The 70,136-nt window shown below is 44.8% G+C and overlaps 3 protein-coding genes across 9 annotated transcripts in view; all 3 read left to right on the top strand.

Annotated features, from left to right (window-relative positions):
- The window catches only part of ZKSCAN5 (zinc finger with KRAB and SCAN domains 5), a 24,232-nt gene extending 14,073 nt beyond the window's left edge, over nucleotides 1–10,159 (top strand). The window contains exons 6-7 of one of the 2 annotated variants that reach the window (XM_080829929.1): nucleotides 5,062–5,670; nucleotides 7,843–10,159. In XM_080829929.1, coding sequence (XP_080686055.1) covers nucleotides 5,062–5,670; nucleotides 7,843–8,960 — 1,727 coding nt within the window. In that variant the 3' untranslated portion in view covers nucleotides 8,961–10,159. The remainder of the gene's footprint in view (nucleotides 1–5,061; nucleotides 5,671–7,842) is intronic. The other variant, XM_080829930.1, reaches the window with a different exon arrangement.
- Nucleotides 10,160–24,296: 14,137 nt separating this feature from the next.
- Nucleotides 24,297–39,581, top strand: ZNF655 (zinc finger protein 655). Of its 4 annotated transcripts, none has more exons than XM_080829938.1 (5): nucleotides 24,297–24,408; nucleotides 25,586–25,728; nucleotides 26,900–26,985; nucleotides 27,385–27,511; nucleotides 28,517–29,344. In XM_080829938.1, exons 2-5 carry the CDS (start codon nucleotides 25,593–25,595, stop codon nucleotides 28,711–28,713), a joined length of 546 nt encoding a protein of 181 aa, XP_080686064.1. In that variant the 5' UTR covers nucleotides 24,297–24,408; nucleotides 25,586–25,592; the 3' UTR covers nucleotides 28,714–29,344. The 4 variants fall into 4 exon arrangements, with proteins under 4 accessions (XP_080686064.1, XP_080686062.1, XP_080686065.1 ...); XM_080829939.1 differs by lacking the exon at nucleotides 24,297–24,408 and adding an exon at nucleotides 24,746–24,892; XM_080829936.1 differs by lacking the exons at nucleotides 26,900–26,985; nucleotides 27,385–27,511; nucleotides 28,517–29,344 and adding exons at nucleotides 35,278–35,382; nucleotides 35,898–39,581.
- A 348-nt stretch (nucleotides 39,582–39,929) lies between these two features.
- Nucleotides 39,930–69,096, top strand: TMEM225B (transmembrane protein 225B). Of its 3 annotated transcripts, XM_080829956.1 has the most exons (9): nucleotides 39,930–43,061; nucleotides 43,311–43,472; nucleotides 58,906–59,080; nucleotides 60,658–60,736; nucleotides 62,013–62,223; nucleotides 63,736–63,882; nucleotides 64,311–64,382; nucleotides 64,708–64,845; nucleotides 68,747–69,096. In XM_080829956.1, exons 4-9 carry the CDS (start codon nucleotides 60,725–60,727, stop codon nucleotides 68,917–68,919), a joined length of 753 nt encoding a protein of 250 aa, XP_080686082.1. In that variant the 5' UTR covers nucleotides 39,930–43,061; nucleotides 43,311–43,472; nucleotides 58,906–59,080; nucleotides 60,658–60,724; the 3' UTR covers nucleotides 68,920–69,096. The 3 variants fall into 3 exon arrangements, with proteins under 3 accessions (XP_080686082.1, XP_080686083.1, XP_080686084.1); XM_080829957.1 differs by lacking the exon at nucleotides 64,311–64,382; XM_080829958.1 differs by lacking the exon at nucleotides 64,311–64,382 and having other exon boundaries at nucleotides 61,959–62,223.
- Nucleotides 69,097–70,136: the final 1,040 nt, after the last annotated feature.

Genomic DNA, 70,136 nt, shown 5'->3' with positions numbered 1-70,136 from the left:
CGTGTCAGTGGACCTGTGCAGTTTAAACTCGTGTTGTTCAAGGGGCGACTGTTTTAATGGAGGATCTCTCCTTTCCCCAGTGCATGGGTGGCTAGTTGTTCATTCCATCACCATTCTCGGATCACAGGTGCCTATTTCATGACATTCGCCTTGCCACCTCCATTTTACACGTCCCCATCCCTTCTTGAATTTTGTGCCCCAAATGAGATTTTGAGCTAGTTTCTAAGATTTTATTTATTTATTTGACAGACAGATCACAAGTAGGCAGAGAGGCAGGCAGAGAGAGAAGGGAGGAAGCAGACTCCCCGCTGAGCAGAGAGCCCCATGCGGGGCTTGATCCCAGGACGCTGGGATCATGACCTGAGCCGAAGGCAGCGGCTTTAACCCACTGAGCCACCCAGGTGCCCCAGATTTTGAGCTAGTTTCTAAATTATGATCCTGCAAACTGTTACTCAGTTATGTGCCTGGAGCATTTATAAAAAATCTCTCACTGTATAAATGCTGATCTCAGCACCAAGATTTTGGAGCTTATAGCTTTTATCTTCTTTTGAATGTATTCTCTTAGAAGAGCCACTACATACTAAGCACTCTGGTAGACTTTGGGTGAAATACACATATAATGTCAAATCTCTGTCTTTTTTAAAAAAGCTTATTTATTTAATTAGTCTCTATACCCAGCGTGGGGCTCCAGCCCACCACTCCAAGATCAAGAGTCTCGTGCTTCTCTGAGCCAGCCAGCCACATATAATGCCAAATTTCTTTTAAGCATTTATACCAGCTTACATTGTTCTAAGAGCTTTAGTTCACTTACAGGCTTTTATTTAAAAAAATAAAATTGAGGGCGCCTGGGTGGCTCAGTGGGTTAAAGCCTCTGCCTTCGGCTCGGGTCATGATCTCAGGGTCCTGGGATCGAGTCCCGCATTGGGCTCTCTGCTTGGCAGGGAGCCTGCTTCCTCCTCTCTCTCTCTCTCTGTCTGCCTCTCTGCCTGCTTGTGGTCTCTCTCTGTCAAATAAATAAATAAAATCTTAAAAAAATAAAATAAAATAAAATAAAATTGACTCCTACTCTCTGAAATTCTCCATTTCTTTTACTACTAGTGATACATATTTGTATTTCCTTTTCTTTGATTTGCTTGTACGTGCCCTCTGCGGCTTTATCTTGTAGGGATTCATCTCAAGGGATTACTTATGCAGCACAAATGTTATATGCAATGCAAATATTTTTTCATTCTCTTTTTATTTTTTATTTTTATTTTTTTAAAAGATTTCATTTATTTATTTGATAGAGAGAGACACAGCAAGAGAGGGAACACAAGCAGGGGGAGTGGGAGAGGGAGAAGCAGGCTTTCTACTGAGCAGTGAGCCTGATGCGAGGCTCGATCCCAAGATCCTGGGATCATGACCTGAGCCGAAGGCAGACGCTTAATGACTGAGCCACCTAGGCGCCCCTTCATTCTCTCTCTCTTTTTTTTTTCCCCCTTCATTCTCTTTTTAAATGAATTTCAAATACCTCAGATTTCACATTTAAGTCTGGTAGTATCGTTTTCTTTTTTTCAGTTACTTTGCAGGCATTTAATGGGTTTCAGGCTTTCAGTATTTGGCACAGTTCTTCTTTACATTGTTTTCCAAGCAGTTTTAACTTTGTCCTTTCTGATTTTTTTTTTTTTAATCCATCGGTTCATTACAAGCTCTTTACAACTCTAGTGTACTCCTACATTAAGAACACATTAGATTATTTCTGCCCCTTATCTTCTCTGGGAAGGCCACATTAGATTATATTCATGCTTGTGTATTCTTAACAGCATTGAGAAGGTCAAGATTTGGGGTGCCTGGGTGGCTCATTTGGTTAAGGGTCTGCCTTTGGCTTAGGTCATGATCCAGAGATCCTGGGATCGAGCCCTGTGTCAGGTTCCCTGCTCAGTGGAGAGCCTGCTTTTTCCTCTCCTTCTGTGCCTCCCCCTGCTCATGCTCTCTCTCTTGCTTCTGTCTTAAATAAATAAAATCTTAAAAAAAAAAAAATCTTAAAAAAAAAAAAAAAAGAGGAGGCCAGGGCTTTAAAAGTATCCGTCAGATTCAGAAAGAGATTTTTAAAAAAATAGATGTATCCTGGAGACAGCCATTTCAGTGGGGTGTCCAGGATGTTGGGGAACAAGAGACAGTTTCTATTAAGATAGCAAAGGAGAGGAATTTGAGAAGGCTATCACACATAAACTTTCGAGACCATTGTGAAGTTAATGAGAAAGAGGGCTTATCACTGTAAGAGTACATGGCTTAGGTGGATAGCTTGGTTTTGTATGTTCTCTTTTTTCTTTCTTTCTTTTTTATTGGGGGGAGGGCAAAGGGAGAAGGGAGAGAGAGTGTCTCCAGCAGACCCCTCACCGAGCCACGGAGCTTGATTTCATGACCCTGAGATCGTGACCTGAGCCAACTTTAAAGAGTCAGCCGGTTAACTGACCAAGCCACCCAGGTGCCTCTGTATGTTCTCTTTTTCAGTGGGAGAGTTCTAAGCAGACTTAAATGCTACTGGAAAAGAACTAGTGAAGAGTGTGTTTGAAATGTTGGGGCAAGGAAGAGGAGATCATTGATGAGGGTGGTCCCTCAAAAACGGCATGGCATTGGGAGGTCCAGGGTCCAGGAGCGAGGCTTGGCCTTTGGCCACAGAGACAGCTCTACCCCCATGAGATGATGGGAGGATGACAGAGGAAGGCTGCCGGCAAGTTTTTGGTTGTGTCTATAGGAGGTTCAAGGAGCTTTGCCTTTCTTTAAAATAGGAGACAGTCACATGTTGAGAACGAGCAGGTGATGAAGTAGGTGGCAGAGTAGAGGTTTGAATACATTGGAGAACTTTGGTTTGAAAAAGGCCATAGGAGCACCTGGGTGGCTCAGTGGGTTAAAGCCTCTGCTTTCGGCTCAGGTCTGGGATCGAGCCCTGCATCGGGCTCTCTGCTCCGCGGGGAGCCTGCTTCTCCCTCTCTCTCTCTCTCTCTGCCTCTCTGCTTACTTGTGATCTCTGTCAAATAAATAAATAAAATCTTAAAAAAAAAAAAGGCCGTACATACACATAGTAAAACATATTCAAATAGTATAAATCGGTCTAAAGTAAAAAACTGAGTCACCGATCCCAGTCCTCAGTGTTCTGTTGACTATTACCAGTTTCTGGATTGTATCTCGGGGCATATTCTGTATACACACGTTTTTGCAAAAATGATAACGTACCATACAGTACTGGAATTTTAAAGTAACAGTGATATATCTTGGAAGCCACGGTGAAGATATTTTGACATCGCTGATGAGAAAAATGAGTGGGGAAGGAGCCAACCGTTGGAACGTAGAATGCCGGACAGGGCAGCAGTGAGGTTGAAGGGCCTGAATATTCAGAGCACCAGGTTTGCCTCATTTGTTTTTATCTCCTCTGCCCCCACCATCGTGTTACTAACTAGCTGGGCAGAGCACTGAGCAAGAAGCGTAGTCCTCTGTCAGATTTACAGATAAACCAAGAACATCAATAGAAAGTTTGTCGTGTACATGGTAAAGAGGTGGGGAAAGAAGAAAAAAGTAAATCTGGACCCATTGGCGTGACAACGTGTATAATCACTTTCTCTGGAAAAGTGCGGTTGTTAATAGAATGAGAGAGGTGCATTGGGCTAATCTGATTTTTTTTTTTTTCTTTGAATTCACCCTTGGAAAAAGAAAACCATGTGCTTTTTTGACTGGTTGAATGGGAGAGAATTCTGGTGAGAATAGAATGTATGGGCATAAGCAGATGTGAATAAAAGAGAAAAAGAAAGTCTGTGATGACAGGGAGATTACCTGCCTACTTAAATGGGGGAGGAAAAAAACCCATTCTTTTTGCTTATATGTTTGTTTCTATTATTAAGATGTCTTTTAGGAAGAGAAGTAAAAAGAGTTTTAAAAAATTAAAATTCAAGTTTTCTTGATGGTGTAAGAATTGCAACTTCTCACTATGGAAAAAAGGTTAGTAATAGTATCTACCTCAAAAGGTCATTGTTAGGATTCAATGCCATAAAATTATAAAATATTTATAGGTCTGGTCCATAGGAGCACTCAGCAAATGGTATCTCTCATTACCATTATTCTGTAATATTTGAAAACAACTTTTCTGTTTACAAAAAGAAAAATCTTATTAGAAAGTTCTCAATAGGCCCTTGTCTCTCTGCCTCTCGCTAGCATATAAAAAATAATAGTCCCTATTTTTTTAAAAGATTTTATTTATTTATTTGACAGATCACAAGTAGGCAGAGAGACAGGCAGAGAGAAAGGAGGAAGCAGGCTCCCTGCTGAGCAAAGAGCCCGATGCGGGGCTCGATCCCAGGACCCTGGGATCGTGACCTAAGCCAAAGACAGAGGCTTAAACCCACTGAGCCACCCAGGTGCCACCAATAGTCCCTATTTTTTAATTACTGAAGATTGATCTCTGCAGAGCATAATAAATGTCCATGCTTCAAGTGAAATGTAGGTTGCCGATCAGGTTGTGTATGGAGATGATTGCCATCTCTCCAGCATCTGTGGTCATCAATGACTATTAGGTGTTAAGCTAGCTCTTAACAGTACCAGATTCTTCTCTGGGTATAGGAAGAATGCCTTTTTTCCTTTAGACTGATTCATACCAAACTGAGATTCTTTGGGGATGAAAAAAGCCGGAAAGATCATCTTTCTTCTCCATGCTGTAAATGAACAGGAAGGAGGAGGTGAAGATTGGGTTAGCTGCACAACCCAATACCACATTTTATGAAGAAGGTTTACTGTTGCACAGGTGGGCACAGATAGGTCCTGTTAAATACGCCACCAGGAGGGCGTCACCTTCATTAAGTAGAAGGACTGCTCTCCCAGTTTCATCCGTTTGATGCATTCTTGCCAGCGCTTCTGTCCCCAGCCTGTTTCCACCAGAGGATTCTTTGTCCCCTCCCTGGAGCATAGAGCCGCCTTCGCCAAGTCCTGTGGTGCTAGCACATGTCAGCTTCATAATTACCCATGTCCTTCACTCATTTTGTTTCTTCCCGTATGGGGAATAGCTAATCCGTTTTCCTTCTGTTACTTCAGATTATGAATCTGGGCATGACAATGTGGAACTCGCCGTCAAGCAGGTTTCTGATGACGCTGAACCCCACTGGATGACATCAGGAAGCCCTGCAAGAAATGTTCCCCAGAGTCAAGGGTTTGGAGAAGTTAGTGACCTTCACAGCATGGTAGAGAGGTGGCAGGTAAACCCCGCAGCAGGGAAATCAAGGCCGAACCCTTCCCAGAAAAAGGATCTCAGTGCCATCTCGGACGTTCACCGCAAGCAAAACCCAAGTGGCGAGAGAGGTCACAAATGTAACGATTGTGGTAAATTTTTCCTTCAAGCCTCAAACTTCATTCAGCATCGGCGAATCCACACTGGAGAAAAACCGTTCAAGTGTAGTGAGTGTGGGAAAAGCTACAATCAGCGAGTGCATCTGACTCAGCACCAGCGAGTCCACACTGGCGAGAAGCCATACAAGTGTCAGGTGTGCGGAAAAGCCTTCCGTGTGAGCTCACACCTCGTCCAGCATCACAGCGTGCACAGCGGAGAGAGACCGTACGGCTGTACCGAGTGCGGGAAAAACTTTGGTCGGCACTCCCATCTGATCGAGCACCTGAAACGCCACTTCAGAGAGAAATCCCAAAGATGTACGTATCGGGGGTTTGTGTTTGGAGGACAGGTGGAGGCGAAAATGGTTTTATGAGCTTAGAGCAACAGGACAGACAGGTTGTGCTACTGGGAGCAGTAGCTAAGGGGCAGAGATCACAGTCTGTTTTACTGTTTGATACTTTAATGAGTCCAGTGAGTGGGCAAAGCTATGCCCTCTGCCCTCCCCAGTTTCCTTCTTCCCAGAGGTACCTGCTTTCAGCTTTCTTTTTTTTTTTTTTTTTTTAAGATTTTATTTATTTATTTGACAGAGAGAGATCACAAGTAGGCAGAGAGGCAGGCAGAGAGAGGGGAAGGGAAGCAGGCTCCCCGCCGAGCAGAGAGCCTGATGTGGGGCTCAATCCCAGGACCCTGGGATCATTACCCAAGCCGAAGGCAGAGGCTTTAACTCACTGAGCCACCCAGGTGCCCCTGCTCTTAGCTTTCTTACCTGTTTCTTCTGGTAATTCCCTATTTTTTTTTTTTAAGATTTTATTTATTTATTTGAGAGGGAGATAGAGCAGGAGTAGGGGTTGGGGAGAGAGAGAGAGGCATGTTCCCCGCCAAGCAGGGAGGGGAGCCCAATGTGGGGCTTGATCCCCAGACCCCAGGATTATGACCTGGGCTGAAGGCAGACGCTTAACTGACTGAGCCACCCAGGCGCCCCTGGTCATTCCTTCTCTGTCAATCATACGGCTATTGCCCGACTTCCCGATTTTAAACATTATCTCTTGCCTTTCTGTTGCAGTAAATGAGGATTTTTGGCTCTCTCATATGCTTCCTTTTCTCTTTCCCCTTTTCTCATTTTGCTAACTCACATTTTATTTTAAAATGATAAAATAATACTAGACCAGGAAGTTGGAGGAAAGAAAGCAGGATCCACAGTCCCACCATCCTGACTAATAGAACTGTTATTATTTAGTGTATTCCTTCTGTCTTTTTTTTCATAAGCTTATTTTTATGTAGGTGTACTCAGAGGGTACAGCTGAGTATTAGACACACTTTGTCCAGTATGGCTCGGCCCTCCTGTTATTTCTGACAACCTGCCATTGTGTGGAGATGCCAACACTTAACTGTTCCTCAGTTGAACTTCGAATTATTTTTTTCTTTTGTCCTGATAACTTTTTTTTTTGTCCTGATAACTTTTAAAAAAATATATTTAGGATTATTTCCTTATAGATGCCCAGAAGGGGATTAGTGAATGAAAGGTCAAAAACATTTTTACGGGTCTTTTTTTTTTTTTTTTTTTAAAGATTTTATTTATTGGGGCACCTGGGTGGCTCAGTGGGTTTTTAAAGCCTCTGCCTTTGGCTCAGGTCATGATCTCAGGGTCCTGGGATCGAGCCCCGGATCGGGCTCTCTGCTTGGCAGGGACCCTGCTTCCTCATCTCTCTCTGCCTGCTTCTCTGCCTACTTGTGATCCCTGTCAAATAAATAAATAAAATCTTTAAAAAAAAAAAGAGAGAGAGCAGAGATTGATTAACACCCCCCCCCCCACCGCCCTCTTAACAGTAGTTTTTACTGGCTCATTTCTCTTTTGTCATGGATCCTGATCAGGTTCCCTTCCAACTCTGTAACTCGGTATCTCCCTGCATAGTCCTTTGCTTCCCATCTTTCCGTTCTTTTCTGCTCTCATCCCATCCAGCTGTGTTTTTGTTCTGTCTCATTCTGTCTGCGCAACTCATGTTTGCATTTCAGAATAGCAGTCTCTCCTTCCTGTATGACAGAAGTGTGCTACTCCTCCTCTTCGGGCACTCTCCCCACCTGACCAGTGAGCCTCTTCATCTCATTCTTTTCACTAGACAAATACCCAAGTTTCTTTTCACTCCTGCTGGCATCAGTTGCGAACAGGCAACCCCTCCCTTGGTTACTGCCATCGCATCATGGTTTCACCTGATTATCCTCTTTCTCCCGACAGTTTATCTTTGTTCGGTAAAAGAACTAGTGACAGGGGAGCCTGGGTGGCTCAGTCAGTTAAGCATCTGCCTTTGGCTCAGGTCATGATCTTAGGGTCCTGGGATTGAGCCCCATGTCGGGCTCTCTGCTCAGCTGAGGGTCTGCTCCTCCCTCTGCCTGACCCTCCCCCTGCTCGTGCTCACTCTCTCTCTCTCTCTCAAATAAAATCTTAAAAAAAAACAACTGGTGACATTTGCATTTCCTCTTTATTCTTTCAGGCAATGACAAAAGAAGTAAAAATATAAAATTGAATGTTAAGAAGAAAATTTCAGAATTTTCAGAAGCAGATGTGGAACTATCAGGAAGAATCCAAAGAAATGTTTCTGAAGGTCAAGATTTTGGAGAAGGCCATGAACACCCAGGCCAGTTGGATAGAAAGCAGGGAATTCCCAGGAAGGAGATACTAGGACAGCCCTCTTCAAAGAGGATAAATTTCAGTGAAGTCACATATGTGCACAAAACATCAGCTGCAGGAGAGAGACCACACAAGTGTAATGAATGCGGAAAAAGCTTTATTCAGAGTGCACATCTGATTCAACATCAACGAATACACACGGGGGAGAAGCCCTTTAGGTGTGATGAATGTGGGAAGTGCTACAATCAGCGTGTGCATCTCACTCAGCATCAGCGAGTCCACACTGGCGAGAAGCCCTACACCTGTCACTTGTGTGGGAAAGCGTTTAGGGTGAGGTCCCATCTCGTTCAGCATCAGAGCGTGCACAGTGGGGAGAGACCCTTTAAGTGTAACGAGTGCGGGAAAGGCTTTGGCAGGCGGTCCCACCTTGCGGGGCATCTGAGACTCCACTCGAGAGAGAAATCCCATCAGTGTCATGAGTGTGGAGAAATCTTTTTTCAGTACGTCAGCCTCATTGAACATCAGGTGCTCCACATGGGTCAGAGAAATGAAAAAAATGGCATTTGTGAGGAAGCATATAGCTGGAACCTGACAGTGATTGAAGATAAGAAGATTGAGTTACAAGAGCAGCCTTATAAGTGTGATATCTGTGGCAAAGCCTTTAGTTATAGTTCAGACCTTATTCAGCATTACAGAACTCACAGTGCAGAGAAGACCCATAAATGTGACATATGTAGAGAAAGCGCTGGCCAGTGTTCCCACGTAAAACAACATCAAAAAACGTACTCCAACATGAAATCCCATCAATGCAATGAGTGTGGCAGAGGCTTCACTCTGAAATCGCATCTTAATCAGCATCAGAGAATCCATACTGGTGAGAAACCCTTTCAGTGTAAAGAATGTGGAATGAGTTTCAGTTGGAGTTGTAGCCTCTTCAAACATCTGAGAAGTCATGAGAGGACAGATCCCGTAAATACTTGAAGTGTATAGATGTTTCCGTTGTAGAACAGCTCTTACTCAATTTTAGAGAAGCCTTCCTAAGAGAAACCCTACTCCTATGATGAATGTAATAACAACTTCCAGCATTCTCTCCAGTGTAACCATCAAACCTGCAGATAGGTTGAAATCCTTCAGCTAGAACTTAGGGACACTGGGGAACCCACAGTGAATAGATACCTGTTTGCTTTCCTCATTGAGAAATGCTTTTATTAGCATCTTCATGCTTAAGAATCTAGACGAGAGAACCCATGGATACAGTGGATGAAGGAGAGCCTTCAGGTGGCACTCATTCATTGGTTGAATCTCAGAAAGCTCACACTGAGAAAAGCCTCATGAATGCAGTAGAAATAAGCTTTATTTTTAGTTTCTGCCTTGTTTGACAACTTATTCAGGGAAGAGCACAGTGGAAGGAAGACAGAGCTCTTCAGCATGATTTCTGTTTTGGTACCTCAGCAATGAACCTTTTCTAGAAACGAGGATCGCAGCCACTAGAATGCTCCAGCTATTGTGCCCATCTTGAGTATTAAAGGCTTTGAAAAGAAATCGACTTAAGGTATTTATATTCTGGCAAAATTGGGGTTCAGAGGCTGGATGGTATGTGTTCCCATTGCATTATTTGGCTCTGACTTCTCCATGAAACATTTCCTACCTTGTTTTTGTTTTGATTCTACTAGCATCAAAGGTAGCTGGTAGCAAGAGGAGTTAAGTGTGTCAATTTAGGAGAGAAACTGTTGGTCAGTCACATCTCAAGGAGAAGAGAGAGGGACCTTGGGAAGAGAGAAAAGGAAATAGGCCAAACTGTGGGCTGGTTTTCAGTCTGTCACCCACAAGATGGAGGGCAGCTGTGTCCATGGAAGGACTTGGACCAATTTAAGAATCTTGGTCCGGGAGGATGTGTCGCAATTCCCAGTTGCTCTGGACATAGACCTCCTCCCTAGGATAATGGTGTGTGGAATAAGTGTCAGTTTGGATTTCAGTTGGATTTGAAAGTAAACCATAATCGGGAGCAGAAAGGTACATGTTCTGGTTAGCCCTGCTTTGTGGGAAGGTGGTGGGGGAAAGATGACATGGAGAAGAGGGTTAATTTGAGCCTCTTTTCTAGAGACAGGGAGAGAGTGCTTCTGGGAACTGCTTCTGCTGACTGCTGGGCTTACAATAAACAATAAATACTTGTTGACTGTATGTTTTGTACACTGGTGCCCTGCCCAGATCCCCGTTACCAAGCTGGCACGCCCATCCCCCGGCCACTGAATTTTGGCTGCTGAGTACTCACAGCTCTCCCCCTTCTCTAGAGACTCTGCAAAGTTGTCCTCAGATGATGGGAGATTCCTCGTGGAGTTAGCTGTTCTCCATACCCGCCAGCCAGTGGCAGATACGGGGGATATGAAAGGCTGATTCACTAGGTCTGTCTCAGTGGGGAACGAGGAGAACTGTGGTGCAGAACCCTCCTTTGTGGATCAGGCCAGACTGTATCTGAGACTGCATCCATGCTTGGTTCTTGCCTCTCTCTATCCTGTTTCATTCCTTCCCATAAAGACTTTTCTGGAAGGGATGCCTGGCTGGCTCAGATAGGGGAGCCTGTGACTCCTGATCTTGGGGTCATGAATTCAAGCCTCACTTTGGGCATAGGGCTTGCTTAAAAAAAATACAAAACTTTTCCTGAAGAGCACTTCCCCAACAAGTCACATGGCTCTGAATCCCTTTCTCAGGCTCTGCTTTAGGGAATCTGATCTAAGACATTTGGTGCCATGAGTGGTCCCAGGAAGCTGACTGTAAGAATGGATTGTGGAGTTGACCACTCAGCCAGGAGGCAGGGAGGACCCCCATCACTGCTGGTGGGTGGAGTACTGGTAGTTTCTGGTGTGAGGTGGCTGTTCAGTTGTGGGACACTCACTGTGGTGAACTGGGATGAGATATAGGTAGAAAGGGATGTGCTGCTGGCTTATGTAGGGTTTGGGTGGAAAACGAAATAATAGAAAGGTTATGGAATTGGGTGGCTCTTGCTGAAAGCCATTAGTTGCTTAAAGAGACAATGACACCCTCGGGACAGGTAACCACCAATTTCATGTAAATTGAGTGTCAGAGGGCCTCACTGGCAGCATTTAAGAAGTCTCCTATAAAGAGAATCACTACTGAAGGTCAGATACAAGACCTAATGGAGAAGGAACACTTCAGTAAATACTGGTATTAATGTTTATTGAGCATTTGCCACGTTCTAAACATTGTGTGCTTTATGTGGATCATCTCTCTTTAAAACTGAAGTTTACAATAGTTAATTTGCGTGCCCAAAGTCACACAGCATGTGGCAGAACTAGTATTTGAACCCAGCCAGACCACGTTCCACTTTGCCTCCAAATCTAAACTCTTAAGCACTAAACTATATTATGTCTTACATTATTTTTTTTTAAGTTTTTTTTTTTTTTCCTTTTAGCGAGAGCTGTGTGTGCGTGGGCACCTGACCCTGGGACAAGGGTGTGAGAAGGGGAGGGAGAGGGAATCCTAAACAGGCTCCACGCCCAGCGTGGAGCCCAACTCAGGGCTCTGCCTCACGACCCTGAGATCATGACCTGAACCGAAATCAAGAGTCAGTCGCTTAACTGACGGAGCCACCCAGGCACACCTGTCTTTTATTATTAAACATCAAACACTACAAAGTGGCAAAACTCTGTTTTTGTCACCTGTGTGAAAAAGAATTCTGATTCAAGATACCATAAAATCATACAGTTACAAAATCTTAAAATTGTCACAGGTCCCATGGGATTATCAACCCCGCCCCCCCCCATGGAAGAATCCCCCGTTTTCAGGCGCATTTATGTAACAAATGCTTAATAAACATGTTGAACTGGAGAAAACATTTTCTGACAGTTGGCTATCCAGTTTCTGATTGCCAGAAACATCCCCCTGAGCTGACAACTATGTTGATCTGTCTTACAGATCAGTCTTACAGCTTTCCTTCATTGCTTCTGGGTACAGGAAGACAAAAAAGAAGACAGTTTTGTGATTTCAATGTTTGAAAAGCTTTTTGGTGTTAGTCCCCGTATCCATCGTACCTTCTCTTCCAAACCTCCAGAAGGAAAGGGAAACAAAACATTAGGGTCATGCGTTTTATTTTGCTCGAGTTTGGGCAAGTTAAAGTAAGATTTGTTGGCTCGAGACACTCCTTTCTTAATCTTTTTAATATTGCAAAATTGGACGCCTCCAAGGCAAAAAAGGGAACAGAACAGTAGAATCTACGTTCCAATCAGTTACATCAGTAAATGGGTGCATGGAGCATGTTTTTAGAAAATGTTTGCTATGGTACTGGGGGCAGAGAGGAAGCCTGTGATTGGTTCTTTAAAAATTTTCTATTGTTTTTCCTAAAGCACTGGAACTACTTGAGCGCAGCTAGGCCCCCAGTCATTAGCTTGAGGTACTTTCCCTACAGAAGGAACTTGTGACCTGCACCCTCCACCTGGAGGCTAGATTCCCCATAGTTCCTTCTTTCTTTCTCACTGGGCAGGAAATGCTTCTAAACTTTGGTGTTTTTCCCAGTCTGAGGAGGCTAAATCCCCCCGTATGTGTAAAGGCTCAGGGAACCACCGAGATGGTGAGACCTCCCGGATTCCTAGAGAATAACATGGAGGGGGGGGGTGGGGAGCTGTGAAGCACTTCTGGTGGGCTTTCTGGGACTTGTATTTGTCCCGAAGGTCTGGTTCTGCTGGTCTTCCTTCTCCTGGGTCGACCCCTCCGGCTCCGAGTTCCGGTGTGCGGGGTGGTGGAGGGGTCACCCCAGCAGGATGTGGAGGGAGGCCCCTCTGCCACGGTGCCCTCGCCCCTGCCCAGCCCAGCTTTGTGCTTTGACTTAAACCTAAATGATGGGCTCCATCAGGAAAGGCGTGGGAGGAAAGATGAGCGCTCCTTCTGCCCTTGTACAGAGTTCTAGAATGACTTCACCAGTAAGTGCAGTTCTGGTGGTTTAGACCTGAGGAGAAAGAAACCTAGAGAAGGTCCAGAAAAAGAAAACTACACAAATCAGGGTGGCCACAGATTTGAACCTGTCAGATCACATGTAGTGGAACTAGAAGACACTATTTGAAATCAGAATGATGCAGGGAGGAAAAGTAAGGGTAGGAAAGTAAGGAAGTACCTACAGAGATACAGAAAATGTAGCAGATAAAAAAAAAAAAATTAGGGATATTCAAGAATGAACACCAAAATGGAGGAACTAGCATGTCTTAGACTTGATGTCAAGGACAATTTTACCTCCTTACATCTGCCTCTTGGTACCTCTGAGCATAATAAAGCATGAGTTTGGTGCAGTATAGCAACTGCTTTATTTTATCCTTGGCCCGAACTATTACAAGTACAGCATACATCTCTGGTTGTGAGTGCGACCAGGAGAAAATAGGACGGGCTGTGTTAGTACAAACGCATCACTCAGTCTAGATAAACAACCTTAAACCATTGGGGTTATCTTGTTTCTATGAGGAAAAAAAGCTTATATTTGTTGTGCATCCAACAACGTGTTTATTTCTGGCGCTGAATACTTTACCTGGTAAGTTAGTATGCTCTGCCCCTAGAACTAAATGCTGCAGAAAGGGTGACTCAAACAACAGAAGCTAATTTTTTTTTACAGTTTTGGAGGCTGGAAGTGAGAGATCCAAGTGACAGCAGAGTTGGTGTCTACTGTGTCCTCTCCTAGGCTTGCTGACAGCGGCTTTCTTGCTGTGTCCTCACATGGCCTTTCTCCTGTGTGCATGCACTCCTGGATGTAAGGACATCAGTCCTATAGATGGGGGCCAACCCTATGACCTCGTTTCACTTTACCCCCTTGTCTCCAAATGCAGTCACATTGGGGGTTAGGACTTCAACGTATGAATTTTGGGAGACACAATTCTGTCCTACTTAGGAGGGTATTTTCAACGTACTGGCTTCCAGTGTATTCCCAATACATGTAGATTTACAATACAATATATTTTTAGTAACTACTTAGTAGTGTGTCCCAATTTTATTGTATTTAAAAAAAAAAGATTTTATGTATTTATTGGACAGAGAAAGACAGCTAGAGAGGGAACACAAGGAGGGGAAGTGGGAGAGGGAGAGAGAAGCAGGCTCCCCCCCAAACAGGGAGCCCAGCACAGGGCTCAATCCCAGATCCTGGGATCATGACTGGAGCCAAAGGCAGATGCTCAACGACTGAGCCACCCAGGCGCCCCAGGTGCATCCCAGTTTTAGCGTTGGTCAATCCGAGCTGCAGAAGGTTACTAAGGTCAGATAGGTAGATGGGTAGAAAGGATCGGAGACAGAATTCACCTGTCCAGTTCTAGATCCTGAATTCCTTCTCAGCAGCATGTGGCGTATCTTTTTCTTTAGTATTCCTTTGAATACACCCTGTTTATATAGTGCTTTAAGTTGTAAGACTGAAGTTTTGAAGACCACAGGAAATAGGAATTTTTCCTCTGGTCTTCAAAAGCTCTGCAGGGAAAGCAAGCAGTACAGTCCTCATTTTACAGGAGAAGAGATAGAGGCACAGAGATCGGACTTCACTGTGACTCCTTATCTCTGAAAGGGAGGCTGGAGCCTCAGGTGGTCTCAGGGTAACGTAGACAGTGCTCCACACTACAGTGAGAGACAAGGTCTGTACCTGATGTTTCCACGGCTTTCTAATTCCGGCAGCAGACTGAGTGAGCTTCACTCCCCATTCCAACATCTTCCCAGATAAAGATGGGTAATACGTGCTCTCCCAAAGGGGTCACTGCAATTCCAAATTGTTCCTGGTTGAATGGTGCCGGTGAGATACGTGTACTAGTTACTGGCATCATGAGAAAGCACAGAGGAAGCAGGTATTTGATCCAGAGGGGCAGGATTTTAGTAGGAAAAGACCCATCATAAACTCAGGAGGATGGCACTTGGGCAAGCCTGTTATCTTGGAATTTGGCCACAGGCCAGTTGTCACTAGTCAGGAAACAAAAATCTTGATTGTGGGCGGGCGGAAACCAAAGCAAGCAATCCTTAAGGACACAGAGATAAGACTTGGTCTCTCCTGTCCCCGTCTTAGTGAATTTGGATTCTATTCCACAGGGTCCATCCTGCTCCCGAACTTTGCAGCCAACCCCTAAAACTCACCCTCTACTGAAGTGGGCGGGCTGCTCCTGATTTAAGCTGCTGGTCTCAGTGTAGCTCACTGAAATTTTGCCTGAGTACCTGTTGATTATTTTGCAGCTTTCAAATCTATCAGACGCTTCTTTCTTCTGTTTTCCTTCTACACAATGGCTTGAGACCATGTTAGTTTTCTGACTGTTGGTGGTACCCTGTTACCTGGTTTTGCTGTGGATGATGTCCATGAGTTTCCCTCTGGCTATCTTAGTTGCTCTGTTTTTAAGGAGAAACGGGGAGATTCAAAAACTATGCCCCTATCACTGTCTTCTCTCTTGGGTCCCTCTGAGAGCAAGCGACACCTTCACAAAAATATACTGACAGAGTTTCCTACATATGCATCGCATTAGCTAGAATTATAACACGTGGCCATGCTTAAATAAACCCGGTGTGAGCAGGGTGTTAAACCGTGATTAGCATCAAGATTCACTCCCAGAATTAGAACAAAAAAGGAAGAACACGGAAGTACGTAGATGGTGAGAAATTGAACTTGAATGGGCCCTGCCTGAAAGGAACATGCCGGATACACGTACACCCAATTTGTGTAACTGGAACAAGTTTCTTGAAATGACACTTACTACATAGGAAAATGAAACATAGAAAATTCCAAATATAATTTTATTAATACTTTAAATACAATCTACTAAAAAAAAAATACCCCTTAAAAAGTACAAAACCAAATTTCACAGAGATTGGATTTAATGTGAGGGGCGTGCCTGCCTGTTCATAAGTTCGTTCCAGTCAGGAACACAGGAGGATAAGGCTACCTGCATGTCAGGTGCACTATTGAGCCTGTTTCTTTTCTTTGTTTTTAATCATGTCAAGATTGAAAATCCTAGTTCACACAAATAAGTAGTTGTGAATGGTAATGACAACAATATACTCTTTCTACTTAGCAATGGAAATTCATCTTTAATCTTAATCCAAAATGCTGATAAACTCAATGCCTTATAATAATTCCTTAGTGTGAATGATGAACTGAGCTGCAATAATTCATTCTCTTCTTCGGGCTCCAGGTTTAACTCAATGATTAATTCCGGGGTCTGAAAACCAAATGGATCTTTTATCCAAATACTTTCCTTTAATGATTTAAATTTCTCTTCTGAAAAGTAATGATGAAAGGTTTGAGACAAAGAAGCGAGATGCATCAGTATCTCTAATTTTATTTCCTTTAAGCGGTCTTCATTCATGCTGTTCTCTTCAATGTGTTGCAACAAAGTTGGGAACATATAGTAGCTAGGGCAATTACTTTTAAGTCTTGCTTTCCACAACAGTAATGTCTTTTGGAATGCTAGAATACCTTCAAGATACTGAAATACATTGTTTTTTTCCCTGTACTTTAAAATTTGACTCACCAAGAATGCCAAAAACATCACTTAAATAGGCCAGTTTTGTTACCCAAATGTCATCTTCAAAAATATTTGCCAAATGAAAAAACAAAAAACAAAAAACAAAAAACAAAAAAAAATATTTGCCAAATGAGATTGCTTTTCAAAGAGGAAAATGTAAATCTCATCCCTGAGTTCATATATTTTGCTCAATACTTTTCCTTGTGACAACCAACGAACTTCTGTATGAAACAGTAAGTGGGTATGGTTAACTCCAATCTCTGAACAGAATATTTCAAGAAGTCGACTGTTCAGGGAGCCTCCTTTAATAAAATTAACAATTTTCACTGCATTTTTCAATACACCCATTAGACTTGGTGGAATTTCCTTGGACACCAAAGCTTCTTGATGAATAAAACAGTGATTCCAAAGAGCCCTGTTATGTGTTACTTCTAACAATTTTTCAATAACCCTGCTGTGTTTTCCAGTCATATTTGCTGCTCCATCACTCAAAATTCCTTTAGTTTTTCCAGTTCAATTTATACTGACCAACAATGCACTTTTCTAATTCACCAAATAAATCTAATCCAGTTACGTGTGAATTTAAACTTAAACAACACAACAGATCCTCTGTAAAATCATCTTGCCACATGTATCTGATGTAAACCAGGAGTATTGGACAACTTGTGATATCGGTGCTCTGGTCGAGTTGGATTGCAAAATCAATCCCAGTCTGCAATCACGCAACAAGCATCGCCTCCGAGTGTTTTGCAATCGTACAGATTCGATGAGATACCGTATCGTCACTAAGAGGTACGGTTCTTAATTTAACAGCTTATTTATCATCAAAAATGGTCTGTACCATATCCATACATGCTGGGAGAATAATTTTTTCAGCAGCTGTGTGAGCCATTTTTTGTTTTGCTACCCGATAGGCAATCAAGTATGATGATAACAAGGCCCTCTCATTCATGGTTGTGGACCGACTAAGAAATGCTGGGGATGATTCTATGCTATTTCTTTCCCTTTGAAAATGGTCGTCTTCATCTTTATCTTCCTCCTCCACTTTCGCTATCACTACACCTTCCATCTCCTGGGTGTGCCCTGACTCAGCAGTTGGTGTTCGGGTTTAAAGAACTGGCCTCCTTGATCCAAACAGGGTCTGTCTGCAGGACTGTCCTTTTTGTCCTAGATGTTTTAGGAGACCAGTTTCTGCTATCCTGCAGAGTAGAAAAATTTAATGGCAGTTATGAAAAAGTAACAGCATATTGCGATGCTAATACCCCATGCTAGGAGTCATGAAGACAGTTCATTAAATCCGACATCACGGTATCTGTGCGCAGACAGATGCGGTTCATTACATTATGCTTTCGTATACAGCTCAATACCCATGGAAACCTTACGTAGTACACAATTACTCCTATTTTAAAAAGCTCAGGAAGATTAACTACTGTGTCTAACACCACAGTGTAGTATATCCACTACTCAAATCCAAGTCTGAAGCCCAGGTTCCTAACTATGCTGCTACACTGACATCTAGTCACTATAAAAGAGCGATCTGGTCACTTGTAAAATGACCATGCAAGTAGGGTATACAGGATGACCCAAGGGGGCACAGGGAAAAAAACTAAAACCTGTATTTATATTTGAAAAATACCAAAATCCACTTCACCATTCCTGATAGCCCCCCCCCCTTTTCCTTTGGTCCCCATCTCACAGCACTTACATTCTGTCACCATTTGTGTTGATGAACTTCACCTTCCAACTATTAAATTTTCTTTGCTCATTTCTCTTATTTAATGAGAGATCTTCAGAAAATCCCATCTGTCTCTGGTCTTTTAAGATGAAGGAAAAGGCATCTTAGTCTTTGATATCTGGGTCAAAGTTTTAAAGGTGGGAAAGTTTTGAAGGGGGAATCACATGTTCCTAGATGTGTTCCCTCCTAATAGGAGTATGAGTCAAAATGAAGGGACATGAAGGAAGTGAAACTCAAAAGATACAGGGCTGAGGTCAGGAGCACAGTCACTGCTCCCTGACCTAAAGAGGCCTGCAAGGAATGGTGGTGCTAAGATTCTGGGCAAGAGAAGCAGAAAGACGGGGTTTTACTTTACATTCCTTGAATGATCCCAGTACCCAGTCTTCTCTCAACTTTGGACTCACTGTTTCCATTACTAGTCTGGTATATGTAGTATTTTTATGGCTTTTACCCTGATTTTAATTCGTAATGGTTTCATGCCTTATCTCGACTGTCCCTCAAGAACACACTGTCTTTTGCTCTTATTGTTGCCCTGAAGTCATTCTATGTAGTTCCGTGCAACCCACAGACATTTAAAAAATATTTGTTCGAATACAAGGTCCGTATTTGCTGCCCATTTTTAGAAAGATCAACAAATTCCTCATAGGCTTGGTATTTCAACATCTGGAAGGGCATGGCATTTATAAATTAAGAGACTGTCAAGTTATTTCTAAAACATCTGAATAAGAATGGGAGGAATATTATAGTAGCACAAATTTGAAGTACAGAAATAAATTGTGTTCATGGGTAAGTTACTTACGTATCTCCATTGCACTGTGTAACCAACCTACTTCTCCAGCAAATTAAGTATCATTGATATGCTTTCAGTTAATTCTCTGCAATTGATTTCTTAATTGCATACAATCTTTTCAGCACTGATCTGTATTTTTTTGTTGTTGTTTTTGGTCCTCTGCCACTTCCTCTCAGTAATGAAACTATCTTTCTGGTGGCATTGCAGGTAGGGGAGATGGGACATTAGGTTTGGGCCAGGTGGATTTTTCAGTTAAATTCATTTATCAACGAATTTCCAAGTTGGAAGGGCCCTTTGAGATAATCTAGTTAATTTTACTGAGGACAAAATTGAGACCTGGTGGTGTTCTGTCCAGGATCATCCTGCTAATCAGTGGCAGAGAGAGCACTGGAAATGGTCTCCTAGTAGCCCAACACACTTTCCACTGCATCCTCAAGAGTCCCTTCACCACTCACCGCTTCAGGTCAAGCACAATCACCCTGCACAACTGAAAAATCCACCGGATGTCTGAAAACAGACATGTAAAAATCAGAAAGTTCAGAAACTGCCAGGAAAAGAGTGAAGCATATGTAATCTTTTCCTTCTGCGTCCAAATCACTTGATTCACTAGGTTTCGAACACTTACCACCACCATTATTGGCGATGGGCTTGGGGATGAGCAAAAGATCTGCAAACATTCATGAGGCTTAGTAAAGCTGTCCCCTTAAAAGAAAAAGGCCCGTGGAGCTTGATAACCTCGTGGGTCTTCCTCATTTTACATGTTGGGGTCTCTGAGAACTCAGGTAAAAAAGCCCTCACCAGAAAGAAAACAAATGCGGACAACTGGGGAACACGTATTAGGTCGGGGTCCTTTTGTCCGCTACCCCCTGGAGTGAAAACCGAGGACAGGCGAGGCACGCAGCGGACTGCCTCTTTAGGGTCCCAGAGGCACCTCATCCTAGGCCGGAAAACCAAACGCCGTTCCCTTTCCGCTTGGATCCGGGGGTGTCTGGCCGGAGACGGCGCGTCTTCCCGCCGAGGCTGGGATGCAGAATGGGGGACGTGGACCTTCCTCCACCCGTCGGGGGCAGTCTTGGCGAGGGAAGTCGAGGAACGCGGCTCTACATATCCATCTCTGTCCCCGCCCATCCTCCCAGGCCGGACCCGCGTCTCACCGTAAACCCCGGAGAAGTCTGGGGGTGCTGGGACAGAAAAGGGAGGTGACTCTGGAGGGGTCGAAGGGCAGCACACTTGGACCCAAGCCCTGCGCTCGCCACCACCCTGAGGGCGCGCGCACGTCTGCGCGGCTCACGGAAGCCGGAAGAGGGTCAAACCCCAGCCTTTCGGGGTCAGGCGGCCCTTCGGGGTCCACTCTAGGAACGCGGGAGGACGGCGGCCTTGTTCTCCAATCGCTGAGTCTGGTTTTGGGGGTCTCTCACCTCAGCTCAGCTTTTCCCGCCTCGGAAAAGGAGGCTTAAGTGTCCTTTGACACCATCCTGGTCGACTACGTACACGTTTATTGATGGCAGTAATCGTAAGAATTCTGGTTATTATCAAACAATACTGCTCAGCGACGGTGTGTCTGTGTCAGAGGAACTGTAACAAAAATCTGGACAGAGGAATATCAAAGACGAGAATCAATGTTTTCACAAAACCCAAGTGGTGGCTTCTCTGGGGACCCTGATTACGTACCGCCACTTGAATGGGCAGTATTTTCAAAAATTTCCTATGTGGGTAACAGACTTCTTGAGTACTAGACAGTGGTGAGATTATGAACTTGGATAAAAGTTACCAGGGAGTTTTCAGCCTCATAATAACATAATTACTACAGTTAGTCCAATTTTGCTGTCAAAATGTTAACACAATAGTTACGGCTTTTACCATTACTTAGGGAGATCAAGAAACCTCACCTTTTATAAAACCAGAAACAAGACCTTCAAAGACTGACACTCCAAATTCCAAGACAAGTCTGAGCACAAGGGAAAACCCATAAAAGGAAGAGCCACGTGCTACAGAGGCAACCAATGACCAGGTGATATCCTGAATAACCTTCCAAGCCCTAAATTCTCTATGAGGTTTGACCTTGATGTGGTTGTCACTCACTAAACTAAGGTCCTCCTTGAAGACCCCAGTCCTACAATTTCTTCCTTTACATACTTCCTCAAAGTTCCTTCCAGTGTTCCAAGTCATCTTAAGAGCGATTACATTGTTATGCATTCTTTCTTGTCTAAACCTTGTCCTCTCCCCTTCATCCCTACTGCCGCCTCCTCTGGCCCCATTCCTACACTAAAGTGCCTAAAAGGTTCAGGAAGGTAGCTTATTGAATGTAGGTCGCTGGGTATGTTTTTGTATTTATGTAGTGTGTGCAGCAGGGACTGGGAGGGCCTTAATAATAACTCCAATCTTTGCCTGCTGATCTACTGGCACAAGGAACCTTAAGGAGCCTGGTGATATTCTTACTTTCCAGTTCACTCGAACACTTAATGTAGCTCCTAGAAGAAAATGTTCTTCATGCGAATCAGAACCATAACCCAGAAGACTCTGGGTTTGGAGATATGAAGCACAAATTCCACAAGTGAGTTACTGCATATGATAGTAATAGGGGCTGCCCCGTACCCCTTGGTTCCTGTACCCATTTAGTCTTTCTATTGGAGACAAAATATTGTACATATGTTATTGGTTCGAGTTATCAGTGCATATACTGTATCCTAGAGGACAGCTCCCCAACGTTGCAAGTTGTAATTTAGCTGAGTCTTCAATATACCATTCCATAGTTTTTAAAGATTTTATTTATTTATTTGACAAAGAGAGGGAGCACAAGCAGAGGGACAGAGAGAAGCAGGGAGCCTGACACAGGGCTTGATTCCAGAACCCTGGGATCATGACATGAGCCAAAGGCAGATGCCCAGCCAACTAAGCCACTCACGTGCCCTTCCCATTCCACAGTTCTATCAGATAGCTGCTTCTGGGTGGTAAGTAAGCACCATGAATTCTGTGGTTACAAGCTCATTGTCAGACCTCCTTGACCATAAAACGTGTTCCTTGATTTAAGGTATGGCTAATGGACAAGACATCCTATAAACCCTCAGATGATGGTGCTGGTGGAGATAAAGCAGTCAGGGAAAACTCCATGTTTAGAGCTTGTGTCAACTGTGGTGTAATATTTTCTCTCTTTTGTAACTATCATACCTAGTTCAATGGTGGGCATATAGGAAAGACTAAGAAAGTGCTCAATCCCTTGGGAATAGTTGTTCATCTATTTTTCTTCAAAGCAATGCAGTGTAAGATAAAAACGACAACTTTTAATAGATGTGGCTAAATGCTAACAGGTGGCTAAATGTTGCCACCTGTGTCATCTGAAGAACTGTTGGAAGAAAATTTTTGTTCAAAAGCAAAATTAGTTTCTTTTGTTAGGGACTGATGCCTACTGAAGAGAAGTGGACTCTTTTTTTTTTTTTTTAAGATTTTATTTATTTAAAGAGAGAGAAGAGAGAGGGCAGGGAGGGAGGAACAGAGAGAGAGGAACAAGCAAGCAGACTCTTGCACGTGCAGAGTCCGATCCCACAACCCTGAGATCATAACCAGAGCTGAAACCAAGAATCACATGCTCAACTGACTGAGCCACCCAGGTGCCCCAGAAGTGGACTCTTAAATGAGTGCCTCCCAAGGCCCTCTCACTGGAGCAAACTGCATGAGTCAGCTAAAGCTTAAGACACAAATGCACCCCTGCCATAGTTTGCTCACTTCTGGGGCAGAAATGCAGCCGCCTAATTGGTACAACCTGTGGGGAAATGGCAACTCAGGGAAAAACCCCAAACTCACAGTGATCCTAGAACATTAGAAGAGCTGTTAATGAAGAGGAGGGAGTAATGTGCCATCTACGGTCCCAGGAATCTCAAAAGGAACAACAAGCATCATTAGGGAGTATATTTTTGTTCAACAAAAGAAAAAGTTTCTAACTGGAGCTGTGCAACAAGCAACTGACTTTTTTTTTTTTTAAAGATTTTATTTATTACAAAAAAAAAGATTTTATTTATTTATTTGACACACAGAGATCACAAGCAGGCAGGGAGGCAGGCGGGGGTGGGGGAGGGGGAGAAAGCAGGCTCCCCGCTGAGCAGAGAGCCCAGTGCAGGGCTTGATCCCAGGATCCTGGGATCATGACCTGAGCCGAAGGCAGAGGCTTAACCCACTGAGCCACCCTGGGGCCCCTGCAAATCACTTTTTATTCTTTAAGAGACTTGCCAGTCCAATTCCAACCCAAGATATGCCATTTTCTAAGGATCTGGGAGGTCACAAATTTCTGGCACAGCCCTCCCCCCTCCCCCAATCTGTCCCCATGCTCCCTGCTTTACCTGTCCATTTCTGTATAATCCAGTTTTTCCACCAGGGACGCAGCTGTCTTCCAGGCTCAATTTCTCTGAGGAAACTCCAACTTCCTCAACGCCCTGTCCCTCCCCCAAAATATTACTAGATTCTGATCCCACGATTTTTTGTGGTCCTCATACGACCCAAACGCCTTCCACCCTCGCTTTAATCAGTGTAATTTGGGGGCGCCCGGGGTAGCACATTTAAGGGACAAGCTCCCGGTTTCAACTCAGGTCTGATGTCAGGGTCATGGGATCAAGCCACACAGCAATCACTGAGCAGTCTGCTTGAGATTCCCTCTCTCTCTCTCTGACCTTATCCCCATCTCTCTCTCTAAAAAATAACATAAGATAACATACATAACACAATACAACACAACACAACATTAAACATAACATAAAATCTTAAAAACAATAATCAGTGTATTTTGTACCCCTATGCCGTTTCCCCCACCCGCTGACTTAAGGAAGTAGGACCACGAGGCCCGCCGCTCCTCCTCACCCCCGAGACTCGCACCACGTGGGCGGCCACCACCTCACGGGGGCTCCACGGTCGGCTGGAATCAGGGAAGGGCCAGCGGGGTCGCTTTCCCAAATTCGGGGCTGTCGCGCTCACTGCTAGTAGACTGGCTACAAAAGCTGTCAGCAGGATCAGCACCGAGGGAAGTCAAACTGGGAAAAACACACGAAAAACCAGGCAAGAAACCCTCCTCCATACTCACCCCTCATCCGGGGCCCTCATCCGGGGCCCTCATCCGGGGCCCTCATCCGGGGCCCTCATCCGGGGCCCTCATCCGGGGCCCTCATCCGGGGCCCTCATCCGGGGCCCTCATCCGGGGCCCTCATCCGGGGCCCTCATCCGGGGCCCTCATCCGGGGCCCTCATCCGGGGCCCTCATCCGGGGCCCTCATCCGGGGCCTGCCTTCCGCCCACGGTCGTCGGACTCCGCCTCCGGAAGTGCCACTGAGAAGCGCCGGGCTCCAAGCGGTCTAGAGCGACCCCGGAAACCCTGGGGCTGCTCCTAGAGCGAGGGTGTCCGCGACGGGACGGCCGCCTGGCCTGCCCCTCAGCTCGGGTGAGTGCCCGGCAGCCGTTCTGGGGTCGCGGTAGGCGTCGCCGTTGGTTTAGGCTCCTGGGAAGGAGGAGGAGGAGCTCCGTTCCGGCCGACGGCGGTTCCCGTCCCCAGGAGCGCTGCGGGGCCGGGGTGCGAGGGCCTGTTTCTCTTCGGTCAGGTTTCACCCTGACGCCCCGCGGACTAGGGCCTCGCCGCCGGGGCCCGGTGACCCTGCTGTGGTGCGAGCTGGGTGTCTGGGGCCCGCCCCGCCCTTCGGGGAGCGCGTCTTCACCTAACAGGGAAGTGGGAGGAGGGCAGCGCCGGGCGAGGCCTTCCGAGGGCTGGGCGCCAGGGCCGTTTCTGAGGGTTGTGGAAGCGGGACGCAGCCCTGTGGCGTCCTTGGATTTGAAGGACGCGAGCCAAACTGTTTGAGACGCAGCTCTTCCCTGGATCGCTGTCAGGGCCTTGGGAAGCGGCCTGCCCAACTCGTCTGCGTTGGTGAACTGTATGACCACCCCCCTCCCCCACCAAAGTGGGAATTTTGTCATTAGGCAAGCCCATTTAGTAAATCACAGTGGGCAGGCAGAGTGTTTGCCAAGTAATGCCTCGGGGGCCTGCTTTACAAAAAAAAAGTAATCATAACTAGTATGTTTCTCTGGGTACAGACTTGACCCTTGAAAGAAGTTTGTATATTTCAAGTATTTTAAACTTTCTTCAGAAATGTTTATTAAGTTGGGCTTTTTTTTTTTTTAAAGATTTTATTTATTCATTTGTCAGACAGAGATCACAAGTAGGCAGAGAGAGAGGGGGAAGCAGGCTCCCTGCCAAGCAGAGAGCCCGATGTGGGGCTCGATCCCAGGACCCAGGGATCATGACCTGAGCCGAAGGCAGAAGCCTTAAAAGTTGGGCTTTCTTGATTCCCTCCCCCCCACGAAATACCACAAATTCTGAATAAGTGGAGTTTAAAGCTGCCCAATTGGGCCATGTGATTTGGCTCTTAAATATTTGAAATTGAATAATTTCCATTTTTTCTTTCTGTTTTATTTAGGTGGTTAGTCATTATTAACTGTTTCTGTTGAGTATGTGCAGCGTGTAAGATACTTGGCTAAGTCCCGAGGATGTAAAAGGATGGGCTGACTTAGCTTAGTACAATAAATTCTTGCAGTCTGACCTGGCAGTGATGGTCCTTGTCCTTCAGAACAGGGATGGAGGAAATATCCGCCCAGGAAGCAGTTGGATCACCAGTTGTCCAGTTTCAGTCTTTGGAGAGCCTGTCTGAGGGTCTGTCCCCAGAGCCTCCGTTCGCACAGGACACCGACATGGAACAGGAGCTCAACGGGGGTAAGGCTGAGAGAGCACTGAAATCCAAGAGAACGGGGATACGGTGGGGCTTCTGGGTCTGGTACGAGAGAGGCCGGAACTTCTCTAAGAAGATGGCCCCTAGGGGAGGTCTGGAAGGGAGGGACCGATGTGACTCAGTTCAGTCCTGGTCTTGGGCTCTTTTAAGGACAGCCCATCTTTCTTTAATAGGCAGAGTGGTGGTCATTCACTCTGCTTTGGCTTTTTTTTCATTCATGCAACCTTCACTTTATCCTGGTTTCACATCCAGAAAAAATTTTAAGATATGCTGCTTTTGCTGTATCTCACAGTCCTTGCCTCGCTTTTACTTCCTCTTAGAGTTAGGGCCCTTCTCTCCCCCTGTTCCCTTCACTTAGTTTCTTCCCTCCTTGATGACTGCGAGCTTTGCCACCTGCCATTCTGTTGCAGCTGCAGTGTTTGTGACTAATTAATTTTGGCCCAAAAAGCAACCATTTAATTCTTGGGTCGAGCATAACGCCTGTACGAGTGTACACATATCACATATTGACTCAACAGTAACATCTTTATGTATCATATAAATAGGTTCATGTGTTTCGTATTTCTCTTGTTTTGTAAGAACCTTGTTTTAAATTGCTGTGGCCGACTGCATTGCCTGAAATAACTTAAGTGTCAGCAGCACAAGTTGAGTGCTGTGGTGTGTAGAGTGCTGTGGGGCGTTGTGGGAGTGTGGAAAAGGTTGTGAGGAAGTAGACGACCATTCCTTATTCTTGGGAGCCTTACACAGTGGTTACAGAGACAGTGTCCATTCACGTGAAGGCTTCCTAAAATTTATGTAACAGTGAATCAACTAAGTAGTCATTTCTCTGGACAAGTCACTGCAAGTCTTTGTGCTTTGCTTTGCCCATCTGCAAAACAGGTACAGTACTTACCCTCTTGTTAGAGGAATGTCCTGTCATGAGAATATGGTGAAATACGAGATTTTATAAGAAAATCCTGAATCACGGGCCTAAACATGGGCAAGGAGGGCATGTGGATGTTGAGAAGGAGCAGAGTAGATGCACTCGGTACCTGAGAAACGTTCACCGGTTTTACTAGAAAGTCGATGTGAAGAAGGGTCCCGCTGACTCCCTCTCCTGTCAGGGAGCCCTGGGGAAGGGTTGCTCTCACTCTTGGCTCCTCTCTCCTCCCTCAGCTCCACCCGTTCCCCAGGTGCCTGCTCTTCCCCATGAGGGAAGCCCAGGAGACCAGGCAGCTACGCTCCTGACAGCCAGGTACCAGGTGAGCTGAGGAACCCTCTGCTTTTTCCTCAGGGACTGTTGCTACTGATTGAGTGTGGCCCTTCCCTCATCCCATACGTAAACCCTGCCTTGAATTTTTTTCAATAGCAGACCCCAGGTTTGGAATTGATCCTCTTCAGAGACGTGGACTTCACAGAAACCACCTCCCCATTTCCCCACCTCCACCAGTGAACACTATTCCTTCTCTATCCCTGGTGCTGTGATGGGCGTTTATTAGATATTAAAGGTTATGGAACTTATTCCCTAGTTTCTAGTCTGTTTTCCCTCCTCCCCAACTTTGCTGTACACTGGTCAGTCTCTCTGTGTCATCTCCTTCATTTTCTGGCCACAATGCTGTGGTGGCCTCATTCCCCAGAGCAGCCAGGCTGTGTTATTTCAGGAGTTTGTGACATTCGAGGATGTGGCTGTGCACCTTACTCGAGAGGAATGGGGATGCCTGGACCCTGTTCAGAGGGATCTCTACAGAGAAGTGATGTTAGAGAATTATGGGAACGTGGTCTCACTGGGTAAGGACTTTCTTATTTTTCAGTTTACCTATTAGGATTTCTTTACTTCCTTGTTTCTGAGGAGGTGCGAGGTCTCTGAGAAAGTAGAGCGTGGCTCAGATTCCAGGTGTTAGAACCTCTGAATCCTCCATCTTCAAGGTGATCTCCTCTGGGAGTGGGTTTTCTTGGGGGGGGCGGGTTTCAAGAGGAGACCTTGTACTCTTTATCTTTAATTAATGATTCCTGCTTTTGTGGGGCATCTGTTTCCTGTTAGAAAAGGGAAACTTGCTTGTGCTTTGCCTAAGTTCTTATCTTCTCTATCTTTTCCTTTTTTATGAGAGGGACCTTAGGGTCTCCCAATCCACAAACAGACACGTTCCTTCCTGGTAATTCAGTGCCCCTGTATCTGAAAGTTTTCCATTTTCCTTGGAAGAAGAAATCCTTTTTTAAGTAGGCTAAAATCCTTGCTGAATGATCCCTCACCTCTTAACATTCCTAAACTCATCTCCAAGAGGCAGAGTTTGAGAGACTTCATTTAAAGACATGACTCACTGCGAGTCTATTTCAGTGAGTCATCCAGATGGTAGTCCTAAGTAACCTTACCCGGAGCAGCAGAAGTTTCAGCTTTAAACTGAGTCTCTCCTTTGTCGTTTGGGTGGTACAGTGGGCTGCCGGGATTGGGCCCCCAGTAGTGCTCTAGAGGGGCATCAGCAGGGCTGCTGGCAGCCCCCTTGATGTGAGCATTGCTCCTTTTCCTCCTCTTCTTCTTCTTTTTTTTTTTTTTTTTTTGCGGGTCTCTGCTTCTGCCTTTTTTTTCCCCCCTAAATATATGTATGTATTTAATCACATTTTTTTTCTTTCTCTCTCTTTTTTTGGCTTTGCCTGTTGCTGGTGGCATCCAGGGTGTTCCTTTGTCTCCTTGATTATGCTCAGGGTTAAAGAAGTCTTTTTACCTGTGGGGAGGCAGCCTGCCCACTGGGAAGGTTTTTAGTGTGTTTCCCATTCCTGGCTCTTTGATCTTTATAGGCATACTTCTCCGCCTTCCTACCACCCGGATTCATAGTGTGAATTCCTGCCCGGCCCTGAGTCATACCCAGGCAAGTGCTTTCTCTGGAGAAACACTTGCAGTTCTTTCAGCAGGAATCTCCAAGAGATGGCCCAAGTATCGGCTTCCCATCGATATTGCTCGTCCCCGCTCGGAAACTCCTTTTCCACGATTGTAAGATATCACACTTGATTGATGCTCTCAGGATGCCACCAGTATGTAAAATTGCAGCTCCTCAGATGACCTTTGTTAAATTTCGGAAGGGCCAAGGAGGCCCTCCGTTGCAACCAGATGAATTTTGAACCTGTGTTCTGAGTTCATTCAAAAGCCACGGTTGGTGGTCATCTACTTGTGTTCTGAGAAACCACAAAGTTCAACTGCAGCTCTTCAGTTATAATCTTTTCATGTTATTTTAGAATGTGGAACATATGCTGTGCACCCCTCTTTTCTGTAGTGAATATGACCTGCCCCTTCTCTGGTCTGACTTTTCTGTGACCCCTGGGCTTTCCTCATGTTGAACACTCTAGTCTTCTCCTTTAAGTCCCTATTTCCCCGTCCCAAGGCCCTGACTTTGTCCCCTTTATTCTTTGTGGTGCTATACAGATTGATGAATTTAAATGACCTTTCCTGATCAAGTGTTCCTTAGCTCTGTCCTTGATGGATGGGAAATGGGAGGGCGAAAGAGTTTAATTTTTTTATTTCAGGGTATCAAATTGAATGTATATTTAACAACTTTGTAAACTGTAAAGTGATGTAATTGTAAACTACTGTTAATTTTATCTAATAATTACATAATTTCCAACAGTTAACCTGTCTACTTTTTGGAGTAAACAAACTTCTTAGCACTTTAATCAGCCTAGTAGCACAGCGTGCTATTAGACTGAATTTTATCCCATTTCCTGTGTCATCTCTGCACAAGTACAGGACATGCATGCACACGCATACATACTGGCTACAAATGCATACAGGAACACCCCCACCCCCACCCTGCCGTTCCCCTTGCTTTTGTGACCAAGTCAGCAGCATCTTTTTAGTAATTACTTTTTACAGTTCTTAGGAAATCATTTTTATATTTTTAGGCTTAGCAAATGCCACCTGAAATGTAAGTTTATACACGTAATTAGCTTAATGTTTGGTGTTGTAAAATACGGGCATTGTAATTCAGTTCCTGACTTAGCAGCCTCACTGTCAAGTTCACATCTTTTCCCCACGGCAGTAGCTCAGTTGTCACAGACATCAGAACTTTGTTCCTTTGGGTAAGTGCTTCTACTTTATAGTGGTAAATATACAGAGTATGAACAGCTGAGTAAAAGAATAAAAAAGTAAAAAGTCATATTTTTCATTACTAAATCTGTAAAGAAGTATGTTCTGTTGACAGGGAGTGAATTACTGGCTTGAGGGTCATACCCAAAAGGAAGTTTTCTGTCCTGGAGATTAAGACCAGGAAAGTGGTCTGGTTTGCATTTCACACAGGGTCAGTGCAGCGGGTGCCTTATTCAATGACATCATTAGAAACATGCCTGTCAGAATTCTGGTTGTTAAGTAAGTTAATAAATCAGGAAATGTTTGGCACATACCCTTTGCTTTTTGAGGTTGATGTCATGGAAACAAAAATGATTTTTGTATAGAATGTCTTACTGCCATGTCTGTTTACTATTTATTGAGGAGGCAGTGTGTTACAAGGTACGATACATATTTCACTTAATCCTTGCCATAACCCTGTGAGCAGATGTTATTCTATTTTCTACCTGAGGAAACTCGGGCTCAAAAGTTAAGTGATCCACTCAGGGTCAGAACTCGGCGTAGGACTCAGATCTGAATCTGAAGCTCATGCTCTTTTTCATTGTTATGCCCTTTAGGACAATCAGTCCGACCACATACGGTATTTTTTTAAAGATCTATCCATCTATTTCTTTAGAGAGAGAGAGAGAGTGCGGTGGGGAGGGTCAGAGGGAGAGAAGATCTCAAACAGATTCCGTGCTGAGTGCAGAGACTGATGTAGGGCTTGGTCTCACCACCCTGAGGTCACTGCCCTGAGATCACAACCTGAGTGGAAACTGAGTGGTTGCTCAATTGACTCTGCCACCCAGGGGCCTCACGTGTTTGTGTGTGTGTGTGTGTGTGTGTGTGTGTGTGTGTTTAAGTATTCTTGTGGCTTTATACTTGGATGACAATTAGAAAAATCTGTCCAATTAGAAAAATTGGACAGATGGGCATTAGGTTGTACAGTTTGGGAGCAGAAAGAACATGCATTTAAGGGGCGCCTGGGTGGCTCAGTCGTTAGATGTCTGCCTTCAGTTCAGGTCATGGTCCCAGGTTCCTAGGATTAAGCCCCACATCGGGCTCCTTGCTCAGCGAAGAGTCTGCTTCTCCCTTTCCCACTCCTCCTCCTCGTATTCCTGCTCTCACTGTCTCTGTCAAATAAATAAAATCTTAAAAAAAAAAAAAAGAAAAGAACATGCATTCGAGAAGAAATAAAATCATGTAGGGATACATTCTGTTAAAATAGGTATCTAGGGGTGCCTGGGTGGCCCAGTTGGTTAAACAGCTGCCTTTGGCTGAGGTCATGATCCCAGGGTCATGGGATCCACCCCGCTTCTGGCCCCCTGCTCAGCAGAGTGTCTGCTTCTCTCGCTCACTCTCAAATAAATGAATTAATTAAAAAAATAAGTGTCTACCTAAGAACAGTATTACTAAGGAAAGATTTTGTATATTAAGGACCAAGAAGAAGGGCATAAAGCTTCCAGGTGGCTAAAATCTTAGCGTAACTGGTTTAGGCAACAAACCAAATAATGAGGTGAATTTTAAATGTTATTTTTAAAGATCAGGTTAAGTTAAAATAAATCTCATTGGAACACTGTCAAGGTTTAAATTTAAAAAATCAAAAGATTTTAATAAAAGATCAAATAATTTTTATTTATTTATTTTAAAGATTTTATTTTTTTGAGAGAGAGAGAACAGGCTCCCTTCTGAGCAGGGAGCCCAATGTGGGACTGGATCCAGACTCTGGGATTATGACCTGAGCTGAAGGCAGTTGCTTAACCTACTGAGCCACCCAGGTGCCTAAGATTAAATAATTTTAGATAGGAAAAATTAATTGCAAATGCATATTTTGAAGACATAGAGTTCTGACTTCAAAATTTAGGAAAAAGGCATTCAGGGCGATGGCAAGAAAACCTGCCTTAATGCTTCCTGTGACCCTTAGAATGTTAGACTGGAAAGAATATAAACTGTGGAATCAGACTTGGGTTCATCTTACCAACTGTCTACATCGAGCACATTATTTAAACTGGTATTCATTTCAACTATAAAACATGAAAAATACTGTCTGCCTTTCTGGGTTTATGCCAAGGATTAAATTAGATTAAATTACATGTGTGTAAGTACCTGGCTTATGGTAGTTCCTTAAATACTTTTTTAGAAAGGACTGCAAGTGATAAGAGCTATAGATCAGATTTAAAAAAAAATTCTTTTTAAATAGGCTCCATGCTCAGCATTGAGTCCAACACAGGGCTTGAACTCACAACCTGAGATCAAGATCTGAGCTGAGATCAAGAGTTGGATGCTTAACCAGCTGAGCCACCCAGGTGCTAGATTTTTTTTTTTTAAGATTTTATTTATTTATTTGACAGAGATCACAAGTAGGCAGAGAGGCAGGCAGAAAGAGAGAGGGGGAAGCAGGCTCCCTGCTGAGCAGAGAACCCGATGCAGGGCTCGATCCCAGGACCCTGGGATCATGACTTGAGCCGAAGGCAGAGGCTTAACCCACTGAGCCACCCAGGCGCTCCTGGATTTTTTAATATAAACAAATTTCAGGAGTATGTTCAGATTATTTCTCTATAGTGGTATTTCCTCAAATTGAATATTGCTCATACTTTTGTAAAGGAGTTTGGATTTTTATTTTAAAGAGACTTTCATTTCTTTGACACTATGTGATCTTTTAGTTTGCTTTTAATTAGAACATCCGTGACTGCAAATCTATTGGGTCCTGGCTCTCCGTGTATTACTCTAATCACTATTTCTTTGTCCTCTTTTTTTTTTTTTTTTTTTTTTTTTTTGAGAGAGAGAGAGAGAACATGAGTGGGGTTGGTGGTGGGGGAAGAACAGAGGAAGAAGCAGAGTGGGGAGTTCTGAGATGGGACTTGATCCCATGACTCCAGGATCATGACCTGAGCCAAAGGCAGATGCTTAACCGACTGAGCCAGCCAGGCGCCACTGTATCTTCTTTTTACTTATTTTTACATTTTACTCCATTGTCAGTATGTTGATCTTCCGTTATCTTTCTGTACGTATGTTGGAGGAGGGGACAGATTTCATTCACAACCATTATTTTTTACTAGCAGATTATGTAAAAGCCAGGTTCTGAAAGATTGGTGTTGAGCCCTAGGTTCGCTAGTTACTGTGACCTTGGGCAAGTTACTTTTCTTTTTTTTTTAAAGATTTAATTTATTTATTTGACAAAGAGAAAGAGAGGGAGAGAGATATCACAAGTAGGCAGAGAGGCAGGCAGAGGGAGAGGAGGAAGAAGGCTCTCTGCCGAGCAGAGAGCCTGATGCAGGGCTCCATGCGAGGACCCTGGGATCATGACCTGAGGCAAAGGCAGAGGCTTTAACCCACTGAGCCACCCAGGCACCCAAAAAACTGTAGTCTTTTATCTCTAACTGCCTACCAAGCATTTTCTCTGATTCCTGACTGCATTAACTTTAGCAAATCAAATGCTTCTGGAGTGCCTGGGTGGCTCAGTGGGTTAAGCCTCTGCCTTTGACTAGGGTCATGATCTCAGTGTCCTGGGATCAAGCCCTGCGTCCGGGCTCTCTGCTCAGCAGGGAGCCTGCTTCCTCCTCTCTCTCTGCCTGCCTGTCTGTCTACTTGTGATCTCTCTGTCAAATAAATAAATAAAATCTTTCAAAAAATAAAGTAAAATCAAACACTTCTTTCCACGTGGAGACAGTCTTTTTTGTTGTCTGTAGGTGATGTAGGTGTAGATACAGAATAAATAAGCAAAATTTGCTTCAGTTATCAAATACTTAGAAACACTTTAGCTGATACTCGAGGTAAAAGCTACAAATTCTGTTATCAGAATTCAAGCAGAATATTTGCTGCTTCATGCCACGCTAACCTTTTTTTAAAACTTAAAAACTATTTCATTTGGCATGGAGGACCTCAACTAAATAAGCCTCCGAAGGGGGGAATAGACTATTAATGCCCAGCAGGAATTCAGAAGCACAGTAAATGTCTTTCTTATGTGTGTTCTGCATCTGCCTGTTCGTAGGCTCTTATTTGGAATCCCAAGAGGACAGCTGTGGGTTTGTCATATTTTCCAGGCCCAGTGCCCTTTTAGAAACTGGTTATCTATGATATGTTGACACCAGGACACAAAATTGGCACTCAATAAGTAGCTCCTTTTAAAATTTTTTGTTTTTTTTTATTTTTTCAGTAAGTAACTCTTAAGTAAATAAACCAAAAGAAGTACAAGATACACGATGTGTGGTCCCTGCTAGTAAAAGTTTACAAATAAAGTAGGGATGATAACTACAAATAAAGTTTACAAATAAAGTAGGGATGATTAAATAAAAATCTATAAACTCCATTATATAGTGACATGTCAGGATAAGAGGAACAACTAATAAATTGTGTAGCTATTCAGTAAGTAGAAAGAAAGGCTTTTGAAGTTGATGGGCTGGAGCTAGACCTTGTATGTGTGCTACTAGAAGACTTCTGGGCTGAAGATGTATAAAAACTACCCCTTTGATACTCTGATAGTTCTTTCTCCCTCAGGATCAGACTGCTTTTTGGTTTTGCTTTAAGAGAGGTTAGATCCTAGCAGTCCCATTACGTGAGCCAAGAAAGGCAATTTTTTTTTAAGATTTTTATTTATTTATTTGACAAAGATAACAAGTAGGCAGAGAGGCAGGCAGAGAGTGGGGGTGGGAAGCAGGCTCCCCGCCGAGGAGGGAGCCCGATGCGGGGCTCGATCCCAGGACCCTGAGATCATGACCTGAGCCGAAGGCAGAGGCTTTAACCCACTGAGCCACCCAGGTGCCCCAAGAAAGGCAGTTTTTATGTTAAGGTGCACTTTTATTGTATTTGCCTCTCTATATCATATTATAGTTTGTTGTTTATATCTGTCTCTACATACTTTCCATACGGGAGGCGCCTCATAGATGTTTGTTTAATAAAGAAGAGTGTAAGCTCCTGATGGGTAAGAATGTGTTATGTTGTTTTTTATTTCCTCATGTGCACTGAAGCAAATTGAGATTCGTGACGTTTCTTAAGATTGGTTCTTGGAATATTTATTCAGTCTTCAGTGATTGTGTTGCTGCAGTTTAGCTCACCCCACAATGGGTGTTCTAGTATTCACCTTTCTCCGGTCCAGCAAAGGTACATTTTGATGACCTCCCTTTTGACCGGGTCTAATCCAAAGATTGATCTATAGGCAATAGCTGAAGAAGATCGCTTCTGTGAAGACAGGTACACCCTCATGCACCAGTTCCCTGTCTGAGTAATGTTTAAATGAATACTTCTCCCAAAGTCATCAACTTGCCCCATAACACACCTCTTTCTGGAGCACAAGTAGGAGCTCCTAGTAGAGGATCTTTGCCTTTCTCACTCTCCAGGACTTACCTAATGTCTTCTAAGAATTTACTTTCTTTCTCCATTAACCATTAATTAAGAGAAAAAGTGGCTTTGTGTAGTGTCTGGGGGCTAAATCGCCACATCCCATTTCCTTCTCTGTGAGCAGGATTTCCAATTTCCAAGCCTGATGGGATCTCCCCGCGGGAACAAGATCTACAGGTCTTTGATCTGGAAACTAAGAATAGAGAAGTCTTAAGAGATGACTGCTCAGGTGAGTAAGGTAGAATCAATCAGATGGAATTAGTAGGGAAGTAAGATTCAAATTGTTGAGCCAAATTGTAGCCGCTTTGGCAGTCAGAATGAAGAGCTCGGTCTCTACACCTGATGGCAAGCTCCTTTGTTTTCCCTTCAGTTTTGATGAACTCTTTGCATTTATTTTATCCCTTTTCACCCTCAAGTTGTACTGGGTCCCTGTTCAAGTTGTTTATCTATAAATCTTTTGAATTACTTCCCTATTACCTGCTTTGAACCATCTTAATTGGTTACCTTCTGTGCCAAAAACATCCTCTGTTTTACCACACCCTGAACCATTTGTGTATTAACCTCATTGCTCCTGTTCATGCCCTTACATCTGCTGTTGAGATTTTGTGCCTCTGCTTCAGAGTAAATAAACTTCTCTCGTTTTAGTAAATTCTAGATTAGTTTTCTCGTCTCTGAGGTTTTCCCCCCCCACCTAAGCACAGGGTACAGATTACATTTGCATTTTCTATTTATATATTGAATCAGATGGAGAGACCAGAGAAGAGAACAAGCTGTTGATTCCTAAGCAGGAGATTTTGGAAGAAGTACATTCGTACAAAGTGAGAGTAGGAAGACTCAAAAAGGATATTGCCCAAGTTCCTGGGACTAGAGAAGTGTCTAAACCTGAGGACAGATTAGAAAGGCTTCAGGAAATCCTAAGGAAATTTCTCTTCCTGGAGAGAGAGTTTAGGCAAATAACAATCAGCAAGAAAGCCTTCACCAGTGACAACAATGAATGTAATGAACCTGAAAAAAGCTTCAGTCTGGACTCTACCCTTGATACAGATCAGAGAGTTCTTAGAATTCAGAATATTGATGATACTGACAAGTATGACATGGGGGTGAACCAGAATTCAGCTGCTGGGAAACAAGAACAAATAAATCTCATACAGGATGTTCAGAGTAGTGAATATAAGGAAAGCTTAATGGATCTCTCCCACCTTAGTAAATGTGACAGCATTCCTGCCACTGAGAAATCCTATAAATGTGATGCATGTGAGAAAGTCTTCCATCAGAGCTCTGCCCTTTCTAGACATCAGAGAATTCATACTAGAGAGAAACCCTACAAGTGTAAAGAATGTGAAAAATCTTTCAGTCAGAGTTCAAGTCTTAGTCGACATAAAAGAATACACACTAGAGAAAAACCCTATAAATGTGAAGCATCTGATAAATCCTGTGAAGCATCTGATAAGTCCTGTAGTCAGAGCTCCGATATAACTCCACATAAGAGGATTCACACTAGAGCAAAGTCTTATAAATGTAGTAATTGTGAAAGAGTTTTCAGTCGTAGTGTACATCTTACTCAGCATCAGAAGGTTCACAGAGAGATGCCCTGTAAGTGTACTGTATGTGGCAGTGACTTCCACCATACCTCATACCTTGCCGAACATCAGAAAGTCCACTGTGAAGAGAAAGCCTATGAATACAGTGATTGTGGGTTGACCTTTGTTAAACATCAAGGAATTCATCTCCGAGAAAAGCCCTATACGTGTAATGAATGTGGAAAAGACTTCAGATTGAATTCCCATCTTATTCAGCATCAAAGAATTCACACAGGAGAGAAACCGCATGAATGTAACGAATGTGGAAAGGCTTTCGGTCAAACTTCATGCCTTATTCAGCATCACAAAATCCATGGGCGAGAGAAATCCTATGAGTGTAATGAATATGAGGAAAGTTTCAATCATAGCTCAGATCTTGTTCTTCAGCAGGAAGTCCTCACCAGAGAAAAAGCCTTTGATTGTGATGTATGGGAAAAGAACCTCGGTCAGAGAGCACACCTCGTTCAACATCAAAGAATTCATACCAAAGAGAAACCTTATGAATGTGATGAACGTGGAGAGGCCTTTAGTCAAATTCAGGCCTCCTTCAACATCTGAGAGGTTATACCAGGGAGAAAGCATATACGTACTGAAGGTGGTGAAGCCTTCAGTCACAGCTCAACCTTTATTCAGCATCAGAGAATCGACACCAGAGAGAAACCCTCTGAATGTAATGAATGTAGGAAGACTATTTGCCAGTGTTAAACTTCATCGACATCTACAAACCCATACCAATGAGAAAATCTACGAATATATTGAATGTGGTAAATGCTTCATGCCGTTTTCATACCTTAGTCACCATTGGAGAATTCTTAACTGGAATAAAATTCCATCACCATAATAAATGTGAAATAGCCTTCAGTCAAAGTAACTACCTTGCTCAGCATCAAATTCATTCCATGCAGAAAGCCTATGAATGTAATAAATATGTATGCACGTGGGAGGATTCAGTCATATTCTGCCCCTTACTCAACGCTAAAGAATCCATGCCCAGGAGAAGCCATTCAAGTGTAGCAAAGGTGACAGATCTTCCAGTAGGAGTTCAAGTCTTTTTCATCATTAGAATCTCCACACCAGATCACAATCTGCTAATAATGCAAATGGAAAAAATGTACTTCTACATTTCAGGCTTTACTCAACATCAAAATATTGGAGAGAAATTTTTATATAAAATTGTTAATATATAGCCCTGATCTTTTTCATTGCAGAAGAAGATAGTCTGAGGAGTGACTTGGTGAATGCAATGCTGATTCCTCATGGCATTCTTTTATTTAATAGGTGGTGTAAGTAGGTATATAAAATTTATGGAACTCATTTAAACTATTTTTTAAAATATGGCCTATGAACATTTTTATTTTTTCTGAAATTTGGTTCCCATTACAGCTTCTCTTAAGATATTGTTAATAGACCAATGTAAAGACATAATTAACTTCCGGAAAGTAGCTCATTTAGCTATTTCTGCTGTTCTCAGCCCAAGTTCTCTCCAAAACAGACTCTTAAGTCTGCTGTTTCCTGAGCATCCTACTTTCCTGTTCCTTTCCAGGCACAGCACTTGGATTCCTGTTAATTTCTCCATTTTCTTAGTACCGTCAAATGATGGTTTTCTAGTTTTAAGCGTCTCACCAGCAGGTATGCCGTCCCTACTTGATGTTCGTGTTCTGGTGTCTTCTTTCCTAAAGCGAAGCATCTACCTTTAAAAAGAATTGGAATTCCACATCCTGTCCATCCATGCGTTTGAAGGATTCCATCTCTGCTCTGTTTGTGGCAGGCAGCTAAACATTTTCAAATGACACCCAAGTTCTTGTCTGCATCCACAGCCCTCTAAAAGAGATAAGGACATCAGGGAGCCAACAAGACTCCTGGTGGTCTAGCTACACTCATTCAGCACCTATTCTGCATGTCAAGGCTTAGAATTATTTTATATACTTCTGTTGAAGGCCAGCAAAATGCTCAGGTCTGCTTTGGATAGGGGCAAAATAAAAGAACATATGCAGAAAAGTCAGAGAACTTCATAAGGGAATGCAGCTTTTCAAAAAAGATACTGCTGTTCTTCTGTAATGTCCCTGGAGAGAGAATTTCAAGAGCGGCAGGTATTCCTGATATAACTTTAACCACTACGATTGCTTCTTTATCTGTTTGGATTTTTGCCCCCCTCTCTCATCAGTCCAGGACAGTATTTGAAGTGTGGGGGCTTTGTGTATAATTGTTTATTCATCATCACATTTTCTGTATTTTATGAGTCTACAGGGCAAGAACTTGGTTTTTTGATCGATAATAGTGATCACAGATGTCAGGATGTCCAGAGTTCAGGGTCCCTGTCAACAACTCGCCAAGAATTCATGATTGTTTAGATGATGTTAGAGCATTTTATTATATTTTTCCATCTTAAGTTTCATAACATTTTGTGAATAAGATGTCACTTAAAAGTCTTACTGTCATTCCAGCAAGTGAGGCCTTCGTAGTTCAGATGTTATAATATTTACTAGGGATCCTCAACAAATATATAACAATTTATTGCTTATTCTGTAATCCTCTTATGGCTAAGCTCTAAGATAGTTCTACCACCATATTTTGCCTCTTAGCCGTCAGCAAGCATAGGATCTTATCAGGGCAAAGTAGAGATCTAAATGAATTGATTTAAATGTAAAAGCAAATGAAAAATGCATGTTTTTTCCCCTTGTTTATGAATGTGTATGCCCTTATGTACAGAGACCAATGGTCACTTCTGGTGATTATGAAACAGATTAATCCCTAAATAACAGAATATGTAAAAATCACATGTATGCATTTGGTTTAGGAATGTGCTTTTGTACTTCCACTTGAATAAAGGTGTGTTTGATACTCAGAATCTGTTTCAAAAAATATCTCAAGGCCTCAACCAGAAGCATTTGGAAATCTTGGAATCACCTTCCTGGCTGTGACTCAACTTCCTTCCAGAAACCTGCTTCACAAGAAGAGATCACTCTCTTTCATACTGATACAAAGCTTGCTCTTCCACAGACTTAGGGAACGAAGTCCATTGGAATGTTTAGGATTTTAAGAATTGTTCAGTTAGGATTTTGTTGGCACATAAATAGTTTGAGGTTTCAGTAGAACTAGGCAGAATGTGTGTGTGTGTGTGTGTGTAAAACATTTAAAAAGCGAGAAACCAAAATAATTCTGGAGGACAATTAACTTGCCTCTTTAAACTTGTGATATTTAATCAGTCCAATATAATATGAGTTTGTGTTTTTAGTCTTTTAATCTTGAAGATTGAGGAAGGAAGAGAAGAGATCTAATAGTTGAGATCTGCCAGATTTATCTTCTATCTGTCCACCTACCTACATGCGTGTGTATGTATATTCATAGTCAGACCTAATTCTTACAACTCTACAAGGGAACTAGCTCCATTTTACAGAAGAACTGAAGTGTAAAGGTTGAAGAATCTGTTAGGGTCACTCAGCAAGTTAATGGCCCAAGTCAGGCCTGACTCCAGGCTTTCCATCATCATGATGTTGGTATTAGACACATCCCAGAACCCAGAGAAGTTTTCTTTGATAGCTCTTCATTCCCTGTTATATCCTCAGTGGTTGACTATTACCTGTTTGCAGTTAATCTGAATGCTTCCAGAGCTGTCTGGAGTATTAGGAGAACGTACTCCCCGTATCTTTGGGGAGCAAGTCAGAGATCCTGCTCCCTGAAACAGGCTTAGATAATTTTGACAATGACATGCCACAGGTCAGAGCTCCCAAATTCTTAACCTCCTGTCAAGCTATTCTAGCTCCCATCACTATACACATTTCCGTTTCTCAATGACCAGAATGTGCTCTTTTCCCCTGCTAACTGGAACTTGCTGATTGATGGACATGTATTAGATTTCCCATCAGTCCTGATTAAATTATAGCAGTGAACAGGGTGGGTAATGGGAAAATCAAGTTTGATTACTAGGTTTTTGACTTGAGCAAGAGAGTGGATAGAAGTAGACTGGAGAGATGGGGACCACTGGAAGAGGAGCAGGGAGAGTATTTCAGGCAAAAGAGCATGTTAGAAGGCCTCCAGATGAAAGAGTTTGGCATCTTCAATGTAGTAAGCTCTCTGGAGGAATGGCTCACCCTAGGAAGTAGTGGGCAACTGAGGAAATTTAAGAATGAAGTTCAAAGGAGGCCCCTTGGATATCATAACAGCGAAGCACAATGGGATTCCCACATCTGAAAATGTGACCTCATCTATCCTTTCATTCATTCAGTAATACAGTTGCCTGATGTCGTGTGATACTCAGTGCTAACCTGTGGGCACAGTTAAATCAAACCATCTACTAAGTAATGAAGACAACATTAGTCACAGCAATGACTTTGGAATTGGACATATCTGTGTTTCAACTTTTGCTGTTTACTAGCTGTGTGACTTCGGACATTTTAGCCTCTGGTTTCCTTGCCCATATGATGATTAATAATAGCATGAAAATTAAACCAAGTAATGGAAAAGGTACTGGTCATATATTAAGTGCCAAAAAATTACAAATATAAACATCACTATAAAAACCAGTGAGAACATAAGTGTTTAGCATGAAGTCTTAAAAAGAGTGAATTAAGGAGCAAGCATTTAGGAGTGCAGGACTAGCATTGTCCAGGGAGGGATATCCTAGTTTTGGAGAACTTAAATATGGCTTGAGAGGTCATCAGGAATCCTAGACTGGTAGGAACTGCTTCCCCATAAGCGCTCCTTGCTGGAGTCAGCAAACCTTGACATCTCTTTTTGCTAAGATTTGTACCCTTTGGGATCACTCCCTTCAAAATATGGATGCATGAATGAACCAGTGTTTAATCCGAGACTGGAAGGGTGATTTCAAACAGGTAGTGCACTGTACAACTCAATGAGAAAATAAATACCGGAATTTTTCATTTTGCTGATGCATCCTGTTCACACTCTTCACTTTTATTTTTTTAAAGATTTTATTTATTTGGCAGAGACACAGCGAGAGAGGGAACACAAGCAGGGGGAGTGGAGAGGGAAAAGGATTTCTGCTGAGCAGGGAGCCTGATGTGGGGCTGCATGCAGGGCTCATCCCAGGACCTTGGTTGGGATCACGACCTGAGCTGAAGGCAGTCACTTAACAACTGAGTCACCCAGGCGCCCCCACACTCTTCACTTTTAGAAAATGGTTGACCTCATATTTGTAATCCATTCATGTTTATAAATTTACAACTTGGGCATAATGACTTGCTCCACTTATACTTGCTCCAATTACAAATCTCCACACAGTCTAGCCTTTGTCCTTCCCCAGGCTCTGGTTTGAACTGGCCAGAGGTCTAAAGGCTGCCTTTACTTACTGAGTCTGCAGTTTGGGGCACCTAAAATTGTGAAAAAAGTACGAACTTCAGGGGATTGTTGTGAAAATTAATGAGACACCATTTTACTCCATAAGTGGTAACTGCTGCTTCTGAGTTTAGCAGGAAATATCCCTATCAGGAACAATTCATTTCCCTAACATTTTTCCTGCATCAACATATCAAATATACCTTTGGCAAACTTATCTAGGCACAGTAGGGTGTTTGAAATCTTGATCCTATTTCTTTCTTTCTTTTTTTTTTTAAGATTTTTTATTTATTTGACAGACAGAGATCACAAGTAGGCAGAGAGGCAGGCAGAGAGAGAGGAGGAAGCAGGCTCTCCCCCAGCAGAGAGCCCGAGGCGGGGCTCTATACCAGGATCCTGGGATCATGACCCAAGCTGAAGGCAGAGGCTTTAACCCACTGAGCCACCCAGGCGCCCCTTGATCCTATTTCTAAGACTTTTCCTCTTTTAGCCCATGGATACCAGTATGTTAGCCCTGCTTACTTACTTACTCCGGGCCCAGTTAGGGAGTACTGGAGTAGTGTAGGGGAAACACCAGTCGGGTTGAAGCGACATAGGGAGAGGACAGGCTGGACTGCGGGTATAGATAAGGGATTGCCTCCCAGCAGGGTCATCCCCGCCTTGTGATTTGGAAGAAGGGAGGTGGGGATGGGTGGTAAAACCGCAGGGGTCAAGGAGTAGGCGAATGGGGGTGCATACGGGACAGTAGGGGTGACAAAGAAGTAAACAACCAATTTAGATCCTAGGTCCACATGGGCGATGAAGGGCAAATAGGGAAATCTAGCCCCATCTCCCTCAATGCCTCCTTGGGGCCCCGAAAGAGACGCGATTCCAAGCCGCTCTGGGCCCAGCTCCCCAGCGGCCCCTGAGCACTCGCGATCGAGAGGAGACCTCCGAGCTGCCTAGACGGGACCCGGAAGTGCGCACGGGGGAGCCCGAGTTTCCAGTCGTGCCGGGGGACCGTGGTCGACGCTGCTGCGGAGCGGTTGCGCCAGTGAGTATCGAGGTCTGGGACCGGGAGCTGCGGCCCGCGCTGTCTCTAGGGGAGAAGCGCGGTCCTGCGGTGGGCGTGGGGCTCGGGCCGAGGGGACCCAGGTGGCCGGGGGGTGGGGCCTCAGGCCGGACCGCGCCCCCAGCTCCGGGGCCCGGCCAGCCAGGGGAGAGAGAAGTGGGACCCTCTCCTGGAAAAGCTTCACTTGCCGGTTCCCCTACATCTGCCCTCTTCTCCCTCCCTTTCCCGCAGTGACTGCCCGTCAGTTGTGTCGCGCTCTGAAGAAATTTTAGAGGAGGTCTTGTCTTTGGAGCAGCACCGGGGATTGGATCCAGCCCATGGAGAAGCTGCCTGAGCAGAGAACCTCAGAGTCCCTGTACCCATCCTCCCAGCAGGAGCCCCGAAAAAGCAAGGGTGAGGAGCTGACCTAGCTGGCTTTCTTTGTCTAAACTTTGTCCTTCCAGCCGCGGCCTCGGATCAGATGGACACGATTAACTTTACACTTAGAATTGGCCTGGTGGAAAACAACACCCCCCCGCCCCCACCCCCTTTTTTAACCTCAGGGCTCTGTTACCTGTAAATAAAGCCTGTAACCAAAGTTTCCTCTCTTGACTGTGTGGAGCAGACCTGCCTCAGCAGTACAATCCTAGCACTAAGTCTTGGAGGATCTTGTCATTCCAGCACCTGCCAACTTGCTTGGCTTTCGGAGAAGCTCAGGAAATGTTGTGTGAATAAATGAATGAATGAACTCAGCCAAGTATGTCCCATACCTGAAGTACCAGGAAAAGAGCGGGCTTCTCCGTTCACCCTACCCAAGCTCTCCTTCATCCTTAGGGAAGATACATTTACCACCTGAGGTGTAAACTCCAAGAGGGAGCTTTGCCTGTGGAGTACAGTAGATAAGCTGCCACCTGCTGATGGAAAATGAGGTTAAGCTATTAGTATCAACATTTTTCCCTGAGTATCAACATTTTTATTTCATTTTGCCATCCATCCCAACATTAAGTGGCATAGCCATTAAAAAAAAGATTATTTAATTGCGTGACAAAGACTTAGATAAAGACTCTGAGATGGCTTATTTTTGGGGAGATTTTCTTTTACACATTTATTTGTAAAAACTATGTTTTCAGACTAATTTTTTAACTTGACAAGTATTGACTGAGCTCTTAGTATGAGGTGTTGGGACTAAGTTGGAATAAAACCAAACCCCTACTCACCCGCAAACTTAAGGGTTGGAATAGTTACCTGTGAGAGGCTTTGGGACAGTAAACTGTAGAAGTTTGCAAGAGGAGATCCCCGTAGACTGGGTTTTGGCCCTGGAAGTCTTAGAAAGTCAGAAGTCTCGCCTTGAAAGAATTTAGAGTAAGAAAGGTATGAAGTTGGCGTTTCTCTTTTAAGTAGTATATTATTTATTTATTTATTTATTTAGAGAGAGCAAGTGAGTGAGCAGAGGAGCAGAGGGAGAGGGAGAGAATCCTAAGTAGGCTCCATGCCCAGCATGGAACCTGACATGGGGCTCGATCTCACGACCCTGAGATCATGACCTGAACTGAGATCAAGAGTCGGACACTTATCTGACTGAGCCACGCAGGCGTTCCAGAAAGGAGTCAAGTTTTTTTTCCTAAAGATTTTTTAAAAATTATTTATTTGACAGACAAAGATCACAAGCAGGCAGAGAGGCAGGCAGAGAGAGGAGGAAGCAGGCTCCCCACTGACCAGAGAGCCCGATGCGGGGCCAATCCCAGGACCCCGAGACCATGAGCTAAGCCGATGGCAGAGGCTTTAACCCACTGAGTCACCCAGGAGCCCTGAAAGGAGTCAAGTTTTAAATGAGAGGGGATAGATACTTACCACAGGCTCCCGGTTGCTAGTCTTTCTAAAAGACCAAGTGCCTGTACTCACCTTCTAAAATACTCATTTACTCATGTTGGTTCACAGTGCCCACTGCATTCAGTCCCTACTCCATAACCTGGCATCCTGGGTCCTCTGCAGTGTGGCCTCAACACACCTTGAAATCTTTCCTTTGTGTTCCCCAAAACAAACCCAGCAAGACTGGTGTGTCTGCACAAAGTAATGCCACAGACCCTGCACTCTCCACCGTTGTGCCTTTGTGTGCTTTTTCGCACGTGCATTGCTGTCCCCTACATTCTCTGCCTATCCAAACGCCACATATCCCAGCGTCGCGTGCACGGCAGCCTCCTCCATGAAGTTTCTGAAACAGACTTGGGCTGTGAGGAAGGAAACAAACAGATGCAAGAGACGCTTACATGAAAACCCAAGGACCTGGTGGTGGATTGAGCATTAGAGAGGAATTGGGTACAATCACCCTCGTTCCCGTCACTGTCCTACCCCTTAAAAAAAATCGTCCATAGTTGCTTTTGCTGTGGTAACACAGGGCACTGCTTCTGCTCCATCGGAATTGGTCAAAGCCAAGTTGCCAGTGGCTTAGCTAATGAATCCACTGGACACCTTTTCTCAGCTTTAATTTTTTGGCCCCTCATAACTATTTTTTTTGTTGATGTGATCGCTATTCCTTGCACATCGTGTTCTTTGGTTTTGGAAGTGCTCTTCTCTTTTCTTCTGGTCTTCCCCTTGTCTTCTCGGGCCTTCCCCACTCCTGTTTCTTCGTCTGTTTTTAAACATTGGTTTTTCCCCAAGACTGTTTTTAGCCCTCTTTTTTTCACTCTTGTGGGTGATCCTATCCCCTTTCAGGACCTCTCTTAACTGCTTTCTTCTGCTCTCACTGCCAGCTGGGGCCTGGATACTAGATGTTCATGGGTGTACTTCGGAGCTCCTTCTTTTCTGCCAGGCCCCCACCTCCCTACCTTCCAGTGACTACCTTGGTTAATTTTAGTAACTGGTTTTCCTAAGCTGGAAAATTTGGAGTTGTAGTCTACTATTCTCCTTCCCTCCATATTCAGTCAACCACCACCAAATCCTGTCAGTTTTTCTTCAGAAAGGCCTGATTCTGTTGTCTGTGACTGCCATTTCCTCACTTTAGACCCATTCTAGTTTTCTTGGAGCGCTGACACATCCCTATGCTATTGGCCATGTGCCCTACTCTAGGCTATCCTCCATCTGCTGCCAGAATGAATTTCCCTGGAAACAAATTTGATCAAGTCAGTCTCTGTGCAGAGCCCTGGGTGTGGCATATATGCTTCTTCATATCTGGCTCTACCCTTTTCCTATTTTCCTTCCTTCCTTCCTCTCTTGAGAGAAAGAGAAAGCACGACTGGATTTAGGGCAGCATCCTAAGCAGACTCTGTGCTCAGCGAAGAGCCCAGTGTGGGCTTGATCTCATGACCCCAGGATCATGACCTGAGCCGAAATCGAGTCAGACACCCAACGGATTGAGCCTCCCAGGTACCCTGTCTGGTTCTCCTCTATTTTTCTGCTGTATCTCTGGCTTCCTGCCCACATGGGCCATATATTTCACTCACATGGAGGTTTTCTTTTCTTTTCTTCTTTTTTTAAATTATTCCTTAAACTTAGTGTTCCCCTCCATGTTGCTGAGCCTTTGCAGATGCTGTTACTTTTGCCTGGAATACTCTTCATCTTGTTGATCCTGATCATAGTTCATGATCCAGCTCAATGTCATTCTTTGAGGCTGCCATCTCCATTTCACGTAGGTAGGGGTTGTCCTTCCTGATTGTGCTTTGAAGCACCTTTATAAGCCCTCTCTGGTATCTTGCATGTAGTAGGTGGGATGTATATTTGCTGATTGGTTAAATCAAACAGGGAGTCTATTCGTTTCCTAGGGCTTCCGTAAGGAATTACCACAACTTCATGGCTTCATACAGCAGAACTGTATTCTCTTGCAGTTTTGCAAACTAGAAGTCTACGAAGTCTGTGCTGCCTCTGAAGGCTCTAGGGTAGAATCCCTCCTTGGCTGTTCCCAGCTTCTGGTGGTCCCCAGCAATCCTTGGTGCTCCTTCGCTTAAGGCTGCCTCACTTGTCCCATGGCTTTCTTTCCAGTGTGTTTTTCCATGTCTGAATCTTCCTCTCGTTTCTCTTATATAGATGGCAGTCATTGGATTTAGGGCCCACCCGAATCCATTCTGACCTCATCTTAACTCTGCAAAGACTCCGCTTCCAAGTAAGGTCATATCTGAGGTTCCAGGTGGACATGAATCAGTGGGGGGGTGGGGCAGGGAAACGGCACTGTTGGACCCAGTACAATAAGTAATGCTCGTTTCTTCTGCTGTTAGAAGTAAATATACTTGGGATCCCACAGCTTTGTAGTTAGGGTTAGAAGAACTACTTTCCCCCCTTCCCTTTAAATTAGAAGCAGATCAGTGAAGAAACTTTTTTTTTTTAAAAAACTTCGTCCACAGGGACGCATTTGATTTGTTTATTTCAGGGGACAACTGTTCTCTTCTTGGGCTTCTCGAGGTCTGTCTCAGCCTGTCCACTGTCTGCTGAGGCATTCCAGAAGGTCCTACTCTCTACCAGGGTTCGAATCCAAGTTTTTGATATTTTTTCTGTAAGTGGTTTGACCCATGAGGAGATACATCTCTCTGAGTTCTGTTTGAGCCTCAGTCCTGAAGACGTTTTACAGATGGTCTGTTTGGGCCCCTCAGTGACTTAGCGATTCTTCTCTGGATTGCTGGGAGATAATCAGGAGCATTTTTTCAGTTTTGTTTGTTTGGTTTTTTTTGAAGATTTTGTTTATTTGAGACAGAGAGAGAGATAGCAAGAGAGATCATGAGTGGGGATGAGAGGAAGCAGGCTCCCCAATGAGTAGGGAGCTTGATGTGGGGCCAGATTCCGGGATGCAGAGATCATGACCTGAGCCAAAGGTAGATGCTTAACCAACTGAGCCATTCAGGCACCCTAATTAGGAGCATTTTGAAGCGCCGAATTGTGTGCAGGGTTCTTTACATAGTACTGAGCTTGGAGACAAAGAAATGGAAGACATCATTTTTTTTTTTAAAGATTTTATTTATTCATTTGACAGAGATCACAAGTAGGTAGAGAGGCAGGCAGAGAGAGAGAAAGGGAAGCAGGTTCCCTGCTGAGCAGAGAGCCTGACGCGGGGTTCGATCCCAGGACCCTGAGATCATGACTTGAGCCGAAGGCAGAGGCTTTAACCCACTGAGCCACCCAGGCGTCCCTGGAAGGCATCTTTTATTTTATTATTATTTTTTTAAAGATTTTATTTATTTATTTGACAGACAGAGATCACAAGCAGGCAGAGGCAGGCAGAGGGAGAGGGGGAAGCAGGCTCCCTGCAGAGCAGAGAGTCCAATGCGGGACTCAATCCCAGGACCCCGGGACCATGGCCTGAGCCAAAGGCAGAGGCCTAAACCCACTGAGCCATCCAGGTGCCCCAGAAGACATCTTTTAATCTAGAGATACTTTCAATATAAATTGAAGGGAACACACACAACTGAAAATACTTCCAAGGAGAGGCCCCAAGACGATGTGGTTAAACTCTATGAAGGAGGCAGAAAGCAAATGCTTTAGAGATTGAAGGGCGAGCTCTCTTCCAGCTGGGATTAGGGTAGGGTTAGGTTTCAGGAAGGAGGCTGCCTTTGAGCTGGGGTCTGGAAGGTTGAATAGGATTTTGATAGGTGGAGGAGAAGGACGTGGGAGGGGATATGCATGGCCAGGAAACTGTTCACGTTGACTGGAGCATAGAGGCGATGTGATAGAAGGTGAGTCTGTGAGGCAGAGTGGAGTAAGACTGGGGGAAAGGAATGCCGGGCCAAGGAGCTTAGCTTTCGTTTGGTAGATATTGAAGTATGTTATGCCAGCTTTTCTTAATAGGCGGCTAGCTGGTGAGCATTGTATATCAAGGGAGAGAATATGATTTGTTGAGTGTGGTACTGGAGGTGAGAGGTGATTAGGATCCGACTTAGGCTGTTACTAGTGATAATAGGAGGATAGGGACAAAAACCAAGGAGTGTGTTGTAGGTAGAAGCAATAGTACTTATTTACTGAGTGGATGTGGGGGCAGAAAAGGGAGTTAACTGCTCGTTGTCACCCCTTCCCTTTTTATTTTGAAAACGCTAAAGCTAGAGGAGATTTGCAAAGAACAGAATAACAAATACTCATACGCCAGAGGAAGGAGCACGTTTGAGACATATGATCTCAAGAGACTTAGGGTATGAGAGCCACGTAGAAATGTCTTATTTTAGATTATTGGAGATGCTGTCGCCTGTCATAAATATCCCCCATTTCAGGAGAAGGGGACACAATCCCTCCAGCTACTCAACCCAGAGAGAAAACTTTGTTGTTCTGTATTCATACCCATCAGTCAGTAATCCTGTCCATACCATCATCACCACTTTTTTCCAGAATCCTGGCACTTCTTACCACCTTCTCTGCCACCATTTTGGTCCAGGGTGCCATTATCCCTCATCTGGATTATGGCAGTGGCTTCCTGGCTGGTTGTCCTGCCTCTGCTTTTGCCTCCCTACTGTCTCTTCCCAACATAGCCGGCAACGTGATCCTGTTAAAATGTCAGGTCTTGTCTTCCTTTGGTCACAAGCCTCCCAAGGCTTCCTCTCTCACCCAATAAAAGGACACCTCTTAAAATAGCCTGTCGGGTCCTATGTTCTTCTGTGATTCCTTTCTATGTCTCTGACCTCATTTCTCACTACTCTTCCCCATGCTCATTGCGTTCTAGTCACACTTGACACTTTGAAGACCCAGGTCCTTTGCACTTGCTATTTATTTCTTCCATGTGTAATGCTCTTTCCCAGTGTAATGCTCTTTCCCAGAAACCCTTATCTCCTTCAAGTCTTTGCTTCAGTGTCATTTTCTTAGCCCTCCTTTGACCGTAGGGTGTAAAATTACAACCCTTCTGCCCACTCCCTCCCTCTGGCTCTCTATTCTTGCTTTTGTCTCTGTACCACTTGTATCATCTAGTAGTATGTAATTTATAAGATTTCCTATCCAGCTCCCTTACTATAATGAAAGACCTTAGAGGGCAGAGTTTTTGCCTGTTTGCCCCCTGCTCTATCTCAGCACATGGAACTGTACCTGGCATGTTGTTGGTGCTCAGTAAGGTAAACGTGAATGAGTCAAGTGTCACAGGCCTGGTAAAGAGAAGGATTCAAGAGTTGTAGGAGAAGGATCACCTTCAGCTTAATGGAGAGAGTGATATTGAACAGGACCTGAGAGCTGTAGGATTTACATTCTTGAAGATGTCGGGCCGGCTGTCAGTTCTCTGCCAGTGGGCCACATAAAAGGCTCATCTTCTAGGATACTAAGCCTTCACATGTTGGGAGAGAACAAATAGCATGGTCTAACAGAAAGGAGAAGAGGCTTTGTGTAGGGGAGGAGTGGGGAACGAGGCTGGAAAGACAGGCCAGGCCAGGGAGATGTAGAAGAAACCCTCATTTTAATATTTGCCCAAGCCAACCACAGAAGGCATGTCTCCTGCTTCGTGAAGTATTCCAAATCCAAGCCCAAATGGAGGCATTCCCAGGCTATTGATCTTTCCGTTTTTTAAAAAGATTTGATTTAAAATTAAATACCATTAAAAGTTCAGCTGCTCAGTTGCACTGGCCACATTTCAAGTGGTCAGTAGCCACACGTGGCCATTGGCTACTGTATTGGACAGTGCAGATGTGGAACAGCTGTATAACCACAGAAAGTTCTGTCGGGACCGTGCCCAGTGAGTGACTTGAATTTATAGTACCAGTTCATTATGGTATCTTGCTAAAAAGAATTGGCCTGCCTAGCTAGTATTTAGACTTGATCGATGCCTTTATCTTTCCTTTTAAGTTACCTAACTTTTCAGACCTAACTGGTGTTCTCCAAGGGTTTGCAATTTGTGTGACATGTTAAGAGAAGTAGTTAAACACATGTACAAGCGGATGTTAAAACATTAAGTCAGTAATCACTCACACTGCTAGAATGGTTATTGTGTAAAAGACAAGAAGGAACACGTGTTGGTGAGGACGTAAATTGGTGACCTACCAACAGAACTACCTATCTGTCAGTTCCACTTCTGAGTATTTATCTGAAGGCAATGAAAGCACTGTCTCGGAAAGCTACCTGCACCGCTATGTTCACTGCAGCATTATGCACAGTAGCCAAGACATGGAAGCAGCCTAAGTGTCCATCAGTGGACAAGTGGATAAAGCGGATGTGCTGTGGCTACAAAAATATACGAATATACACAGTGGAATATTGTACAGCTACAAAAAGAAGGAAATCCTGCCATTTTCAACAACATGGATGAACCTTGAGGGCATTATACCAAGTGAAATAAATCAAACAGAGACAAATACTGTGTGATCTCAATTATATGTGGAATCCAAAAAAAAGAAGCAACTTGGGCACAGAAAACAGACCGGTGGTTGCCAAACGTGGGGGGTGGGAGTAGGGGAATTGGATGAATGGGGTTCAAGTGTAGAAACTTTCAGTTATAAGATAAGCAAGTCCTGGGATGTAATGTACAACCTGGCAATTATACTTGATAATGCTGTGTTGTGTGTTTGAAAGTTACTGAGAGAGGGGATCTTAAAAATTCTTATCAGAAGGAAAAATTGTTAAAAACACAGTATCTAAACTGAACATACAGAGGATGAGGGCATATTTGGAGGTGGAAAACAAGTGTGAATATGGTTCTGTGATATCACAGATGATTATTAAATTCTTAAATTGACCATTGACTAATAACTTCAGGGCTGTTTATGTGTTACGCTTTCACTGCTGATGGAAATGCGGCATTGGCTGTTTTTCAGCACCCCCCCCCCCTTTCATAAAGATCCCTCTTAGCAGATGGCCTCCTTTCTCTAATTTCATTGCAAAACAACTTCTCTAGCTTTAGCAAGCCGTATTTCAGTTAAGGGGAGAAATGTGTTAAATAGATGTTTTCCTCTCCCGTCTCCCTTGAACGCAGGGGTACAGGATTTGTTTTTGTATATTCTTTTAGAGCCAAAATCAACTAGGGAATATTTCTCTGTACCCCGTGGTTCATATTTTAAATAACTTTTCCTCCTCCCACCTCTTCCTTTATCAAATCTTCCCCATTTGCAGTATTTCTAAAAGATGCATATGACGTCTGAGTTTGTGTTCACGAGTGAGCATGTGAACATCTGAGTGTAGAGAGAAATACTCTAGTGAGAAAGGTGTTGGTCTCTGATACATGAAGGGAGTGTTCCCTGTACCTCAGGGATGATCATGTGGCCAGGGTGCTATGTGGGCAGAACCTCTGGGGTGAGGTTCTCCTCTTTAGTTTATCTGTTCAGACCCTGCCCCACCCCACATGTAGCTCCCAGCCCCTCCCTTCTAAAGTTCTGTGATGAAGTTCTCCACTTCCCTCAAACTCTGCTTCTCTTTCTGCTAATCCCAGTATGTCTGTCTGGTTATCTACTTCATAAACCCGAATTTTAGTTTCCCCTCCACTTTCTCCAGATCTGCGTAACTTGTATCCATCTTTTTGGAGGACATTTTGCAAGGATGTTTTTCTTACTTTTTAAAAAACCAAATACTTCTGGAATACTCTGATCATCCTGTTCCCTACCAGGGGTTTTTCTTGTTACATTTTACTTTTTTTATATTTTCTGTCAGATGGTGAGACCTGGTTTGAGGATCAGTTAATTATAAAAGCAGAAAACTCTCAAAGTAGGACTACAACTACACAAAGGAGATGAATATGAACATAACAAACACAAGGGGCTCTGTGAATATGGACAAAACTTTCATAACATCACAAACTCTATCCAACAGCCATAAATCCTTAATTGAAGAGAAACCCCAAATGTGTAATATTTGTGGAAAGTTATTCAGGTGGAACTCATACCTTATTCAGCATGAAAGGATCCACACATAAGAGAAACCTTATGAGTATCATGAATGTGGAAAAGCTTTTGGCCATAGTTCGAACCTTATTCAGCATCAAAAAACACATACTGAAGAGAAACCCTGTGAATATAGTGACTGTGGGAAAACCTTCTGGCGCAGCTCACACCTTATCCAGCTTCAGACAATTCATACAGGAGAGCTGCCATATATGTGTAATGATTGTGGGAAAACTTTTGGTTGGAACTCAAGTCTTGTTCAACACCAGAGAATCCACATGAGGGAGAAACCCTATATGTGTAGCGTGTGTGGGAAGGCCTTCAGCCAGAGCTCAAGTCTAGAACTTCAGCGAGTTCACACCAAAGAGAGGCCATATGAGTGCAACGACTGTGGGAAAACTTACAGTCATAACTCACACCTCATTGAACACAATGAGAGTCTACACAATTGTAGCAAATGTGGGATATCTTTCAGTAGGAGTTCACTTCTTATTAAACACCACAGGATTCACACTGGAAAGAGACCTTATGCATGTTGTGAATGTGGGAAGGCCTTCAGTTGAGCTCTTATCTTATTTAGCACCAGATATCTCATGGTGGAGCAAAATCTTCTGAATACAAAGAATGTGGGAAAACCTTCAAGTACAGTTCGTACCTTTCCAATCATCTAGGAATCCACACAAGAGAGAAACTGAATGAAATGAAGTGGGTGGAGCCCTTGGTCAGAGTTCAGCTCTCATCAAATGTCAGAGCTTGCAACTGGGGAGAAAGCCTTTGGGTTTCGTGAGGGTGGACGGCCTTCTGTGCTGGCTCAGCTCTTACTAAAACCTGAAAATACAGATGGTAGACAAATCTCATGGGTGTGTTCAATGCACAAAAACCTTTAGATGGAGTTTCTGCTTTACTCAGCATCAGCAGATTCACTTTGGAGGAGCATGTGTCGGAGAGGGCTGGGAAAGGAACATAATGCGGCACGACCAAGGTGGTGGCTAAGCAGAACCTTCAGTTAACACTATGATTTGGTGTCAAGGATCTGCATCAGAGGGAGATTCTGTGGTTTGGTGTCCACATCTTCATAGTCTTCTGAAAATGGAATGAGTTAGGTCCATCCCAGGGAAGAAAGAATCTGGGAATTCTAGATTTGGACTTGTAGGTCAAGAAAGCAGCCAGGTGACCTTTGAACCCAGTAACTCTCCTATCTCATCTATTCCATTTGTTGTAACTACCAATGGAAGTGGCTCTTGGATCTTGCACCAGCATTTCACCCCTCAGTGTTCTGCAGACTACTCTGCAGACTCTCTTTTCGTTTTATAGGACATAAATGCACTTAATAAACAGGCAAATTTTCTAGACCAAACAATCTCTCAGGATGACACGTTATGGGCTTTGTTATGTGTCAGCGTGGGCTGAACTGCATTTGCCAGAATTCTCTTTTCTGTATTTTTTTCTGGTTCTTGTGGGCTAGAGGGAGATTCTTAGGAGACCAGGAGGGCAGAAGAAAAGCAGCAGTTATTATTTTTGTGGCTCACCCACGTTGTTGCTAATCTGCTGACTCAGCTCCCTAGGGAGCTGCAGCGGCTGGGTCCGCAACTCACCTACCTTCCCCCGGATCCTGCTCTGCCTCTGCTGGGCTGTGTGTGTGTGTACGTGTGTGTGTGTGTGTCCTCGTGGTTTTACTTCTCTGATTGAATCCTAGTCATACGCGTGCTTACTGTTCTCGACAAGTACACACTGATTTTCAGTTTAGATAGAGAGGAATGCTTAATTTCTGGCTGTTTTTGAAAAAATTATTTTTATGATTTCCTTTGAGAAAAAGTCACGGTTCAAACTCCTTCATAACAAAATTTAAATCATAACCTGAGACAGAGCTTCACTACTGTATAGTTGTCCAGGAAAAGGTTGAATAGCCACGCAGTTGAATAGTGTGATACATAATGGATACAACTCTTAAAAATATTTTTTATTTTTAAGAAATCTCTACACTCAACGTGGGGCTCAGACCCATGACTCCCAAGATCAAGAGTCGCACATTCCACTAGCTAGCTGAGCCAGTTGGGAACCATAAGATTTTAAAAAACTTTGAACACCCATTTATCATGAATATTTAATTAATTAAATTTATTTATTTAAAGATTTTTAAAATTTATGAGAGAGAGATAGAGAGGGAACACAAGCACAGGGAGCTGGGGAGGGATAAGCAGGCTCCCCGCTGAGCAGGGAGCCCGGCTATGGGGTTGAATCCCGGGACGCTGGGATCATGATCTGAGCCGAAGGCAGGTGCTTAACAACTGAGCCACCCAGGTGCCCCTAGCATGAATATTTTAATCATTAAAAGAGATTCTAGGGGTGCCTGGGTGGCTCAGTGGGTTAAAGCCTCTGCCATCGGCTCAGGTCATGATCCTAGAGTCCTGGGATCGAGCCCCACATCAGGCTCTCTGCTCCGAGGGGAGCCTGCTTCCCCCTCTCTCTCTGCCTTGCCTCTCTGCCTACTTGTGATCTCTGTCTGTCAAATAAATAAATAAAATCTTTACCAAAAAAAAAAAAAAAAAGAAATTCCAAAAGTACCTCTACTGGGTAGTATATTGTTAGGTTAGGTATCTGGAAGAAATACCTACTTTGTTGTAAGTGCTTTTTAAAAAAATTTTTTTTTCTTTCTTTCTTTTTTTTTTTTTTTAAAGTAGGCTCCATGCTGGCCATGGGGCCCAGCGTGGGGTGGGGTGGGGTGGGGTGAGGGCCGGCCGTCAAACTCACGTCCCTGAGATCAAGACCTGAGCTGAGATCAAGAGTTGGATGCTTAACCGACTGAGCTATCCAGGCACCCCAAGTAAATGCTTATTTTTGGTTACAAAAAAAAATCAAATTATTTTTCCTCCAGTTAGTTTGGATTAATGATTATCTAAACTATCAATGAAAATTTTACTTACAATGTGGACTCTTAAAATGGAAAATTGCCAGTCTCATAGCCCCCAAGTCTGGTCTGGTGCTGGGCACACAGCATGTACTAAGTGAATGGCTCTGGAATGAATCTGTTTACCAGACACCACAGTCTTCTTTATTTCAGCTCTCCTGTCTGCACTCCTCTACTTTTCTCCCTCTGTAATCGATAGGTGATTATCAGCACTCACTGAGGGTCACCTTGCTCTAAGGACCACCTTGCATCTGGATGTCTTGAGAATGGACTTGCCCTCTGTGAGGTCGGGTCTGAGCTCAAGTGCCCACTTACTGCACTCGACACATGACTCTCCTTGAGTCCCTCCCCACTCCCTTCACCACAGAAAGGGCTCTTTCCTTCTCTGGGGTCTTGAGATGCATCAGGGATAAGGCAGGACTTGATGAGTTGGGGTTGAAGGCTGGGTGGGGTTCTGATTGGCGGAGAATAACAGAGAGGGGCACCCCAGGACAAGGCAAGTGCGTGGGGTCAAATGCCAGGCTTTAAGGGCAGAGGTGTCTATGGAGACCAGGAAAGGGGAGAAAAGAGTTTGTCTAGCAGCATCAAAGGCACTGAGGTTGGTGTGTGTGTGTGTGTGTGTGTGGTCGGGGGAGATGCCTGGCTCGCTCAGTCAGTAGAGCATGTGACTTGATCTTGGAGTTGTAAGTTCAAGCCCCATGTTGGGTACAGAGATTACTTAAATAAAATGTTAAAAAAAAAAAAAGACAAAACAAAACACTAAAGTGGGGGCTCTGATTCTTTGGGCACAAGCATTGCAAGTGGCCAGGCAACTGACCAAGCCCTTAGACCTCAGGTAAACACAAGGGCAACCACTCAGCCCAGTTGTTGGTCAGGCCTTTCTCTGTCTTAGTACTGAACATTCCACACCAGGAAATGTTCGGTCCTGGGCAAACTGGGATGACTGGTCACCTGACGCCATAGTAACCCCACCTCCCTGGTCCCTCATAGCTCCTAGCTGCAGCAGGACCCAGTAGAGCAGGAATTCTTAACTTAGGTTGCATACTGGAATCACCTGGGTAGCTTTCAGAAGATCATGACCTGAGCTGAAGGCAGAGGCTTAACCCACTGAGCCACCCAGGAGCCCCAAGTTCCCAGGTAATTCTAATGTGCACCTAAGGTTGAGAACCCATGCAATAGAGGATATTAATGCTTTACAGGTGCTGAGAGAAAGACACAAAAAGACCACATAGGATCTGTGCCTTAGTCACTAAAGGCTAGTAAGAGGACGGGGCTGGGACTGTGGAGTGCATCAGGGACCCCATGTGAAATTGGAGAGAGGGTGTCCCAGGAGGAAGGAGCTGTGGGAGGGGGCTCTGGCCTTGGATTTGGAGCCAGCTATTGAGGGGATTCCCTGAGGGCAGTAAGCTCGGTGGGGGGGGAGGGGAGGGGGCAGGGATCTGTTCACTTCCCAGTTCTGTTACCTGGTAAAACTACAGTTTGTGTGACTTGGGTTTTCCCTTTGGAGCTCTGGCCAAAGGAAGCACAGAGCCTAGGGGAAGTCAGAGCCCCAGCTCAGGGGGGTCCACCCTGTTTTCCAGCAGGCAATTACTCTTCCGTTGTCCATTCTCTATCCTGGAGCTGGGAAAATATGAAAATATTTCTAGAGGAGGCTATAACCTAAACCTATGCACACATTCTAGAATTTCCAGTCCTAGTGGGGGCTGACCTGGTAGCCCCCAGCCTTGCTGTGTATATAGCCTCGGGACGCCTGGGTGAGAGGCATTTCCTGTGCTCTGGTTAAAGAGGTAGGAGTCTTTGGGCAAAGGGAAGATAGGAGGAGGAAGAGGAATTTGGGTACTGGCATCCAAACATGACTGCTTTCATCTCACCTGTCATGGCCCTTAGGATGAAATTCTACAAGATCCTTCACGTCCCAGCTCTGCCCATTGATTTCTTCAGTCCTCTTGGGGGTACTCCTTCCAGTCATTTTAAAATTCGTTGGGCCCTTGAACACAGTATTTTTCAAATGTAGGTCAAAGCAACTAATGGATCATAAGATTCATTTATCATAGTGAGTTGCAACCAGCCCTGAGGGTAAAAGAAAAAAGCAGGCAGGACGGGAGCAGGATAGACAATATTTGCATGCATTGAGTGTAGCAAAGGTAAGTGAAGCTTTTCTGTGTGCATGTGCACACATGTGTGCCTTGTATAGCAGTTCTTGCTGTAGAGCCAGTGAAAAACTTTGTGCAATGCAGTCCCCTTTCGGGGATAAGATTCCTTCTAAATCCTGCCTCCTTTCAGGTCTTCCCTTGAACCATATTTGCCTCTGCAATCCCTGTAGCTATGTTCCTTTGTGCACCGATCACATCTGAAAAAAAAAAAAAAGATATTCAGTTACTTGTCTCTGTGCTAGTTTGCAAGCTCCATGAGGGCAAGGACTATGCAGTGAACATCATATCTGTCATTGGAGAAAGCACTGAGATACCGTGTAGCTGAATGATAAACCCGAGTTTAGCGTCCAGGTTTGTGTATATATATATATATATATTTTTTAAGATTTTACTTATTTATTTGACAGACAGATCACAAGTAAGCAGAGAGAGAGAGGAAGAAGGCTCCCTGCTGAGCAGAGAGCCTGATGCGGGGCTGGATTCCAGGACTCTGGGATTATGACCTGAGCCGAAGGCAGAGGCTTTAACCCACTGAGCCACCCAGGCGCCCTGCTGTGTATATGTTCTTAAACAATAATTTTATCTGAGAGATTTCAGTATACCAAAAAACTGGAAAAAAGTATAAATGAACACCCTATATATTACTCAGATTAATAATTATTATTGTTTTCCGATACCTGCTTTCTATCCATATACTTTTTTTCTGAATTACTTGAAAGTGAGCCATGGATATAACCTTCACCCCTAAGTACAATGTCATGCTTCTCCTAAGAGGAAGGTGGTTCTACATAATTGCGACACTAGTAACATACCTAAGAAAAAGAATTTAATTCCCTAATACTGTCTGAAGTGCAGTCCATATTCAGACTTTCTCCAGTTGCCCCAAGAATGTGTTTTATAGCTCTTTTATTTTGAATCAGGGAAAAAAAAAATCAAGGGTCCTGAGGAGTTGGGGCCTTCTTCCAGGCACTTACCATTAGGCCCTTTCGGCCCGGCAGGAGGAGTTATTATTATCATTCCTGTTTCAGGAATGAGAAAACTGACACCCAGGAAGGAGAAGTAACTTACCCAAGGTCGCCCTCCTGGTAATGGCAGAGCTGGAATTTGAATTCAGATCTGCCCGGCTCCGGATCGCTTCCACCCCCTTCAGCGCACCCACTGCGAACAGCTGCGGAGGCCAGGGACTGCCGAGCCGAGAGCCAGGTGAGTGGCGGGCGGGTGCGGTCGCAGGGCCGGTGAGCCCCTGCCCCCCTCCGCACGGCCCCGCGGGCTCCCTGGGCTTTGTCCGCAGACTGCGCATCCTCTCGCTCCGGGCCTCCAGGCCCAACGGAAACTCCGGGCCGTGGGTCCAAGGCGCGGGTGAGGGGCCCTCCAGGAGGGAAGCCCTGCCCCGGAGACCGGGAGACCCTGACGGTTCCCAAGGAAGGAAGGGAGGCCGCGGGGGAGGGAGGGGCAGGGTGTCTCCGCGGATAGGGGGGTGTGAAGAGGGCCCCCAATCCCCCATCTCCAGGCCGCACAGAACCCTACCGGCTGTTGGGACCCACTGTGGGGTGGGGGCGGATCGTCGATCTGGGTCCATTTTGGGGTCTGGAAAATGTCCCCGTGGCTTTGGGGCCAAAGAAAGACCAAGGAAGCTTGTCGGCAGGAAGGATCCTCTGACCAAACCGGGGTCAGTTTGGTGCCCAGGTTGCCCCGAATCACTGGTGGGAAAGGGGTACCCCACTGTTGCGACCGGATGTACTTTCTTTCGTCCACCCCTTTCATTCCCAGTACAGTTCCCTGCGGACCCCCGGGCCGCGCGGGGCCTCGGGAGGGAACAAGGCTGCATCCAGGCTGCTACAGGGTGGCTCCGGGACTCTCCCAGAGGGAACCCCGATTGTGGAAGTATCCCCCAGGCCCGCGGCTCCCGGCTGGTCCAGGCTCCACCGAGCCGCAACTCTTACTTTCCTGGGTCCTTTTAAAATAATAATTAAGACAGTGTAATAGTTGCTGACGGTTGTTTTTGTTTTGTTTGGAATGCCCTTTTTTTTTTTTTAAGATTTTATTTATTTATCTGAGAAAGAGAGAAAGAGACCACAAGCAGGGGGAGCAGCAGAGGGAGAGGAAGAAGCAGGCTCCCTGTTGAGCAAGGAGCCCGAGGCAGGACTCCATCCCAGGACCTGGGATCATGACCTGAGCCCGCGGCTGAACCCACTGAGCCACCCAAGTGTTTCTGTTTTGACTGCTTTTGGCAAAATTAAAAGTTTTAGCAATTCTGGAACCCCCCCCCCCCCCCCATTCACTCTCTCTTTCTCACTCATGCAAATGAGCTTATCTAGTAGGAAGAATTCACTGGTTCCTGATTTGCAAGTCACCAAACTGAACTCTGGGCCTGAGGCCTGAAGTGGGAGGGGGAGGCAGCTGTGTGGGCTTCTGGTCCTTGCCCCTGCGCTGACCCACGGTGGGGGGGTCTTTCTGTCCTGTTCTCCGTTTCAACAGTACAAAGGGGTCTACAGATTCCCTGTTGTATTAACATGTCTAGGGCCCTTTGAGTCTGGCCGAGATCAGTGCATCCCCCAAGTTGTATGCCCATGGGGTGCAGTGGTCTAATCCCTGTGCTAAGGGCTCTTCCAGAAGGCTGGCAAGGTCCTCCTCACTGGAGAGCTGCCAGGTGGCGGGGGGGGGGGGGGGACAGATAAGAGGTGGCACGCTGGGATACATCTGGCCCTGAAGTCACCCAGGTAGGGGGGAGGAAAGCTTTGTACCCAGTGACCTGTTTTTTGTGTCTTTCTCCCCTCTAGTTACCAAGAGCCTGCGAGTTCCTGACTTTTTTCATCCCTGAATTGCTGCTGCTGGCCTAAGCTGGGCATGGGGCGTCCGGTAAGTGTGGACGGAATGACAGGTAGTGGCTGGTGGCTGGGAGGGCTGGGCGCTGTGGATGGGGCCAAGCTGAGCTTTATGGGAGAGGCAGAGGGGACCCCCCCGCCCCACCCTGGGGAGGGAAGGAGCGCACGGAGGTTGGAGCTGCTTGGGAGGGAGACCTGTGGGCGTGGGGCAGGACGAGTAGGGGCTTGGGGACTTCCTGGGAGGAAGGCCGAGGAGATGGAGGTGTCGCGTGGTCATGGAGCATGACCAAAACAGGGAAAACACGAAGGCCTGTTTTAGGCAAGTTGAGGTTGCGGGGGAACAGGCGGGGGTGCAGACCATCTGCTGACAGTGTCTAGTGGACTCCGCCCCACCTGGAGCAGGGGGTCGGGATGGCTCCGACCAGAGAGCTGTAGAGCTAGGACTGTTCTCGGGACTACCTGCCTCCATCATTTTAGAGCAAGGAAACTGAGGCCCAGCAGTGAGGTGACTGAGCAGTGTGGCCTGTGGGGTGGAGGGAAGATCTAAGGGGAGCTTTGGACAGAGCGAAGGATTGTTCAGGTGGGAAGAAGAGAATCTAGTGACAGGAAGGAAGTGAAAGTGCAGGAGGCTGTTTCCGAGCCAGTCTGACAGCAGCACTCAGAGAGGAGTAGCTGTTCACGTGTTTATAAACAGCAGATTTTGGGGGGGGGGTGCATGAGTGTACCCCACTCTGCGGGTCCCACAGCCTCAGAGACACTCCCTGCCCCAGCTGCAGTGGGGGGGTCTGCCTCGGGACCGTGGAGAGGCCCCAGTGGCTGGGGGGGATTGCACAGGGTGTGGACCAGAGAGAGCAGCCCACTCACTCTCGAGGGCCCTGTCTTCTGCACTTCAGACCCCGGCCTAATGACTACCCCTATCGTCATCCTCAAATCCCCAAAGCCATTGGCTGTTAGCTGCCTGCGGAGCACAGTGCAGGGGGTCTTTGCAGGTGGGGTGATTGTTAACAGAATCGAGCGGTGAGAACTTTAGGGTTGGTGGGGCTTTGGGACTGGCCTAGTCCAACATCATTTATTAAGGTGGAAATTGGGGCTCAGAGAAGGGACCCTATTTGTCCAAGATCCCCCAGTGACTCAGTGGCAGAAAACGTTTTGTGCATATTTTAGATCTGCTGAAGCGGTCTGTAAGGTTGTCAAGTTTATCTGGGCCAAGAAATCAACATTTCCGGAGCCTCACTTATGTGCTAACATTTCTGCAGGTGTCATCTCCTTCCCTTGTTCCGCATGAGAAGCCCTCACGTTTCCCTTAACAGGTGATGCTGACTTTAGAGAACAAGGACATGAAGGGATTCACGTGGGCCGTAGCCCCAGCCTTGACCTCCCTGGGCTACCTGCTCATACTGCTGGTCTCCATCTTTCCCTTCTGGGTACGGCTTGTAAACGAGGAGTCCCACGAGGTGTTTTTCAGTGGCCTGTTTGAGAACTGCTTCCATATCAAGTGCTGGAAGCCTCGACCCTTATCAGGTAAGGAGGGATGGAGGCAGGGACAGGACAGGGGGAGATGGGGCCAGCATGGGGACTTGGGTGACAGAGGACCAGATGGAGTCAGAGAGGACAGAATTTAGTGAGCGCATAAGGACATTTTCTGAGTCTCTGCTCTCTAGGTTAGAGGAAAGTACGTGGCTAGCAAAAAGTTAATAGTATCAAGTCGACTACCAGGGTCAGGAGCAAATATGTCAGTGAGGAAGTTGATTTCTGGGGTAGGAGTGGCTTCACCTAGGATAGAGGGGCAGGGGTCTTGCCTTACTGTGTGAGGCTCCGCCACCTCCCAGGGCTGCTGTTAGCCCCCTGACAAAGGACCCTTTTGGGTGGGCACAGCTCCCAGCTGGGGAACAGCCTTGTTAGTGGAAACCAGGCTGGATTTCAGCCCCCACTTGTCCCCTGTGCTGAACACCTGTCCGACTGCAGGTGGCAGCCCGGCAGATAAGGTGCTCAGGCCCGAGTACCACATTCTCAAGGGAAAGCAGGTGGATATGAGCCCAATGGACTATGGATGCACTTGAGGCTGCGTTTTACAAGGGACTTAGGGAGATCAGGAGGATGTCTGTCTTGGAAAAGGGGTGAGCCTCTTGGGAAAGAGTCCTTAGGGACTCTCTCCTGGTGACAGAATCAGAGAAGTCTCTTTGGGGAAGACGGGCCACGCTGTGTGTGCTCTTCGATCTGGGGCTCCTCAGCCTCAGTGCTGCTGACACTTTGGCTGGATACCCTTTGTTGTGGGGGCGCTCCTGTTCCATGCAGGACAGTTAACGGCACCCTTACCCCCTCCGACCCGATTGATGCCCTCAGTTGCGACAACCAAAATTACCTCTTAGCATGGCCAGATATCCCCGGTGGGGGGTGTAAAACTGCCCCCGATTGAGAACGATTGGCTTAACCCCAGAGTAGATCCTAGAACATTTGGGTCTTTAGCAACACCTCTTTCTTTTTGCCCCACCCCTAGCTGTCCATCTCTCCATGCTTAGGAGGGCGTACAGACGTGTTTTAATGTGCGTTTGAGTCATGCCAATAGTAGGGGATCATCGAGACCCTGGCTCTGCCATTTTGGATCTGTTTCATTACTTCTGTTAACTGGGATAAATAAATAAGCATTAACCCCCCCCTCCCCCCAGAGTTCAGAACATCTTAACCGCATAAGTTCTGATTTTCCACCAAGGGCTTATTTCAGTGTGACCAATACTGATAGAATTCTTCACATTTCCACAGGCAATTTTTATAATTTTTATTGTTTATTGAAAAGACCGTTTGTCCATCTAGTTTTTTTTTTTTTCCCCATACACTTCCACGTCATGGGGAACAAAATGTTGGAACCAGAGCATTCTCGGAGGCAAAGTGGTGGGGTTGGAGCCGAGGTCCCAGGCCGCGCTGTGGGACTGAGGGTGGTGAGCTCCGGGGGGCCTTCTCTGCAGGCTCTGCGGGGCTCTGTCCCTGGTCACGGGTCAGGGTATCCAGCTGCAGCCCATCTTCCCTCCCCCGCAGTGTACATCATTCTCGGCCGCGTTTTCCTGCTGTCTGCGGTTGTCCTGTCTTTCCTCACCACCTTCATCCTGGTGTCCTTTGCGTCTCAGCTGTTTCCCAGGACCTGGAAGCACAATCTGGTGTCAGCCTTCATCAGCTTCCTCACAGGTGTGGAAGAGGCAGGCAGGCCTTGTCCTCAGGCAAGCCTCGGCCTTGGGAAGGGGTTGGGGTGGGGGGACCCAAAAGCAGGGAGATGGTTAGTTTCTGTGATGTCAGGAGAGGGGGAATTTTTAGGGCCCCTCTTACCTGTTGCCTTCCCTGAGGCTGCCCACTCCCCAGGATGACAGTCGCTCTCCCCGGGGGCCGCTCGGCCCCCTGCACTACAGCTAGCACAGCCCTTACTGCGTTGGCTTGGGGTCATCAGTCAGTCTGGGGTTCTTTTTTGCCATCATCTCTATCCCAGCCACTGTCATAGAATCTGGCGCAGAATGACAATGTGGAAGTGAAATATACAATATGAGTGAAATATAAGTGTTTCTTGGATGAGTGGACGGAAGACACCATCTCTGCCCTTTGGAACCTTTTGACTTTAAAAGGCTGGCCAAGGCCCTGCCCCAGGAGGCTCCCATCACATGGAGAAGGTGGAACGCTTACAGTGGGAGAATCAGGTTGAGTTGCACCCAAAGCATCGCACCCAGGGGACCCCAACTGGAGTCAGCCAACGGCACGGGCACAGAGGGGACCCGGGAAAGGGATTTCTGGTTATGGGGCCCCTGGTTGCTGAGGCACATGGGCTCTGAAATGAGTTGGGATGGAGGCAAAGACAGGCGCGTGGGGTAGAGGTTACGGGCTCGGACAGGGCACAGGTGTGGGCTGGAGAAAACAGCCTCCGCACAGGAGCCCCACCGGTGTGGATCACGTGCCTCTGTCGGATTAAGAGCAAAGGTGGGAACCATGGGAGGAGAGCAAGAGTGCCTCCCTGTGACCCTGCAGGGGTCTGTGCCTTCCTGGCCTTGTTGCTGCATGCCCTGGAGATCCAGAATCTGAGGATGAAGCCCAGCCCCCCCCAGTTCTCCGTGCAGTGGCCTTACTACGTCCTTGGCTTTGCCATCGTTCTGTTCATAGTGGCTGGTGAGTGTCCTGGGGCTCGAGCCCCTCTCCCTGCCCTCTGTCTGGATTCAGGAGCCGTGGACGCTCTAGAGCGGTGCTGTCCGAAACTCTAGTCACTAACTACTTGTGGCTATTGAATTAATTAAAATGAAATATGTAGAAGTTCAGTTCCTCAATCATGGTAGCCGCACTTCAGGTGTTTGGTAACATTATAATGTACTAGTCGCTGCCATATTGAATGGGGCAGATGTGGAAATTTCCCTCAGTGCAGAAAGTTCTACAGAACAGCACTGCTCTCGAGCCTCAGCCCTCTCTCCCACCCTTGTCCTCCCTGACTTTAGAACCAACCTCCAGATTTCATATTCTATCTTATTCTGTTCTGACTCCTACAAGTTTCTGTGCCTGTCTCTATCTCTGTCTTGGAATCTGTGATTCTTATTCACCTCACCATCACCTTACTGTCTTATCTTTATAGACCATCACCATCTCCACCCTCCATCCTATCTAATTTTGTCCTTTTCCCTAATCTTCCTGCTATACTAACCTGACCCAGGACATAATCTATTTTAACTTGATTTTATTATACATTGAATATGTAAAAATATTTATCATATATGAAGTAGATAATTAAAAATAAACTGTATGCCCATTTCCACCATATAGTTTTAAGAATTAGCCATGTTTTTGTGGAGTCCATTGTTTGTAAGTTACATGCTTATTTATGTGTCACTGAGAGAGAAAAAAGGATGCCAAGAATCATTAATTATAAGGTGCTGTAGTCTGTAAGGCACATCCTCATTTCAGAGATGTGAAAAAAATGGGCTCGTTAACATTGATGAACTATGTAACTATGTAACTATATAACATTAATGAATATTAAGTATCTTTGAAGTCTTCACCTCTCTCAACCATGTGGCTCTTCGTGATCTTGTCCTCTTGTCTCCCCTCCGAAACCGATTATTCTGAAGTTTCTGATAATCATTTTTACTGTACACATGTTTGTCCTTAACAATTATAGGACTTAGTTTTACAACTTTGTGTAATCATACTGTGTTTATTCAGCAGTATAACTTCCATATTAATGCAAGGAACTCTAAGGTTCATTCATTTTTAACATCTTTTTTTTTAATTTTTAGATTTTATTTATGTATTTGACAGAGAGAGAGATCACAAGTAGGCAGAGAGGCAGGCAGGGAGAGAGGGAAGCAGAGAACCCGATGCAGGGCTCGATTCTAGAACCCTGGGATCATGACCTGAGACGAAGGCAGAGGCTTTAACCCACTGAGCCACCCAGGCGCCCCTTAACTCATATTTTAATCGCATAATACTTGTTTCAAGGCTAAAGCACGTGAAAACACGTGAGTTCAAGTTTACCAGTAAAAGAGACAAATATATGTATAGTGAAACTGTATTCACAAATTTTTATAAGCCTAGACTCATGCTCACAGGGAAGTGGGAAAACCACATCAAGGGAGGGGTGGCAGCAGAGAAATTCACAGGTATACAGATTTCAGTTCAACACAAAGAAAGAAAGTCTAGGAACTATAACTACAGAACAAGCCTTTCAAAACACAATGAAATGGAAATACTAGCGCAAGTATGGGAAAATACAGGAATGTTCTCTGCAGCATTATCTAAGGAAGAGAAATAGATAAACTTATGTTACGTTCATGTAATGAAGTACTATGTAGCTGTTAAAAAGTATAGTAAATCTTTATGTATTGATGTGGAGGGCCCTTCATGCTCTATTAACTGAGGGGGAGAACAAGTTGGGAAAATTGTGTATAAAATGATTTTAAAGGCAAAAAAAAGAATTGTTCTGTTTTACTGGTGAATTGAACTTTTAATCATTATGCATGCTGTGATTCTTTTTATTTCTAGTAATCCCTTTTGTGAAAGTCTGTTTTATCTAGTATTACTCTAGCCAGTAATAGTACTCTAGTATTTGCCTGTTATAGATCTTTCTAATCTTTTACTTATATGTAATCATATAGCTTATGATTGTATCTTTTTCGTCTAGTTTTATCATCTTTGTCTTTTTTAAAAAACATTTAATTTATTTATTTGACAGAGACAGAGACAGTAAAAGAGGGAATACAAGCAGGGAGGGAGTGGGAGAGGGAGAAACAGGCTTCCTGCTGACCAGGGAGTCTGATGTGGGGCTCGATCCCAGGACCCTGGGATCATGACCTGAGCTGAAGGCAGATACTTAACGGCTGAGCCACCCAGGTGCCCCTAATCTTTGTTTTTTAACTGGAGCATTTATTATTGATTTATATTTATTGTGACTACGGATATATTTGTATTTTTTCCTACCATCTATCTTACTTTTTGCTTTGAGTTTTTTCTGCTCCCCACCTCTTTTGCCTTGCTTTGAATTGATTGCCTTTTACCGATACAGTTCTCATTAAATATTTCCTCCCTCTTTATTTTGGAAGTCATGCAGTCTATTTGTATTCTTGTAGTAGCTACTCTTGTCATTTTAACATGCTTACTAAACAAAGTTGAAACTTCCTCAACATATTTATTCTCTTTATAAATAATACAAGGTGTAATGTCTTCCCAATTTATATGCTGATTTGTACATTTTAGTTTCTTCCGTTTCCTTTTTAATTCTATACATTTGATGTTGTTATTTTATGCATTTGATATTTATTGGTTTAAATTTACCCACATATGTACCAATTTAGTTGCTCATCAACCCTTCTCAGACCTTCTGTCCTTCTGCCTGAAATACATCCTTTATAATGGGTTTTGGTGAGGGTCAGTTAGAGATACACTCTCTTATTTTGTTTGTATGAAATTATCTTCCTTTCGTTTTTTAAAATATTCTATTTATTTATTTATTTGACAGAGAGAGAGAGAGATCACAGGCAGAGAGGCAGGCAGAGAGAGAGGGGGAAGCAGGCTCCCCGCTGAGCAGAGAGCCCGATGTGGGGGCTTGATCCCAGGACCCTGAGATCAGGACCTGAGCTGAAGGCAGAGGCTTTAACCTACTGAGCCAGCCAGGTGCCCCTAAAGTGTTTTTTTCAAAAAGGGATTTGCATTTGCTCCTGTTTGATGCTCGGATGTACAACTAGCCAAGGATCACAACAGGTACTGTGAATTTGGTTGCAGACCCACAGAACAGCTAGCCTCTGTTTATGAATTCTCGGTCAATACAGGTTAACTTTGAAGTTCTAGCTCCATATGGCAGACCCTGGTTAGACTGGTCATCTTGAGCAGGCCCTGGGCTTTTCCTCTCACTTTGTGTCCCAAATGTCCAAAAGAATGGAAACTCAGGGTCACCTGGGTTGAGTGTATGTCCCTACGGTGAAGGCTGATTGTATGCTTGCTGAAACTCTCTAGGTTTCTGTTTTCACTAGAGTATTGTTCCTAAGAATGCCTTACCCTGATGCCAGTTTGATGCTGTACTTACAAATAGGTTTCTGAAGAAATATCTCCCATCAAGTTTTTGGGGTTTTTTTAGTGGGAGAGTATGTAGTCTGCTATCACACAGAACATAAAAGTTGCTCTTTCCTTTAGCCTTAACCTTAACACAGCATTTATTATTCACTCAAACTATTTCCATTTATGACATCAATTCTCTTTTTCCTTTCTTTTACTTCGCTGGGAGTCTTGAGCGGGGCATCAAGAGGCCTGGGTTTTGTGTTTGACCTTCCTCTCCTAAACCTTGTTTTCTTACCTATTAATAGTTAGCCGGTTGCTAAGACGCCCTCCGGCACTGGCTCTGGTTCTGTGAGTTTATCTACCTGTTCGTCTGCCTTGTCTTGTGATGCATTCTGTTTTCCGTCTGTCTCTGTAATACTCTCTGTTGGAGGGGAGAATTAGGGAGGCTGGATGCAGGCCAGAGGGGGCACATTCGAGGAGGGCATTCCTGACCTCAATCTCTAACCTGACCCAAACTTTCGCTGTTACCCAGGTGCCATCTGCCTCTTCCAAGAAACAGCCTGCCTTAGCTGCCATTGGTTGCCCAATTCCCGGAGTATTGAGGAGACCCAGGGCGTCCCCCACCTGGAGAATCTGGAGAGTTTGGGAGGAGACCTGAGCTCCATACAAAAGGAGACACTGCTGAAGGAAGAAACGGTTATCTAGTCCAGGAGCGCATCCTCCAGGTGTCCTCAGCTGTATGAGCCTGCGGAGGCCTAAGGGGCAGCTGGTCTCCGCCACTTCTGAGGAGCTTCGTGACTCAGATCAGTGCTCCCCTTCCCTGTACTCACAGCTATTCTGTCTTGCTTGTATTTGCAATTTATTAAAAGTTTTTTGAATTAGTCTGTGTTTCCTGAGTGTTTTGTCTTGTTTTTTGTTGTTGTTGTTGTTTTTTAAAGATTTTATTGATTTATTTGAGAGAGAGAGCATGAATGCGGGTAGTGGCAGAAGGAGAGGGAGAAGCAGACTCCCCACTGAGCACAGAGCCAGATGTTGGGCTCTGTCCCAAGGTCCTGGGATCATGACCTGAACCTAAGTCAGGTGCTTAACCGATGAGCCACCCAGGCGCCCCAAAACTCAAAAAATTTTTTTTAAAGATTTTATTTATTTGACAGAGATCACAAGCAGGCAGAGAGGCAGACAGAGAGAGAGAGAGAGGGAAGCAGGCTCCCCACCGAGCAGAGAGCCCGACGCGAGACTCGATCCCAGGACCCCGAGATCATGACCCGAGCCGAAGGCAGCGGCCCAACCCACTGAGCCACCCAGGCGCCCCAAAACTCAAAATTTTGATGGAACATTGTGTTGGCTAAGCTGTGGGGTGGCGGGAAGTCATGTGTTGTGGTTGGAAGTGCAAAATGACATAACCCCTGCTGAGGGGACTCTTACAATGTGTGCGAAACTACAGAAGCATTCCTGCTTTAACATTCTTAATTTAATGATTTATCTGACAGATATACCTACACACAGTTTTAAAACTGACATAGGTATAGGGATATTAAGGGGTGCCTTTGTCACATCAAATGAGCAACTCACATGTCCATTAATGGGGGACATGTTAAATTACGTTACATCCACACTAGCTTAAGAGGAAAAAAAAAAGAGTGAGAAAGATGTTTATGTACCGACATGGAAAATTTTCTAGGACATATTACATGATAAAAAACAAGGTATCTGGTGTAGTTCCTTTTATGCAAGAAATGGGGAGAAGATAAGGAAAATATACAAATATTAGTATTTGCAAATAAATGCTTGAAGCCTATAGGATAAACTAATAAATCTTTGGAGATGGAGATAGATTAGGGAATGGGCTGGAAGGAACAGGCAGAGATAGGAGCAGTAATTCTCTGCGGGTAACTTTTTATATAATTTTGACTCTCAAAACA

This window comes from Martes martes (assembly GCF_963455335.1).
Source record: "Martes martes genome assembly, chromosome: 18".
Taxonomy (NCBI): domain Eukaryota; kingdom Metazoa; phylum Chordata; class Mammalia; order Carnivora; family Mustelidae; genus Martes; species Martes martes.
The sequence above is the reverse complement of the archived record's forward strand: the minus strand, read 5'-3'. Positions and strand labels throughout refer to the sequence as shown.

What these genes read in the sequence shown, in the direction of transcription:
- ZNF655 (XM_080829936.1), top strand. Translation starts at nt 25,593, where the DNA reads ATGGAGGAAATATCCGCCCAGGAAGCAGTTGGATCACCAGTTGTCCAG. An exon ending in GGAACAGGAGCTCAACGGGG is followed by an intron (nt 25,729 to 35,277) that starts GTAAGGCTGAGA and finishes CTCTGTGAGCAG; the next exon opens with GATTTCCAATTTCCAAGCCT. An exon ending in CTTAAGAGATGACTGCTCAG is followed by an intron (nt 35,383 to 35,897) that starts GTGAGTAAGGTA and finishes ATATTGAATCAG; the next exon opens with ATGGAGAGACCAGAGAAGAG.
- TMEM225B (XM_080829956.1), top strand. An exon ending in CTTCATCAGCTTCCTCACAG is followed by an intron (nt 63,883 to 64,310) that starts GTGTGGAAGAGG and finishes TGACTTTAAAAG; the next exon opens with GCTGGCCAAGGCCCTGCCCC. An exon ending in CGTTCTGTTCATAGTGGCTG is followed by an intron (nt 64,846 to 68,746) that starts GTGAGTGTCCTG and finishes GCTGTTACCCAG; the next exon opens with GTGCCATCTGCCTCTTCCAA.